Source organism: Acomys russatus, chromosome 14, assembly GCF_903995435.1.
Source record: "Acomys russatus chromosome 14, mAcoRus1.1, whole genome shotgun sequence".
Taxonomy (NCBI): domain Eukaryota; kingdom Metazoa; phylum Chordata; class Mammalia; order Rodentia; family Muridae; genus Acomys; species Acomys russatus.
The window spans coordinates 26,510,122-26,582,210 of NC_067150.1; the positions used below are offsets into that span (position 1 = coordinate 26,510,122).

Genomic DNA, 72,089 nt, shown 5'->3' on the forward strand with positions numbered 1-72,089 from the left:
CCTGCTTTCAAAGAAGGCTGACCTGAGTGGAGAGAGATCCTGTGGGGTTCAGACATAGACCTAGACCTAGAAAACCTTACTCGCTGGACTCTTACCACCGTACCCTGTATCCACTGTATCCCCAGTGCTAACTATATAGTAAGAAGCACATTAGAAGCAGTTCTGTTTGTGCCAATGTCTGACCCACTGTCCTCCAGTCATGTCTCTGCTCTGAGAATTGTCCCGTCACTACTTCTAAGCTCATTAGAGGGGGAGAGGGCGTACAAGGCCACTTTCCAAACTAACAACTCAGTTACTGGTGCAATAAGTCTGATGGGCTTTCCACTTCTTATTTGTCATCTAATGATTCCTTGTGACTCAAAGAAAGAAAAGCAACCCTCAATTGGGGCAAGATTTAGTAATTGACTTGTTGGCAGGGATTAGCTGAGTCTAATCTTTATCATCAGAGCAATACTCAGTAAATTCAACTGACAACCCTGAGTTTAATACTCAGTGCTGGGGGGCGGGGGGACGGGGCTGTGGACTCCGCTTAGAATGCTGTGGTCAGTTGAAGCAAGAAGCTTTTAAACAAAGGATAGAATGGGATTGAGAAGAAGAAAAGTTACCTGGATCAGAGACACTCAGCCAAGTGAGCAATGCAGCCATGAGAAAGAAAGGCGCCAAGACAGGGGGATTATTATTATTTTTTCCAGAACTCTCTAAAAGATCGCTATTCATACCCAGCATCTGTTCATTTTTTTGTTTTGTTTTGTTTACAGAAAGAATCCGAGAAACAGAAATTATCAAGCACAAGCAAAGGAGGGTACGCTGAAATGGTTTCACTGTCTGTTTGTATCATGCCAACCAGGCCCCATCACGGTTGAGGAGTGCCTGCTAACTTTGTTGTTTAGATGGAGAACTGGATGCTTTAGGCTACTTGCTGAGAGTCACTAGGCAGAGGAGGAGGAGTGGAGCTGATGCTGCAGCATGGCCAGGTGTGACTTATTCATCCATGCAGCCTCATTCTGTCTGAAGTGCAAAATGCTAACCAGAAGCTCTTACTTAGCACTTCTAGGCCTCACAGCCCACTTCTAGGCCTTCGCAGCTGTCCATGTTCCCAGACTGTGACCTGAACTCTCTCCTCTAAGAGCCTGCTCAGGCTGAGAGGTCATAGCCGTTGCTTTCTCAGAATGTGCTGAGGTCTCACATCCTTCACCTACTTACCTCTCACCAGCCTTGGCCTTTCTTTCTTAGCCACAGATAGTTGCCTCAATCTGAGCTTTAAAAATTACCTTGGTTCTTAGAATGAGGGAGGTACGGTACACCCAAGAGTGCCCTGTGAGTATCTGTTTAAACAGTCCCTGGCCCTCTTTGACATTCCGGAGAAACTAAAGCATCTTCATGGTTGATGTTTTGTGTCCACAAACCTAGCACTGTCATCGTCTAATTCAAAACAGGGAGCAAGGCAGCAGGAAGGATGACAACATCTGAGTTGGCTTATGGCATTGCCTCCAAGCTTTCTGTTCTCCAGGGCCAGCAATGGAAACTTGGAACTTAAGGAAGCCACTAGCTCTAGGGGTTCATTCCCAAGAGCATCCTGGCAAAGAGGAGTCCCTCATCCTGAGCCGTTCTCACTGCTTTCTTTTCCTATGCATATGTTGCCTGATCTGTGCTCCTTTGGCCATTTCTCTTTTCTGGGTGAGATGCTGAGTTGGTACTGGATTCTGATATCACTGTTGCACGAACAGTTTCCAAACCTTGTTCATTTCTCATCCTTCCAGGTTAGAGCAAGTATGCATGTTTGCCCCCAAACTCAGAGGTCTTCAGTTTTAAAGTAAAGATTGAAACAACTGATTCAATGGCAATGTTCTCTGGTGGAATTTTTGCTCAACTTAGGTATGAGAAATTACTGATCAGGAGAAAAGGGAGAAGAGAGACTGGGGCCACGATCATCCCTTCCACATATTCTCCAATTACCTAATCTTATCATAATGTCCTTTCCCTTAATGTACCATACACAACAGGAGAGAGACCATCTGTACACATAACACAGAACAGTCAAAACGTGGCCCCTTACAGTATCTCAGATACACTGGTGCCTCCCTCCCCCGCGCCACTCAACATCCAGTTTGTCTTGGAGGGATTAGAAGAGCTGATGACTTTTCTTGCTTGCAGAAGCCATGCTCAAGTCAATCCTAAGCCAGATCTTTTAATGAAAAACTTGTGCTAACCAAAGTGTTAGCTACAACCCTAGCAATAGAGATCTCTTTATGGGTGGTTCTACTGTACGCAACTGCAGACAGTCAAAGTGGGGAAGCACTGAGAATGCTACTCTTCCATTTATGCCATTTTGCAAATGGAGAGTCGAAGCATTGGGAAATCAAAGAGCTCTGGCTCTCTATGAGTGATCAGGTTCCCTGGTCTCCAAGGCCCCAGCTGCCATAGCATGACTTGCACTGATGCTGCCCTTCCCTGCTCTTTTTATTGAGTGTAGCATTGGGACAAGAAGGTTTTATAGCCTGATGCTCTTGTAACCCTTTCCTGCTTCTTGTTCTTGTATTCAGTTTCAAATCTGGCTGTGACCCTTGCTGGAGGGGTCACTGGAGGTGACAGGGAAAGAAAGAGAAATAAGCCTGGTCATGACCCAATCAGTGCATGCAATTTCCTAGGGTTAGAGCCTTTTTACCAGGCAGAGAGGCAGAAGGGGGTGAGGATAGAAAAAAGATTCAGGAAAAAAGAAGATGGCTGCCTGCAACACTATTCATTCTGGAGTTAGATATCATGCTAGTGGCCCATGTTGAACTCAGAAGTCTGGGAAGAGCATGGTGATCAGGCAACATCTGCCAAGAAAGTGGCCCCAGGATTCTTACTTAGCTTCTATTCCATCATTGGTCAAAATAGGAAGACAGTGATTATAGAGAAAATAATTATTAGGAATGTTTTAAACCTAGTGCTTCTTACATTTTAGAAGTGTTAAAATGTGGCATCTTGGTTACTTGCACATGCCCCACATTCCAAATGCTTAGTATGAAATCCAGGAATGTGTTTTCCTTGTTCTCTCTATGTGTCTGTCTGTTTCTTTCTCTTTCTCTGGTGATATGGGAGAGGGGTTGGCTATTGGTGCTCTAGGCATAAGGTGATCTCTGTGAACATTTTCATATCGGTGTTTTCACAGGAAAGCTTTGGGCGCAGACGTAAAATGTGTCCAGTGGGTTCCTCCATGATAGAGGATGAAGCATGAGTGGCTGCCTTTCATGGTGAAGGAGGTGAAACCAAAACAAAGACCAAAAGTTCTCCAGACAAGGGTTGTTGCATCAAGAAGGTTAGAGGAGTTCAGAGAGGGGAGGACCTGAGCTCAAATCTGGTTGGGATTCTCTTAATCTCCAGGGACCTTTGCTACAGGAGAGACAGTCATGACCTCAGCCTCAGTAGATCTTTCTATCTCCTCAGAGAGATGTCAATTCCTGGGGACCCCCTTGTGGTGGCCCTGACTCAGAAGGAAACTCAACAGTTACTATAGCACACCATCTCAGACCACTTCCTGAAAGGCTTTGGGTTTTCCCTAGAAGGCTCTGGTTCATGTACAGTTGTGCCAGGAACAACTGGGGACCAATAGTGGGGCAGGCTAACTGAAACAGTGACCTGATTTTTAACAAATATCCACCTAGCACAATACATAACGATAGCCACCCAGGACAAGAAAAGAGCTGCAAAGGAGAACTGTCCTCTCCACTCTCTCATCTCTTTTCCTCACTTCCCCCCACAGACCCATGTGCCTAGTTAGTTATTTTTGTTTTAGTTTGTGCGCACAGGTAGACATGGAAAGAAGAAAACCAAGAATAACCTTGACAAGGAGAAGAAATAAATGCATCATAACTAAGGGGCACCAGCATTTTGACTTTCATGTACTCTGGGATAAAAAGTATCAGGCAGAGACAGGTTCCATGGATCTGTAAGTTTAGGAAAAGTTGAGTAAAATGAATAAAAACATTTCTTGTTTGGTCTCTTGGAATTGTTAATAAGATAGTAGCATTGCAAATCTCTTTCCTAACACCTGCAGATGTTAGGAAAGTTCTGTGAAAAGTCTCTCAGAGTAGAGATCTGTGGAGCACACTTCTGGGTAGACACAGATGCGTAGGCTGATGCAGTTAGTGTGTTTGAACGTTAGTACTGCCTGGGGTACTGAGCAGTCGAGGCAATTACAGAACTATGAGGGATTATAGTTTATCAGATTAAAAACGTTTCTTCATGTCTTTTTTTGTGAGAATCCAATTTATAAATAAAATTTCCAAATTTATTATATAACTGAGGAAGTAATTTTAAGATAAAATGAGTTATCTAATAATGTTTGTAATCATGAAGCAGTATTGAAATATTATGTAAGTTTATTTAAATAACCGACAGTTATATTTTTTAGATACTCTATTGCACATGTGTATGCATGTGTGCGTGCAAGCCCAAGTGCACCTATGGAGGTCAGAGGGCAACTTGTGGAAATTAGCTGTCTTTTCCACCACATGGGTCGTCAGGCTTGAGGACAGGCGTCTTTATCCATTGATCCACGTCTCCAGCCTTCATTTATTGGTTATTACTATATCAAATATTGGGTACAAGCCAAGAATATAAGCTGAAAACTTAGCTGAGTAACTAGGAGACCTGTTGCTTCCAGTTAATCTGCTTGATGAAAACCATCAAGGTTAGTATAGCTATTACTCCTTTGCCCCAAACACTAGTCATCTATCTACCTCTTACGCAGAAGGTTGAATCTTAACTTTTGTTTCTTAATCTGAGCAGGACCTGGAAGCTGCTTCCTGATTTAAGAAAAAAAATCTCTACAGGCTTTCTAAAAGGCCTTCCAAGGGTGAGCCCCAAGAGAATGTGGCAGGGAGCTTGAAGACCATCTCAAGCTGCCATCTTGCTCCTGTAATTCCCAGGAGTGCGTGAGCAAGGTCATTGCCTGGCTGGGACAAGCAGTGGAATCAATCCTGTCATTTTAGTCCATAGAAGAGCTTCAGTTTATGCATTCTAGTAGTTTTACTTTTGGGTGACAGAGAATTTCTTAGAGAGGAAAGAAAGAAATATAGAAAATCTTTATCATGGGTTTTTGTCTCCATGATGTCATTACACCTTATTAGCACAATCAGGCTAGGGACAGTTATAGTGAAAGTCCAGATGTCCAGATAAGGGAGAAGTGATCACTTTCAAACTCGGTGTTTCTGTTGAAGATGGTGATGAGAAATGAAGATCTAACTATTAGGCAATCAATACCATCGTCCTTAGAGATACTACAGCAGTTCTCCCCTGATTAGCTTTCCCATTCACACACACACACACACACACACACACACACACACACACACACACACACACACACACCCCACGGACAGCTAGATCTGCTTCCTTTCCTTGGTTTATCAGTTTAACCCAATGTTTGTCTTCATCAGATAATTAGAATTTACCATATGATGTTGAAACCAACTGCTACATACCTTCTGCTAACTACGAATTACTCAAAGATAGGGTTCAATATACAGTCTTCTTGTGATTACACCAATGGAGTATGTGTGACACTTCTGGGACACATCCATGGATGCTCATTGGGCCATGGATAAATTTGTTCAGATGGAATTCTTTTATTTGAACCACTTTTAAAAATGATTAATCCACCAGAAAATGTTTTTCATGCTCAGCCTGTAATGTAGAAATTACCTCTTTAAAGAAGCCACATGGAAGCCAGGTCTGGTAGCAGCTAATCTGGAGCCTGAGGCAGGAGGATAGCAAGTTCAAGGCCTGCCTAGGCTACAACATGAATTCAAGGCCAGCCTGGGCCACACAAAGAGACCTCATCTCAGAATAAAGTGCTAAGAGATGATTGGGAATGCATCCCAATGGCAAAATGCACATCTAACATTCACAATGCTGAGCTCAATCTATAATATCATGGGGATTGGGGGGGGGGAGAAAGAAAGCAGAAAAAGTTATATGTGCTATTTTGATAGTGACCTTAACCATAACGAATAATGTAAATTTGAAGACAAAGAAGTAGAGTCTAATTTGTGAGTTCAAACTTGAGAAAATCAGAATAACAAAAATATGCTAGTGGATGGATAAGTATGTAGTCTTTTTACTGGTACCTGAGCTTAGGATTCCTTGTGTTTCATTGACATATATTTTATGAGTGAAAAAGAGATTAAAACCTTCTTGCCTAGGAAATTAATTTTCTAAAACATTATCCTTATATGCAAGCAATATCAACTTTTTTCAAAGAGGATTAAACACTAAGACATATTTTGATCTGTAGTCTAATATTTTCTTAAAGAAGAGATTTCAAGCATGAGAAAATTATATTTCAGAACAAACAGTAGAAATACAAGCTACAAATAGAATTTAAATGTAATCCTGGTAATCTCAGAAAGTAGTTTCATTTAGAAGGTAATATTTAATTATGAATTATAATAATGTATTATATTTACTCTAAAATATTTTCATTTCAATATATAACCATTATAAAATTTTCATAAAATATCTCATATTCTTTTTTCATACTAATTCTCTGAAACCCAGAATGTATTTTATATACAGTACATTTTTGTGCTAGCCACATTTTAGTGTTTAACTGCATGTGGCCAGTTGCTGATTTAGAAAACCAACAACATACGGAAAAGCTCTTGATTGTTCATATGGTTTTACTCAAAAGATATTAGCATCCCAGTTGATGGCCCTATTAGGGCTGAGCTTAGCTAGCATATTTGATAACAAATATTCACTGACTTCCTGCTGTTCTCAGAGTTATTACAAATACAGAGAATGTAGTTGTGACCCTTGTGTCTTCCCACATGGGGATAACATGAGACACATAATGTGGACCAGGGTTTCTCAACCTGTGGGTTGCGACTCCTTTGGCAAACTTCTAACTCCAAAAAGTTTTTACATTACAATTCATAACAGTAGCAAAATTAAAGTTATGAAGTAGCAACAAGCGGTGGGGGTCACCACATGGGAAACTGTATTGAAGGATTGCAGCATAGGAAAATTGAGACCCACTGATGGACTTGTAAACAGTGATGAATGCTAAGTAAAAATATTAGGAAATAGAAAGAAACAAAAGATGTTAAGGCAGGAACTCCAGTTTTAGAAATAGATGCCAGTTTGTGTATAACTGAGGTTTGGCTAAGGACTCCTCCTCATATTAATAAAGTTCTACAAAAAATATGGTCTTCGGTAATGTTGATTTTACGTGAAGAAAAGTAATGGATGCATAAAGTTATCCATTCTTTTATGATATAAGGTGAACAAGAAGCTAAGGGTTGTGGGTGCAAAAATTAGTGAGCCCTTTACAGTTTCTTTGCTCGTGGGTCTTGTATCTACAGCGTGGACATTGATTTCATATTTGTAGTATAAATATAAAATATAATGCATAATGTTATTTTGGTCATGATGGACTGCAAATAGTAGGCCCAAGAAAATGGAGTCTCCTGTGACATCATAGCCATCTTGACGTGATCGTATATTTTATAACATTTCCTACTTACACATTTGAGATCTATTCCTATTATTAAATGGCATATGAGTGCAAGTAGAGAAGAAGCAGCATATAAATGCATAGAATTAAAGGCACAGATAATGTGAGCTTGACTGAGTTTTTCCCAGTCAACGTTGAAGAAGACAGTTGAAGAATGTTCCAGAAGGCAGAGAACATTTCCATTTGTGTGAAGGCTCAGTCTGCAGATGGTGCAGGTAGTGAATTTAAGTGTATCTGTCTGGTATGAGTGGTGACATCTCCACTAAACCAAGTTGAGACTTGGGGTGAGAGCTATAGGCACTTGTATGGCCATGCTTGTGGTTTTGGTTTTTATCCTAAGATCAATAGCAATCTATTGACGTTTGTTTGTTCCTTTTAAACCTTAAGGCTGACTCAGCAGAAGGTAGCTCAATAAGATTTTGTTTTGAGCTGTGAACAGAGTAGTCAATATGTCTTCCTTCATGGAGCTGCTATTCTCTTATGGGAGACAGACAATAACCTGGGAAAACACCCTAATTCTGTCTACATTAAACAGTGATAAGTGCGGAATAAAAATATTGAAAGGTAAAGAGGAATAAAGGATGATAAGGCAGAGATGCTGGCTTAGGAATAGTTAATAATCATCTTCCTGCTGAGAAGGCAAAGTTTGGTTGAATTATATAGTCATATTGGTGAAATTGTTTTGGAATTCTCAGTTAAGAGTCAGAGTGTGTATACCACACTCTGTAGTCAGAAATATGGGACCAAGTCAGCTCTGTGACTCTCAAGTAGAACGGCTGCATATTCATCACAATGTCAAGCCCTCAGAAAAGAGGCCCTTGGAAGACATGTACAGCAAAGTGGTGTGCAGATACAAATCCAATGAGAAAGAAGAAGCTTCTGAAAGCATTCCAGAAACCATTGAGAGGAGTGTTAGCTGCCTAGGTTCATGTTGTGCCCAACTACTTAGAATCCATACTTAACCTTGCATTGCTCGCCCTGCTCTGTGAGTTTCCATTCTATTTTGCAGTGTCTTACATTCTGTTTGAAAGTGAATAGAGGGCAGGGGCCAGATATATCAGCCAGTCCTCACTTACAAACGATTCCAATGTGCTCCAGCCTCACAGCTGCTCATCAGCTGCCTAAGGCTCTTAGGAAGTTGCTCAGTCACATGGCCTTTAGTTTGTGTCTGTTCAGGTCACATTTAACCTCTCCTAATCTAAGAAACTTGGTAAGGAACTATCCAGTCCTTCCTCAGAACCTAATAGAATAAAGAAATGGAGTTTAAAAGATTTTCATATTAAGACTTTATTTGAAATATACTCGTTTGATTATAGAGAATTCCTCTTAAATAAGGAATCTTGTTGGTCAGCTTAATGTAACAGTGGTGGCCAAAATTTATTGAATTATAACTATGGTGCAACTCTATTCTAAATATGTCATCACATATAACAGTCACAACAGCCCCATGACACAAGTGCCATTGATATTACTATTTTGTAAAGAAGTCAGCTAAGGAACGAAACTCTCGGGCAACATGCTTCACGACCAGGCACTACGAGCCAGGGCTGTGGCTAGAGCCTTGGCAATGTGACACCACGCCTCACGTGCTGCCCCCTCACTCCTAGATTGCTGCTACTCTCCTGTAAGCTGGTCAACTCATGGTGAGATACTCCCATGGTGCTCATGGTGAGTGTCTTTTTGCTGAGAATATATGATGTGCATCCCTTGTGTAACTACAGAACCGTTGTGGGATTTCCTGGCAGCGTTTTCCCTCCCTGGGTTGCTCCTGGACTGAGGGCCACAAGAATCCTCACAGCACATTGTCTTTTTTTGTTTGTTTGTTTTGTTTTTGGTCATCTTGCTGGCATCTTGTTCCAGAGCCTACTGTGCAAATTGTTCCTACTGAGAGCAGGTGGCTGAGAATGTCTTCTAAGCATTGTCTAGACTTTCTGTAGTGAATAAAAACCTCATTCCCCACCTTGAACTCCTTTTCTGTCATCTTCTTGCTAATTTTTGTAAACTAAATGTATACTGTGTGTGCCTCCAGACCAGGCGTCTTTTATCCATCCACAAAGACAAAAGATGCTTATTTATTTTTATTTTTATTTTTTGGTGAAAACCCGATCTATCTCATGGAGTGTTCATTTCAGGTAACCAAAAAGGAGAATAAATAGAATAAATAGGGAGTCCCTTAGGGATATGTGATGATGGGCAAACATCAAATCTGGCCACGCAGGACAGATTACGTAAAAGGAAGCCAGGGCAGAGAGACACCCCCTGAAAATACAGGAACTCTTTTGGGAGAGGGGTTAACCAAGCCATAGAAAACATGTGTATTTTAGTTAAACCTGCTTAAAACTTGTAGAAAAATTCCTGACATGAGATAAGCCAAGACACAGTCCTATTAACTGCCACTCTCATAGGAGATGCCGCAGACCAATGAGATCTAAGCAAAGGGAGGGCCTTCCGACCTCCCCACATAGCCTGGACTGAAAGCTGAACTTCAGTGTGCCCAAGAGAGTCCCTATAGCTGTACCAAGGCCTCAACAAAGTGCTTGTCCTAAGGCAAAAAGCGAGCAGCTGTTTTCTCCTCCCATCTTCTTTTGTAAACAGTTGTTATTCAGTCTTTCAGTTAACTGTCCATCGGTCACTCTAGAGATGGGGAGATTAAGCAAATATTTCCCAGAACACTCTTCTTTCCTATAGGAGTGTCCATGGATAGGCTCTGTTTTCCCAGCAAGAGCTCTATTTGTTCCACTTTCCATCATTTGAGGAGCCTTTCACAGCTCATTCTCTGCCACTGGCTATAATGGCAAGACCATCTCAATGCTCATCCCTTCTAGGGGAGGGGTCTTGCAGCTTGAGATTACACTCAGTAGTATGTGAGAGTTGTGTCCCATCCCAGCCTCTCCCTCAGAGTCACACCCATTGTCTCTTCCTGGCCAGCAGCAGGTACAAGGGGAGAAGACTGTCCCAGCCCTAGCAAGTGAGAGGCCACATCCACATCCACACCCCTGTGGTTGGATTGCTGAGATTGAAAATCTTCATTTCACCTGTGCTTGCTTCCTTCATGCCTTGGCACACACACACACACACACACACACACACACACACGAGGAGCCCCAGTTGATAGCAATGAGGGCCAAAATATATCCCAACTTCTGAAGGAAGAAGAGCTGAGTACACTTTCCCCAGGGCCTCTGAGCAGTGGAAGCTACTGAAAGGCTGCCTGAGGCAAAGTGAAAGAAATGGAAGCTGCCTTGGAGAGAGACAGGGGATTAACCACTTTGAGACCAAGGGCACTTTACTTTGTAGGCTTTTTGGCCTTCAGTGTTTCAGGGTAGGAGATAGAGAGTGTTTATTCCACAAGAGTAGCCGAGTAAACAGACCACCTGGAAAAGATAGGGAAGGGATGGTGGGAGTATTAGAGCGATCTTAGAAATAGTCCGCACTAGACCCAGTTTTTTCATTCACTCACATTTTCACAGGGTTCAGAGGCAAGCCTGGGAGAGCTGCTTTAGGCCTTGGTGAGAAAAAGCCCCCGCTCCATCCCTGCTCAGGGTTCTAGGCACAAGATGCGTCTCTAATTTACTGTTGTGCCTTTCATTCTTTATCGTTGTTGTTGTTGTTGTTGTTGTTGTTAACTATTTTTAAGTTGTTTATTTACTTTAAATTCATCTTCCCCTCCCTCTTCTCTTCCCAGTCCCCCCCCCCTCCCTCTCACCTGTCCTCTCCCACTCTTCCCCTTCTTCTTAGAAAAGGGGAGGCCTCCCATGGATATCAGCCAGCTTTGTCACACCAAGTTGCAGTAAGACTGGGTGTATCTTCTTCTATTGGGGCTGGACAAGGTAGTCCCGTTAGGGGAAATGGATGCAAAGGCAGGCAACAGAATCAGAGACAGCCTCTGCTCTAGCTTCAGGAGTCCCACATGAAGGCCCAGCCGCACAACTCTTACATATATGCATGGACCTAGGTCTGTCCCACGCATGCTCTCTGGCTGGCAGTTCACTCTCTGTGAGCCCATATGGGCCTACATTAGTTGCCTTGTATTTTTTAGCTGGCAGAGAAGGAAAGGCAAGTGACACTAGCTCACCTTGGGTTACATAGTATCAATGTCAGGTGTCACCCAGGTCATACTATTTCAGGTCTAAAACACCTTTCACAAGCCTCCTTGCCAAGTGCCCCAGTCTCTACTTCCTCACCCGCCCATCTAAAGCACATGCACTTGTTGATGATGACTCTGTGTCAGGAACTAGTTCAGACTCCCCCATTAGACTGCTGAATAAAACATTGTTTCACGAGATTAAAGTTTTGAAACCACACCCTGGCACCTAGATAGAACATTTTATCAAAATTTGTCAACATTTGTGTTGATGTAATTTGCATCGGACGTGGTGGAGCACTCCTTTAATCCCAGCACTCAGGGAGGTAGAGGCAGGTGGATCTCTGTGAGTTCAAGGCCAGCCTGGTCTACAAAGTGAGTCCAGGACAGCCAAGACTGCATAGAGAAACCCTGTTTCAAAAAACCAAAAAACCAAACCAAAGCAACTTGCAAAATGAAAACCATTTTTGACTACTATAAGCAGTCTTTCCTTGGCGATGAGATCTCTTCGTTGAGAGTCCCAAATCGTTCTTTGTTTCTGCCTGTCTCTTCAAGCCTCCGTGTATCACACAGCCCATCCATAGGCCATCTAGCTGCTCCTTCCACCATGTCATGCAATTCTCCTTTCAGTTCCTGCCACGGTGTGTATGTGCTTAGCTGCTTTAGTGTTATTTTCTGTATAATATCCTGTCTGCCCAGTTACATTGGAAGTTGTCTAAATGTGGAGTTCTCTCAATCCCTTACGAATATATTATCGCTTGGTAACTAGCACCGTTGAGCTTTAGTGTGTAGCCGAATTCTGACCTCTCTTCTTTTCCATGATGTCACTCTACATTCTGTTACTCTGCTTACCAGTGTATACCAAATATACGACATGGCTATGATTCCTTTCTTGATATTTGTCTTACTTGATTCTGTCACTTGACCATACTTGAGCATCTGTCTTAGTCACTACTATGTTCTCTGCGCACCACAGAGTACTTGGCAGCATATGTGTTCTTATCGATGAATTGACTGGCCTGTTGGGACACAAGTAACAATCTGTGCAATTTATGGAGTGACCAACATTGTGCCACATACAAGAATTACGAGGTTTCCCTTACCGAATCCTAGAAGTATTTTGAACTGCTATAGGGAAGTTGTTAAAAAAAAAAAAAAAAAACATTGGCAAGCATGATGCTAAATATACAAATGCCAGATACCACCACGCCTTGCACTCCAGTTTGATTATGCTTTGGCAGAAAGGTCCAAGACTGTACATTTTTACTATTTGATTCATATAAATGAAAGTGGGGAGTGAAGGGGAGAGAGAGAGAGAGAGAGAGAGAGAGAGAGAGAGAGAGAGAGAGAGAGAGAGAGATGGAGAGAAGAGAGAAAAAGAAAAGGAGGAGTAGAGGAGGGGAGAAGCAGAGAGGATGGGGGAGAGGAGAGTTGAGGGGAGGGGAGAGAAGTAGAAAGGAAGAGAGGGAAGGGGAGAGGAGACTGGGTGGGAAAACGGGGTTGAGAATTAGTGTGTGCCAAGATACTCTGCAATGCCCTGATAGCGCAGCCTTCAATTTCTATATCTGGAACTCTCTATCTGGAAACTAGCCTGAAAGTGTCAGCACAAAAACTTTGCATTCATTCTATGGGTGAGCCACCCTCTGAGGAAGTTGCAAAATTGTAAAGGCTGTTATTTTCTCACTGTACTGCACCCACACATAGGAACCGGGGGCAGCTTCGCACACATGCGACTTCACCAGAGTTTAACCAGCAGCTAATACTCTTGCCAGTATGCCACAGTGTGAGAACTCTGCAATGAAAACACTGCTTTTCACAGAGGGTGGATCTCTAGCAATTCTCTTCCTGCACACAAAGCTGATACTTGAACTGAACTCTGGGCTTAATAATAGTGGACCCAGGTGGCCTGAAATCTCTCTAAAGACTTGGGCCTGGGACAATGGGCCACAGGAAGTTTCCTGATGAAAATTTGCTGTCTAGAAGCTTGGAGCCGGAAGTACCAAGAGCAGATGATGGTGGGAGGACCCCTCGTGGAACTCCATGTTGCGTTAAGTAGCACAGTCCTGTGTACCTCACCATGGCTTTTAAAGGTCGGGAGACATTTTTTCTTGGTATGTTTAAGATATCACCATCTATCTTGGTTTCTGTTTTCTTGTGACGACTCAAAGCTCTCTTTCTTCAGGGTGTGTCTTGTTGACACACAGACTAGAAGTGTAACATTTTCACAGCACCTTTGAAAATAGAACACAGCTCTGTGGCTGCTTCTACCTCCTTGGATTCTGCATAAGAAAAATAGAGCACAGGCTCAACGCTGTGCACAACAAGCTCAAGCTGAATTGCGGGGCATCAAGTGCACTGTGGTCACACATTTTGTTTTTTTTTACAAATGTGTCAGAAGCATCACTGTACCTTGTTCTGTAAAGTTTTTTTTGTGTGTGTCTTGTTCTGGGCAGTCATTTTTTGTTGCCTGGTGTTGGAGAGACTCTATGAACATATTCCCTTTAGAGAAAAATCAACAAATGTCAAGCCATTAGAATTAATCAGCATAAATAATCAAAATGCAGCACTTGATAGAATGACCCTTCCCATGAGAATGTCCTTATTCATGCCTTAGCTGTTAGCTTTGCTGCTTGTGTACTTGGGTATCTTATGCCAATTTAGAGTCGAGAGTTCTCCCTTTGCTCTCCCCCATGCTTTGTTCGCACTTACAAGCATAAACTCTAACAGTGGTCTCCTCCATCACTGGTCTTTCTACAGCACTGCTAGGCAAGCAAGGAATTGTGGTGCTGAGCCAAACGAAGTGTAATGTGGTAAACAAAGAATGAACTTTTTCTCACTTACAATAACGACAATAGAGAGCTGAGAAGAGTTGAATATGGAGGGGGGCTTGAAAGCACATGGGATACTTTCATATATCTGTTTCCCACTGGATCTTGCTGAGCCTGACTAACAGTACTCATCCCATGTGAGAAGTGAGAAACGGGGCTAGGAACATGAAGCCATGCTTGTAGCAATGCAGTGTAGAGGGGACAACTTAAGTTGCTACTCCTTGAGTATTGCATACATATCATTTTGTTGTTTGTTTAATTATTAAGAGGGGTTTCCCAATATGTGTTCACTAGACTGGTTGTCCAGTGAATTCAGCATCTGTCTGGCTACGCCTCCCCAACGCTGGTATCATAAGCATTCAACACCACACTTACACACACACACACACACACACACACACACACACACACACACACACACATTGGTTCTAGAGATTGAACTCTGGCTTAGTACTTGCAAGACAAATACTTTACAGATCTCCGTGTGTGTGTGTGTGTGTGTGTGTGTGTGTGTGGTTTTGACGGAAATCAAACCCCAGGGCTTTCTCTTGCTAGGCAAGCACCTACCATTGAGTTCTCTAAGCAAAATGGCAGACTTTAACTCTTACCAACAATATAGACCCAAGTAAGCTGACCATCCAAAGGACTGAAGAGATGTCTCTGTGGCTGGGTGCACTTACCTTTTTCACAGAAAATCTGGGTTCTGTTCTCAGAGCCCATGTGGTGGCTCACAACCATCTATGTCTTCAGTTCCAGGGATGTGGCTCCCTCTTCATCTTCTGTGGGCACTAAACATACAAGTGATGTACATACCTATACGTGCATGTACGCACTCCCACACATGCATATAATAAAAGTAAATTGCAAAAAAAGAGTTGGCACCCAAGAGTTTTCCAGGACCTATTTGGAAACAAGCACAAATGGTATTAATTAACAATTAGAAAAGGCTTCTTGTCTCCTCAACCAAGGCTCTAGGGTAGTAATGCATCAGATTGGAGGTAGAGGGAGTTATACGTCCTCCATCAGGATTCTTGCTGATAGCTGATCTCAAGATGGAAAGTTGCTCTACAATCTAACAGTTAGGGAGAAAGGAATCCAAGTTCCACTGATACCTAGATGAGAGCCCGAGACAACACCTGAGTGTGACTGGCAATTAATTAGACAGATAGCATCTTATATTTGAGAAGGACCTCAGAGGTCTCAGCCTGTCTTCCTCCTGGTACTGAAACCCTTCCACAACAGGCTTGACAAACAGTGCTCTGGTCTGGGCTCCTGGGCTGGGTAAAGCAGTTACAGCTGCCTGCTAAATGACTTGCCTCTAAGGTACCAAATTCTTTGCCCGGAAGGAAGCTACCAATCCATCCGACCAGGATCTGCACGCTAGAACTTTGAAGATTGTAGTTACTTGTTCATTCATTTGCTATGTTCTCAGTATTTGCAGTCAGGTCTCAGACTTCCTTAAAATAGCTCATCTTTACCAAAATAACCAGTTTCTTTATCTCTCTCATATTTACTGATTTTCAGGATTTTCTCCAGCTGGCACTTGTTTTTCTTGAATTTTGGGGAGATATTTGGAGTGTAATAGGGTGTGTTTTATTTGTGCTGCTTATTCTACCCCGGTGTTAGGGGACTTGTGATGTTTTCATAGGCCATGAGCTTTCTGCCAGTAAAACTTTGTCTGTGAGTCTCCTGATGCTATCAGCACACTCTGATCTGTTACCTACTGGAGTTTACCCAATGAGAACTGGCTTTCTTCACACAGTTTACCTCAGAAGCCACACCACCAGTCAGGGGACCAGAACTCATTGCCAATATACAGCACAACTCACTGTCTGTTGCCCTGTAGTTTGAGGCTTAGAAAGCTTTATTTTCTATCTAGTAGTGCATCTCTTAAAACAGAGCAAAACAAACAAGTAAGTCATTTACCGACCTCCTTGACAAATAGCCCCTGAAGGAGATTGAGTGACATTTGGAAAGTTGGTAAAAGCCACCAGTGTCAAAGCAACTTAAAAAAAAAAAAAAGAAAGAAAGAAAGAAAGAAAGAGAGAAAAAAGAAAAAAAAAGTTGTGGCTGTGCTCTGTTCAACCAGGCCACACCTGTTTTTAGAAACCACTGAGAATGTTCTGTAGATAAACAGAGATGCCAGGTCTGACAGTCTCTAGGGCAACAAGATACTGATCATCATCACACATGTATGAGACAGAGACGCTGGTGACAAACACTAACCTGGTTTGGTTTTGTAGTCTTCTCAAGAATTGTCCCAGCAGGTGGTGGCAGTCCTGTCTGCAACCCTAAATGTGGCTATCTGAGAGAGAGAGAGAGACAGAGAGAGAGAGAGAGAGAGAGAGAGAGAGAGAGAGAGAGAGAGAGAGAGAGAGAGAGAGAGAGAGACAGAGAGACAGAGAGACAGAGAGAGATCTCCTGTGTGTTTTAACAGTCACCAGAGTGTCTGGAACTCACTCCTTCCTAATGCAGTAAATTTGAGGCTCAATGAAGTCTTCAACGGGCTTCTGTGGGTTGAATTCTAGTCATGCATTCACCATTATGGACAAACACAGCCACACTGCTGTTTCCTAAGCATTTCTATCCACATGTCTTGTATTGATGGGGGTTATAGTTTTATCTATATCCAATGACACATTTGTTTGCTTTTATTCCTCTCTCTCTTCTAGTTTGAGGCACTTGGCAAGAGTAAAGCAGACAGGCATTTTGTGAGAAGTGGGCAAGGGTGGGGGACAGAAGCAGGACCAGCATTTAGATCTCGGTAGACCTAACAGCACACTCACTCTGCAGTACTCACAGTCGAGGCTTGGTTGCTGGAGTGAGTCACCTTGGAAAGGTGCCCTTAAAAGTCTGCATCACAGGGAGTCTGCAGAGCTCAGGAAGGCTAATCCATGACACCACCGAGGTCCTTAAAAGTACAAAAATAAAAGGCTAAGTGGTAATAATAGGATTGGTTTATAAGATTAAAGTATGCACAATAACTGAAAACTAAAGGGCCGTGCTGGCCAGTAAGTAGCCATCTTCTTAAAAGTCCAGAACAGAATAAGCAGTGATACAGAGTGTCTGGCAAGAATTACAGTGGGCAGAATCAGCTGTAACAGTAAGAAAGGTCCAGCTTCCTTTTAACAATGTGGAGACACACCAATGCCAATCTCTAAGATAGCAGTCTACAGGGTTTCATATTTTATTGCCAAACGTATACGTAGTACATGCAACTGAAGGCACAATAAGAGCCTTAGTCATCCAGCCAAGTAGTGTTTCAGGGTCTCATGTTCCATACATGTCCCGACAGTCTGTGTTTCTCTTCATGAGTCTCTGAACACACTACTCATGCACATATGCACCCAGCTTTTAAAAGAATGAGACTACCTTGTATTATGCTGTTTTTTTAAAAATTGGTGTTTCACTGGGCGTATAGCAGGATCCATGTGCATGGTACTTAAACACCTAAATATTCTATGTTACTCATGGTAATATTATATATGCATGTATCATACATTGACTCTGAGTTTCATGCATGTGTGTGTCTGATTTTTTCTTTTCCTTCATTTCTTTTAAAAATCATCTTTGTGTGTGTGTGTGTGTGTGTGTGTGTGTGTGTGTGTGTGTGTGTGTGTATGTGTGTGTGTGCGCACGCGCGCGTGCGTATGCTTGTGTGCTGTTCACCAGGTATGTGCAGGGGCTGGCAGAGACCAGAAGAGTCTATAGAATTCCTTTAAACTGGAGTTATAGACTGTTGTGAGGTGCTGGATGTGGGTGCTGAGAACCCAACCCAGCTGCTCTGCAAAAGCCTTCAGTATTCTTAACTACTGAGCCATCTCTTCAGTCTGTTTCTCTTGTCTATCTTCCTCTTCCTCCTCCTCCCACCTTTCTTCCCCCTCTTTTTTCTTCTTTCTTATGCTTGGACTTTTGTTGAGTATCCTTGTTAGGGCTTCTCTTAATATTGTCCTTAGAAAAGTTCAGGACATTATCAGCAGTCACCTTTTCTTATTTTATTTTATTTTAGGATGAAATGTGGCTGAAGCTAAAACATGATGTGCTGTGTATCTGCTTAGCTACTTAAGATATCACTATTGAAAGACAAGAAATAATTAGGGGAAGTAATCAATTAGACGTTCTAAGCTGTTTAACACTACAGAAGTTATTTTTTTGCGTAATATTTAGAATTAGGTGGGAGCAGTAGCACCCCAAGGCATAATCACAGCCTAAAGAACTAAGTAAACATTATAGGTCATAAAGAAAAAAATGAGAGCCCCCAAAGAATGTATTATTTTAAGAAAAAGAGACAGAAATATCTTGGTAAAAATATAAAAATGCAAAACTTTTTCCGAACAGCGGCTTCTGGCTGTCGGCTGGCCGGCTGGCTGGAGCTTCCCCCTGCCGTTATGTGTGTCCACATACCCTTGTAATGCTTCCCATAAGCTCCTTGCTTGTGTTCCATCCCCAGAGACCGTCAAACACCCACAATGGGTCCCGTTTCCATTCCTGGCTTCCTAAAGAGGCAACACTTAGCTCAGTGAGGCTCTAGCTGTCTACGTCTTGGTCGCAGCTCCCCTGTGGATTAACTGTGTGATCTTGGCAAGCTCCTGAGTCACCTGTGTTCCGGCTTCCTTCTTGGACAAAAGTGGCTCCAGGCAGAGTGGTAAGCTTGAAGTCGCTGAATCCTGGCAGCTGATGGGAACCCTTCTGCTCCTTGTTCAGCACGCACATCTGCTCTCGTAGCTAATTCCTCATTCTGATCCTTGCTTGGCTATTTGGCTTGGTAGAGAACTAGAGGCTGTTTTACTTTGAGTATAACTTTAAGCGTATTTCCCAAAGGCTGTAATTCTAAGCCCTGCAGGCCCCTGGGCATTAGCAACGACTGTGGGAAATTGGTAGGGGACGCCAGAGACCCATTGCTTTCACTTACATGATTATTGCCTCACCATCCTTTTCCCACCCACCAGTGCAAAACAAATCCACAGAATAATAAGAAACATGCATGGCAGTCGGGGGCAAAAAAAAAAAAAAAAAAAAAAAAAAAAAAGAGCTGAGCTGAAATCAGCAGCAGAGTTCTCACTATTCAGCCCGTACTAGGAGTACCCTGGCTCGCCTCACCCCTTCTCGTTGGTTAAAACATAGGCCACAAGCATAGGAACACATGTGCACACACCACTCCTAGAGCTCCCACTTCGTACCCCCCACCTCCTGATCCTGGGCAGTGAAAGATGGTTCCCTGCATCAGTCACAGTGATTTCCTGGTCCCAAGCTCTGGATGAGGAGAGAGGCCACCAGAGCCGGGACTGGCCTGTGACAATGCCTGGAACATTCAAACCTGTCTATTTAAGCCACACTGTGAGATACAACAATGGACCAACTTAGTCATCTACCACCTCCGTGCACACAATTTCCTTCTCAGCTCACATTAACCAAAGGTTGCCTAGTGGCCGTCCCAAATATCCTCAACAACATACTGTTGTAACATTGACCGAGACCTTAGTGAGCCCTATGGAAAGAGCCCTGTTGTGTTGGCTAACAGTTGGGAATTCAAATCTCCTTTGTAAGCATTTGTCAGTCACTGTGTTTTCTCACCTCTGCCTAAGCTTCCTCACTGATAACAACCGAGAAAAGTCAAGGCTCTGTTTTCATGCCACTAAATGCCAGATTGGTGAAAGAAATGAAGAGGAGGGGTGGTTCTGAGCAGGCCAGCATTTCTAGAAGGAAAAGAAACAACAGATAGAAACTCTGACTTAATCCAGAGTTCCTTAGAGCAAGCCAGGAAAGTTCCTTAATCCGGGCTGTGCCTCTGTTTTTCTTCAACAAAGACAGTATCCATCAGCACTGGGCTCCAGGGCACAGGATTGGGGTCTAGCTCTGCAATGTCTCATGGGCAAGAGCATCTTCAAGACTGTCTGCTCATCCTTAACTTGGAGGTGCTGATAGCCCTTCCTACCATGTTTGTGAGGCCAAGGGCATCATGAGTGTGGAAGTGTTTTCTGTGCACAAAGTGTGAAGCCATTTGCAATAGCTTTGTTGCTCACATATTTTCATTACAACATGTGACTTCAAAAGACTAAGGTCTAGAATGGGACATTTAAAAAAAAATCTGAACATGATGCCAGACAATAGATAAACTGATTCTGGGCAGCCTATCACACTGAGAACTGCAGTATTATTAGGTTAAAACATAAAGGCAAAGTGGAGGGGTAGAGTGGTTTTGAGAAGGTAAACTGTCTCTGTCTGGAACATGGGCAGCTCTGCCAACCTCACTTACCCTGTGACAGAGAAGGCTGATCCCAGCTTTCTGCCCTGTATAGTCCCAGCTGTCCCTCCTGAGTGGAAAGACACTAGCTGCGTTTGCAACCTACTGCATTCCTAAAAGGCTTTCTTCGCTTACAAGTTTGTTTTCCCTAATCTCAGGAAACCTCCAATTTTCTCAAATTTCCAGTTATAAGCATGGAGGGTGTGGGGGAGATGGGGGGGGCGGGGACGGGGGGGGGGGGCGGCATAATGTACTAGATTCTCTCCTTTTTATACGCTGGAGTTCTTAAACTCAGGAGGCATTCTTTTCAGCACCACCCTTCCTTGTTGCTTTGTTCTAAATACAGCACTTGGAGCTGCTGCCAGGTGTTGATTGGTCCTCCTTAGGCCCCCGCCCCCAAGCATGCAAAGGCCCATGGATTGGGAAAGGCAGGCATAGATGTGTAAGCAATCAGTCTAGCGACTTATGCAAGGTCACCAAGTGAATAAATGGAACGCACAGCCACATCCATAAGATCCAGTCACAAAGTTCCCCCAGGAGACTCATCCCGGCATCAGTCCCTGCGTGGCCAACCTTTGCAAGAGCAGATGTCTTATCAAGTTAACTGCACAACAAGGCCCACCCTTGCCTATCAAGTGCTATCTTTTATTGTGCTTTGGGGCTCTAGCAAGATAAGACCTCCCATATGGTACTTGTATTAACATCAAATAATGGCCATTGTATTGTGTACACTATCACCATAGAAATATTTACTTAGCTGAACACAGACACCGGTCAAGCATGGTGATTGAAAACAAGCTAATCATAAAAACCATTCATGCTCACATCTATTTATAAAATCTGTTTCACTTGTGGCAGTTAAGTATAGGCTTTGCTCTAAACAAACACACGCAAGCCTTCTGCACACCCAGGGACATGAAAGGCGCCACTCTTCCCTCCTCCACAGAAAGGCAGGCCACAGGGAGAGGCTGTGCTGGAGACTCAGCTTAGCCACTCCTGACTCTGACCTCTTAGTGTCCGGGGACCTTTGTTTTCTCCCTGCTCACCCTCCCTGAGTGAGGTGCCCAGGCCTCTCTTGCAACATGCATATACTGAGAAGCCTGTGGCCAATTGTACTAACTGCACCTTTGTAGCTTCAGATTGCTGTGAAGCAGGGCCTGGGAAAGCTATAATATGTGAGAGGCACAAACAAGGCTGCCTTTCCATTATAGTTCACTGGTTACCAGGGATTTTTCAGAAACATGGATTCTGTTGAACACAGTGAAGTGGCTGAGAACCTGGGCTTTTGAGCTATGGGATTTGAGTCCTTTCCTACAATTTATTAACCTTTTTTTTTTTTTTTTTTTTTTTTTTTTTTTTTTTTTTTGCCTTATGCTGTAACTTGTCTAGGCTCCAAGATCTACCCTGGAGAATTGACCTAATGATAGCATTCGCTCACTGACTGGATGTAAAGAGAACGGCTATAGTATCCATAAAGGGAGCAAGCCTAGGACATGGTTTATGATGTCAGCATTACTGCTGTACATGACTTAAGCTAATTGTCCCTACCCAAGCCAAGTGGTGGGAAACGCTACTTGAGAGTGCCATGTAGAAAAGGACAGAAGTGACTGGAATTTGATATCAGCTCTACTACCAAAGAACTGAGCCACTTTGGGCAAAGGTCTCTTCTTTCAAAGAAGTCTATAAAATGTAATTCCAAACATTATGAGCAGGAAGATCTATGACTGGGGCTGGAGGCCTTTTAAAAATGTACCTTCTTATCTCTACCCCCCACTTCGCCCAGTTCTGATCCTAGGCCTTGGCAAGACCAGCAAAGCCTCTGTGCTTATTCATTCCACAAACAGATATTGAGCCATTACTCTAGGCAGGTGGTGCTCCGAATTGTAGGGAACTGCAGCTGTACTGGTATTGACCATTACTTGTTTTTCTGTGCAGTTGAAACATTACTTGTTGTTCTGTGCAGTTGAAACATTACTTGTTTTTTTCTCTGCATTTGAAACATTTTGCTCCACTGGTTGCCTTCATTTTCCTTGTTTTGAGTCCACAGTGCTGTTCCATTGCTGGTTCCTCCCCTATATAAGCAGTTCTGTTACTCCCAATAAAAGGCATTCTCTTAGCATGAATGACCTGCTGTCTTGAGTGTTCTTAAATCCGCAGTCCCTTGCTCGATAATTCGGGGGTACTTGCAACACGGGTGATATACAGAATGATGGGAAAATGTCCAGCAACAAGCTAGCATACCTCAGACCTTCCTTCTGGTGACCACTGGGCTAAGGCCACTGGTGTGACTAACTCAAAGGTGATCCTTGTGCTCTGAGCCTAAGAGCTTTGGGCAAACTCAGAATAGAAAAGAAGCTCACCTTTGGGCATTCTGTCTCCTGTCAAATTTTATTTTAGATTTATGTATTTAAGCTTATGTGTGTTGAAGGTTTTGCCTGCCTGCATGTGCATGCATCGTGTGCTTGCCTGGCACCTGCAGAGGTCAGAAGAGAGTGTGGGATCCCGCAGAGCTGGAGTCATGGATGGTCGTGAGCCACGGGTATGGATGGCTGCTATGGATCAAAGCTGGCTCCTCTGCAGGAGCAAAAAGTGCTCTTAAGGTCTGAGACAACTCTCCAGCTTCCTCTGTCCTCGTATAGCTCCGTTGTCTTTTCTGCTGGCGGCTTCATTTTCAATCCTACGTCACATTTTTTTTTTTACAGCACCAGGGCCTGAGTTTGTGACTGTAGATGAATGCTTTTCTCATCCATGCTTGTTTCCTCATTTATTTGTTTATTTATTACTAAATATACATTTCTCCCCCTCCGACTCTCTCTGTTCACGTGTGTGCATATACATGAATGTGTATATGAAAGGCAAAAAGCAACATCCTGTGTTAGTTCTTAGGTACCACTCACCTTGTTTTTTTGACAGGTTCTCACTGCTTGGAGCTTTCCAAAGAGGCTAACCTGGCTGGTCAGTAAGTTCCAAGGATCAGCCTGTTTCAGGATCCCAGCGCTAGGACTGCAAGCAAAACCCATCATCCCTAGCTTTCTTCTTTTCTTTCTTTCTTTCTTTTCTTTTCTTTTCTTTTCTTTTTTTTTTTTTTCTGTGGGTTCTGGGGAGCAACCTCTGGACTTTGTGCTTGCAAGACGAGAACTTTACCAATGGGACAACATATTCACCTTTCAGATGAGGCTTGCTATTTCAGAAGCAAACCATAACTGCAGTACCATCTCCCATAGCGCTAATGGAGTCCAGGCTTCCAGAAGGAAGTTGGTGTTGTGGGAACTCCCAGTGGAAAACGTATAGGGCAGATGGCTCCCGGGAGTAGGTCTCCTGATGGTCTGCAGAAGGACTGATGTGGCTGGAACAGGGGTGGAGAGCAAGCCTGGTATCACCAACTGCTCTGCTGCCAGAGACTAGCAGATGCCCACGCCAGGAGAGGGGCCACCACAGGGGTAAGTCACAGGGATCTTGGTGCAACCTGCAATTTGATGTGTCTCTTGCTCATTCACACGATCGTGTGTGGAAAGACTCCTAGAAGCTAGAGTTACAGGCAGCTGTGAGTTACCTGATTTGGATGCTGGGAGCTGCACCTGGGTCTTCCGGAAGAACAACAAGCATGCTTAGCCAATGGCCATCTCCTCACTCCCTAATTTCCTCACTTAAAGTAGAGAGTTTGACCTCTCCATCAGTTGCTTCATATGCCCTGTCTCCCCCATGTACCCAAGACTTAAAGACAGGCTGAACCATGGCGTTAACTCTGAAGCTGTCTAGCAGAACTTGTGCTGTGCCTCCCCCAGGCCCACTCCATCTGTCTCTGTCAGTTCTGTGGTCCCAATGGTATGTGCTTGAGGGTGTTTTGGTCTTTAGGTCTAGCCAACAGAACTATGCAAAGTGACAGCTCTAGAGGTCCAGGGATTGGCATCAGGGCTTCTGAGATGCGCAAGGCAGAGAAGAAGAAGAAGAAGAAGAAGAAGAAGAAGAAGAAGAAGAAGAAGAAGAAGAAGAAGAAGAAGAAGAAGAAGAAGAAGAAGAAGAGAAGAAGAAGAAGAAGAAGAAGAAGAAGAAGAAGACTGCCCTGTGTTCTTTCTCTTGTCTGGCACCCGAGTGCCAGTGAGTGGATCTGCTTTCCTGGCATAACATAGATCAGCCTGCCCTTTTTGCTTTTTACCACCTGGTTCTACACATCTTCTATCACCTGCCTCTTTGGCAAGAAAAACCGTAGAAAATGATGATGAGTGGGCTACAATGGGCCACATCTCCCAGGGCAGTGGTTTAGGCCAGGGTATACCACACTCCACTTCCTTTTTGCTCCACATGTATGCACTCACCCTCATACACCCTGTCTGACACACCAGCTCAGGCTTAGTAGAGGGCAGTCTTCCAAGGAAACTAGAACTTTGACCAGGAGGCACATGAAGAAGCCTGACTGGGCTCAACACTCTAAGAAACCCTGTGGATAACTTTGGTGGATAACTTTGATGATCAACATCCAAACTGCTTCCTCGTGTCTCTATGAGCCCTGTCTGAAATGACTGTGCCTCCAGAGCAATCTGACCTACAAAGCCGTGGAATAGATCCAGTGAAAGCAAGCTGGTTACACTGAGGATTGGGGTTCTGTTTATTGACAGGGTCATGGCCTCTTCTGGTTATGACCCCCGAGGGACCCTGGCATGGAAACAGGATTTGTAACGTAACACTAACAATAACACACTAGAGACAGCCGTGACAGAGCCTGGCTCTCCTATACACCGCAGCTGGCTCCTGAGGACGAGGACAGCCAGGGCCAGGCAGGGTGGGCATGGCGTAGGAGACAAAGAAGCTAGAAAAGGTTGACGTTACTAGTATCCAGGGGTAGGTATGCAACAGTGGCTTCTGTAGTCCCTTTAGTTGGAGAAATCAATTTTGGACTTTGCAAGCTGCTGTAGTTCCCAGGTCACTCCACCCCTCTGAATGGAGTTGTGGGCTCTGTCATGCCCCTACTCTATCACCATCGTGGTGCATTCTCCATCTAGAGAGCAAATCTGTTCTCCATTTGCCACATTGTACTTTGCTTGGGAAATATCTGTCATCTATGTATCTATGTATCTATCTATCATCTATCTATCTATCTATCTATCTATCTATCTATCTATCTATCAATTTCCTATCTGGAGTTGGGGAGGCTATAAGATGGGACCGAGAAACGGAGAGAAATTGAAGACCCAAATTTCTCTCATTGTTTGTCAGCCCACTAGAAGCCTTTCTAGACCAGAGGCTGGATTTTTCTGTAGTTTCTACCCTTGGCTGTTCAGAAAGAATCTTAGGGACTATGAAATATACCAGCAGGGCATGCCACACTGGAAAACCCCACATCCAGCGTTCGCCAGTGGTTTCTGTTTCTTTCTACAGGAAGGAGATAACTTTGGGAATGTACAGGATGGGACACTGCAGTGTTTTCCAGTTGGCTGGTTAGAGTATGCTGTAGAAGAATAGTGGCAGAGGCTCTCCTCTGGTTCTTCCATCAGGCCCATGCCTCACCTCTTACCTATGCGATATGCAGGAGTGGAAGTGCAGATGCTAGAAGGACCTGGCACTCATTCAGAGGTGATTTCCAAGGGAAATGCTTAGGAACCTTCTTTTTTCCCTCTTAGAGTCTGGGAGAGCCAGTTCCCTTGAGTCTGGGGGAGTCAGTTCCTTTGAATGGTGCTGTCACAGACCAAAACACTTAACAGCCCTGCGTTGATCTTAACTGCAGCTCTCATTTCCAGAATTCCTTCCATCCCTCAATTTCCAGCAAGTTTTCTCCTGTTGTGCAATGTGCATCCTTGCCTTGGTGACACCCCAGTGGTCCATTGTGAGTGTCACCTCTTCTTTTCCTATGTAGTCACATCCTATGAGGTTTCACACTTCATAAAGAAATTCCCAATAATTCCAGGCTTTGACTAAATGATGGAAAACTCTCTGGATGTGGTGCTCTTGACCCTCCTTAATGACATTGGATGCTAGGTTTTATAGAGAGGCTATCACATTTGCTTGACTGTTTATAGTAGTATTCTACATACTCACACTTACCAAAACAAGGAGCCTCCATTTATAATTGATTTGCTATCTCACTGATTGATAGTATCCAGTGAGCAGAGTTTATATGGGTAAGAACTTGTAGGTCCCTCTACTGGCTTGTACTGTGATTATGTGGAATAGATAGTAGGCTTTATGCACTTGAAATGTGGAAGAAGCTAGGTAAGAAGCAAATGTGATTTTTTTCATATTTTCTTCTTCAAAAAAGTACATAGGTGTGTGTGTGTGTGTGTGTATGTGTGTGTGTGTGTGTGTGTATGTGTGTGTGCATGCATGCACACCCTTATTTCCACTGTGATGATGATCCTTCCTAAAGCATAGCTTACAGACTTGTTTGTGCTTTCTATTTTCTTTGTGATTGACTTTCATAAAATTTTTGCCTCTCCTTCCATTAACCATTAACCTACATCATTTTTTGAATGATTAAACTGTATTGTTGCTCCTTCTCTCCTTCACATGTCTTCCTTCGAACAGGTATATGGTCCCTGAAGATAGGAGCTTCTAGAACGTTCTCATCCTGTGCTGGCGGAATTCCCAGGACATGTGGCATCCCTAAGAAGCACATGGAAGAATGTTATGGTCTGGGCTTCAGCTGAAGTTCAGAGTTATTACCAGGGATTTTCTTAAAGACAGCGAAAGGGAGAGCCCCAGATTACTCGCAAATAAGTCAGGTATCATGGGCCTGATCTTCGCCTCAGACCTACATGCCGATGGTCTCATCATAGGAACATTTTCAACTTTCTCCTTCTTACTCCTCCTCTACTCTCTTTTCACAGAAGTAGAGACAAATGTTACCGGAAGCCTCAATTGTCAGAGTTCAAAGCCCTTGCTAAACATTTGACATTTGGAAACGTGTCTCCCTCCCCTCCATCTGCACCCTCATCTTGCTTGCATGGGCACAAGCCACAGAGATAACCATAGCAGGCAGAATAAATGAAACTTGTTTCCTTTTAAATTTTCTTCCTCCTACACAATACAGCTAGGCGCCCTGGAGTTGCATGCATTTTACCCTAGACTTTTCTCTTTTGATTTTTAGGTCAGCAGACAGAAAAAATTCACATTTTCTAGAGAGGGACAGAAATCATGGAACTATTAAACCAGAAAGGATCTAATAGACTATTTCCTCTGATAATCTTGTATACTACTACTACTACTAGCAACAACAACAACAATGATAATAATAAAAACCTTGAGGCTTGGAGAAGTTTAATGCACTGTTTGCAGTCAGTTTCATATGAACTGAGCTGGCACCAAACCTCAGAAGCTGTGTAGTGGTCAGATTGATATTCACAACATAAAGGCTTGGACATGATACATCCATTTTACCAGTAATCCCAAAAGGTCAGACAGTGGGCTTTCCCAGATTCTACACAGACCAAAGTTTCTCATGACTCCATCAGGGAAACAGGCCAGCCTTGTCCTCCAACATCTTTCTTGGGCAGATGGCTGGAGGATGGAGTGTCTCTGGTCCTGACCTGGGCTCTGTGTGCCAGGTCACACAGCCGGCCTCCTTTAGCTTTGTGTAGCTGCTGTGTACTGAAGACTCCAACACGGAGGCCTGCCCCGTCACCTAGAGGCCCCAGTGTGTTGAAGGACACCAAATATCAGGCAATCTGGTGACGGAAGAACTCTGGAGACAGGCTGCATCCCTGCTTCGTACGGCTTGGGGATATCCAAAAAAGAATGCTCCACATACCCCATCCTCGCCCCAAAGAGGCAGAAATTCCACTAGAGAAGTTCTTTACTTTAAGTCTTTGGGTTTTTTTTTTTTTTTTTTTTTTACAGAAAATCCAAACAAAAATGAATATGACTCCAGAAGAAGAAGAAGAAGAAGAAGAAGAAGAAGAAGAAGAAGACGAAGAAGAAGAAGAAGAAGGAGAAGAAGGAGAAGAAGAAGAAGGAGAGTTCTTTTAGGAATTGAAAATGTGACTAGATACAAAAGCAGGAGAAAGAAAATGGGTAGATTCTCCCATCTTTGCTTTGTCTATTTCCTCCCGTCTTGTATCACGTACCCCAGAACTCTCCAGCTCCCATGCCACTTTTGCAACACTGAATGGTAAATGAGTAAAACCTCGTTCATCTCCCACTATCTCATTTAAAGCTAACACCAGGTCCTTTGCAGCATGATGGTGCTGTGTGCAGTGTGTGTGTGTGTGTGTGTGTGTGTGTGTGTGTGTGTGTGTGTGATGGGAAAGTGGGGACTAGGAGCAGCCTTGGTATAATAGCCACCTGCCACATGGCATCTACTTCTGGGGCTCCTAGCTCACAGCCAAACTTCTGCTTCCTCGAGGACCAGTGAAAATGGCCCATTAGCATTTATAGACATACTCTCAGTCTAGGGCAAGAACCCTTTTGGTGCTCTTAGCTAGCATTCTTGTCCCATCCTCAGCGTGCAACGTCCTACCAAGGCAGAACAGTGTGCTCCCAGGCCCCACACCTCACACGCATGCTTCCCAGCCCACTAGAGAGATTTTTCGGGAAATTACTTTTACAAATGGTAACCTCAAGGTAAGCATGGCACACCAGATATGAATGTTTTACTGGGGCAGCTAAGCTAAGGAGTATTTACTTAAAGAGGAAGGTGAAACTTACTGTTCAGCCCTGGGATCATTTGCAGATTCCTAGGCTTGAGTCCCTCTAGTGTCATGATTAGGAAGACAAACCTAAATCCAGGCTTTGGAGACTGCTGGGGACCAGGGGACAAAGTAATTTTCTTTTCTTTTCTTTTTTCTTGCTATTTCCTCCTCCACTCTGCACTCTCGCTTTTGTGAAAGAACTCAGCTTTATTCCTCAGCATGGAAAGAAAATGAAGATTCAATACTAAATTAAGACTAGAAGAGAAATTTATTAGCACCTCCTTTTTCTTATTCCTGGAAGGATGAGTGGTTAAACAGAAGTCTATCTCAAGAATGGGTCATGGATGTAACTTCTGGATAGCTTTGTTTACATGAACTCCATTCCCTGATGAGAATCTGCTTGTACACTGTTAGGGAACACTGCGTACTGTGCATTGCTTTCCAGAATCCGGGTCAGCAGATCTGCTCGTTCTGCAGAGGACAAATTAAGAGGAGGGACTTGTGCAGTGCAGGGGTGAGGGCATGTGGCTTTTCTCAATGTAAGACACACAGGCACATATTGCTAGAAGCAAAAAGCAGCCCGTCTGCCTTTGAACACTGAAATCATTGTTTGTTTGTTTGTTTGTTTGTTTGTTTTATCATTTTCCTCTACGAATTTGGCAAGCCTGCTTCAAAAACTGAAAAGAAGAAAAATAATGAATTTTTCGAGACCTCCGAATATAGTGACCTAAAGCCCAGTGCTGTAAGATTTCCCCGATGGAAAAGAAGCTCTAAGTGGCCTGGAGAGCCCAGTCCTCCAGTGGGAAAGTTTATCAGTATGGAAAAGAGGTGTTGGACAATTATCTGGTTAGATTAGAAATGACTGGATTTCTCCTATAGCCTGGCTATGGCTTACTAACATCTGGGCAACACAGTAAGACCAAAACAACTGTGGGTGACAAGAGAGAAAATGTGTAGTGTGCACACTTTAGACATGCCCGTATCTCCAGGCCCATTTTGAGTCAGACTTTGTGAATTATGGAACAGCAGTCACTCATTCAACAGAAAGCATTCCATTCACAAACACTGCAGCTAAGCTCACAATGGTTCATTATGAGTTCTTGTGCTGAAGAGCTGGTTGCCTTTCCAGAGTAACAGTCTTTGCCTGCCCTTCTCTCTAGGCTCATTTACCACATTTACATGTGTCTCTTCAGAGCTTATCTGATGTCTAGCACCCCCTGGTGGGGAGATTGGAATGCTCACCCTACACACAGCCTGTAAACATCAAATGGCTAAGCCTGTAAAGGGCCTGTGTTGCAAGACAAAGGATCAAAGTTCAATTCCCAGAACCCATGTAAAAACAAAACAAATAAACAAACAAAAAACCAGGTGCACGTTACAGTCAAGTGAAGACCCCTAATGTGGTTCTGGTGATGGATTTAAATGTGAAAAAACTCTGAGTGAAAGCCCCTGAGATTTTTAAGTATTGGGGTGTCAGGTTGCTGTACAGGTGGTGAATGTCTCCCTTGTTGAATGTATCAGAGGCTCTCACAGGTGAGGGTAGTCATTAGTTGAGGAGAAAATAAAACTATTGAACTGAAGTTGCAAGGAACTGAATTGGTTTTCTTTTTCTTTTTCTTTTTTCTTTTCTTTTTTTTTTAATCTTTTTATTGATTCTTTATGAGTTTCACATCATGCACCCTGGTCCCACTCATCTCTCTATCCCCTTATATCTGCTCCTTGCCTTTGCAACCTCCCTCCAAAATGAAAAATATACATGCAAACAAACAACAAGCAAACACAGGAAACAAAACATAGACAATATCTCATCGTGGAAGCTACAGTGTGTCACAGTGTGTCCCACAGCACACCCCTCTGTCCATACATCTTTGCTTGAAAATGTTCATTGCAATGAGTCATTGGTCTGGTTTGAGACTGTTGGCTTCTACGACACTATCAATATTGGATCTTCATCAGGACTCCTCCTGGTTATCCTGTTGCTGCTCTGTATCATGGAGATCCTGAGGCTTTGGATCAGCAGGACTGGCCAACTTTGAGGCATGGATCTGGGCCTGGGTGGTAGCTAAGGTGGGTCGACCTGCAGGCTTTTTCCGTATCTGTATCGCCAGGATGAGCTCCCCAGCACTGCTTTGAGTAGGCCACACAATGCTGCCACCGGCAGAAGGCAGGGTCTTCTGCTCTCCTGCCCTTTAGGCCAGCTCTCCCAATTGCCTCTGTTAGCAACAGATGAGAGGGCAGATGGCATTGCCCTCCAGGCCACCTCAAGGCAGATGAGTGGTAAGGCCAGCTCTCCCATGCTCTTGCCCTTGGGGGCCAACTCACCAGTGCGCACATCACCAGGTTCTGCTGTGATGCCCAAGTGAAGTGCAGGGCCTGCTCTCCAAAGTGCTGCATCTGGTGAGGGGGCAGGATTAGCTCTCCCACATTCGTGACCCTGTGGACAGCTTTCCGGACTGCTGGCAGTGATGAGGAGCAAGGGGTGGGTCACTTTGACACCTGTGCCACTCTATGGTGGGGTCAGCTTCTCACCCACGCCCACACCCTGGGGTCTGCTCACCCACAACCCTGCCACCAGGGCCAGCTCCACTGTACTGTCCAGGTAAGGTGCTGGGCCCACTTTCCCAAGTGCTGCCATTGATGAGAGGTGGGGCCAGCTCTCCAGAGTGCTGAAACTAATGAGAGGTGGGGCCAGTTCTGCACAACCCCTGGACATCCACATGGTCCCCAGCAACTTCATTGACTAGGAATGTTCCCATGTTATCTAGTGGTAATATGTACCACAAACATCAGCATTGACCCCTGCTGCTGCATGTTACGGACCCAGACATGGCAGCAGCAGCTGGGGCTGGGACCTTGCCATGGTCCCAGGTGGTGTGGCTGGCCACTCTCGCTCCATAATGCTCAAGCTGCTCCACTTCTCCTTCTCTCCCGTCTGACCACCACATGCTCATACACTGTGGTGGCCCCCACTGCAGACTGGCTATACAACTGGTTGGGCCCCTGAGTGACCTCCTCTGTCAAGTGGTGGGTGTCTTATGGCCCACCTGTGCTTTGCACAGGAGGCCAGGTCAGTACATGGCATGGAGGTCCGAAGGCCTCTGTCTGTCTTCCTCCTCCTGCGGTGTGCTGCCTGGATTTAATTTGAATGTGTCCTAGGCAGAGTACAGCTTTGACCACCAAGCCAGGCATCAAACTAGGATGAACAGAGACCTGCCATCAGCTCTGTCCCTGACTGATAAAAGAACATCACCACAAACAAGGTGTCTCTCTGCCCATTGCCAGGGGCTGAATTGGCAAATGACATTGTAATGAGTAGGAAAAGGACAGGCTTCTATTCTTCTTGCAAAGAGATGATACATAGTGTCAAGAAGGCAGCTACAGGGAATTAAATACGCTTACTTTACAGTAGGCACAATGACATTCTAACAATCAAGTACATGTGCTCATTACATGGAGTGTGTAAAAATTAAAAACAAATGTAGGTAGTGATAGCCCTGCAATAGATGAAAGTGTCATGACTCTACTAATACAACACCATACCCAGGCACAGTCTAATGAGGGATCAGTAAAGCGCTACGGCCAGGTGGGTAGCAGAGAAGGACCACTTAAGGCCCGGCCTTGCATTTTTAGTTCTCACATGCTCAACTCAAGATTTCATCTTTTCTACATTTGTACTTGTGTGTGTGTGTGTGTGTGTGTGTGTGTGTGTGTGTGTGTATTTGTGTGTATTCATGGCAGAGTGTTTTTTTTTAATAATATTTTTTTCCTAAGCAAACATGTGATTCTAACAGAATGTGCTGAATTTCAAACAGCCACACGTGTATGAAAGCTGTCCAAGTCGGTTATTTGTAGAATGCTGATTTTTTCCATACATATCAACATTTGGTAATTATCATCAGAAGTATTCATGAAAGCTTAAAAGTGGAAATAAAATTAAGAGAGATTCAACAAGAGCCTCAGATGACCTTCTGGGTAACCCTTTGAGGCAACCAGTCCTTTCAGGAAGTGTGTAACCATCACATCCTAGGAGGCTAAATGTTCTTAACCTTGCTTTCTCTCAGCTATGTGATTAACAGGTGTGGTGGTGGCAGCTCACTAACTGACGAACTACAAGGAAATCACAGTAAGTATATTTCTAATTTGACATATATTTGAACTTAAAGATCTCTCAAGGCCTACCTTTTTGTTAGGTTTTATTATTACTGTCCCATGACAGAGTTTTCCTGGAATGACATAACGCATGCAACTGGAATGACATAACGCATGCAACTGCTCACCTCAAAAAGGAAGTCCATAGCAGAACAAAGCTGCTTTTGCACCGGAACTGAATGTTGGTGAACCAATGGGATTTTTGTTTTTTGGGGTTACTGACATGAGTATGAATGAGGGGCTATTTACAAGGAGCTGAGGTAACTGAAAAGCAGCTGCATCACCAGAAAGCCAACCCCAGTGTGGGGTGATGACTCCCAAAACTGCATCTCTACAGCTTTCAAGGCAGCTTGATGGTGGCTCTGCAGTGTGCCGTGTTTCTTTTGCAGTCTGTCTGGCCAGTCTCCACAGCTCCTTCCTCTATACTGCTGGTAAGGACCCAAAGAATCTCCCAATCTTCTATTCTTCCTGGATATGTAACATTTGTTTACCCTCTGGTTACCACCAGAGACCCACAGGCCCCTTCCTCTTCTTTGGGCAAATGTTTCAACTTAGAGGGAATATTGCAATTTGAAGGAACATATTCGATAACAAGTACTTACCATAGTCTAGCACATGAGTTTTCAATAAAAACATCACTGGCATGACATATTACTTATAGCCAACTGTGTAACAAACTATCCCCAACTTTACCGAGGAAAATGACACATCTTTTCTGTGGGTTTCAGTAGGTCAGGAATACAGAGGTGATTGAACCACATGGTTATGACACAGGGACTAGAAAAGGCTCTAAACAAAGAATGAGCTGTGATTGACATCCTCTAAGTCTCACCTTAGGGACGATTCAATTCCAAGATTATACAGTGGCTGCAGGAAGTCTCTGTTTCACACAGTCCACAAGGCAGCCTCAGTACATGGAGGATGGCTTCTCGCAAATGGACGAGATCCAGGAAAAATTAGAGAAAAAAAATCTATGGTAGAACTGTGGTCTTAAAACCAACTAGTAGAAGTGACAACTTGTTGCTCCTGTGGTGTTCTGTCTACTAGAACCAATTAAAAAACAAACAAATAACAACCAAGTGAAGAAGAGTATACAGGGTTATGATGTTGTCTATTGGGGAATACCAGACACTACATACCACAAATCACATGTCCTCATATCATAAGGATGGGAACCTGATAGGATTTCAATTTGGCCCAATTTATACCTCTCAGAATATAGCAAAAGTGAACATAAATGCAGACCACCCTGACTCCAAAAAAACACCGTGTTTTCTCTGATATATTAATCTATAAAATGATATGATACATTTATATCCATTTATAAAATTGTTTTAAAGCAGCTAAAAATAAGCAAATTGGTTATGAAAATTGACACAGCAAAATAACTATATGCATGCTTATACAATAAAGATGTACCAAATATCCGACGCCATGGACTGCAGAGACCACTGTCACTCAAAGGTGATAAACAAGATGTCTTTATCAGAAGAATTAATAATTTGAAGATGAAAACAAACTTAGAAATACATACAGAAAAACAAAATGGTTAGTAGGCATTAGAACTATGGAAACTGGAGAGCAGAGAAGCCCTAGCTTTAACTGTTAACTTGATGCAGCCTAGAGTTACCTGGGAAGAAATTCAAAATGGAGGGATTTTGAAGATCAGTTTGACGACTTTTGGACATGTCTATTGGGGATTGTCTTGATTGCTAACTGACGTAGGAGTGCCCAGACCACTGTGCATGGTCTTGAGCCAGTGGTCCCAAACTGTATTTTAAAAAAATCCTAGGTGAGTTAAAAGCTGCCTTGTGAGCCAGCTGTCAAGGAGCATATTTTGTGATTTTGTGTGGAACTTTTTTTTTGCCGTGAAGTAAGTTCTTGGTACAGAAGTAAAGTTACATGGCGTTGCAAGCCAGTCTGCCTTGAGTTCCTCTTTGGCTTCCTTCAGTGATAAGCTGTGTCATTGGGTTGTAACGAAAATAAATCTGTTCCTAAGTTGCTTTTGGTCAGAGCACTTTATCACAGTGACAAAAATTAAGCTATTATATGAGAGAATTGATAATACAAGTGGCATCTGAGATTAGCAGAGGAATGATAGATGAATCATTAGACAAGGTGGAAAGTTGAGAGTAAATAATATTCTGTGTGTAGAGAAGAGCATTTTTGAAACATTTTTTTCAGGATAGTCTAATTTTAAAATGTGAGTTTTGTTTTTGTTTTTTTTGTTTTTACAAGCACCTACTATTAGTTATCTAAACTTGGGGAAGTTTTCAACAGTCTTGAATATGACTTCATGTATAAAAGGAGTGTAATAACAAAGTCTAACTCACAGTGTTATTATAAAGATAAATGAGAACATGGTTGAGTGCACAGGAATAGAAAGCACTCAGCACAGCATATGTCACATTATTGTCTTCAGAGGTTTAGCCATGATGACCTGAAAGGGCATGATTTTGGCAAGGTATTTTGGGAGACATATTAACATAGAAAAGTTACCTTTAAGTAACTTAGGAGTTTTTTCAAAAATAGATTTTAGACTGACCAAATATTAGTATCCTTCTGACTCTGGTCCAAGGATATAGAATTGCCTGAGACAACTACAAATTTTTAAGTATAGGACAAGAGATTAACAGTGGGAAGAGCCTGTGCCATATTAAATGATTATAAGGAAGAAAGCTGGAGGAACGAATCTAAGGTGACACAACAAGGATGACAGCAAGCTAACGGAGGCTGCCGGAGTCTAAACAGCTATGGGACAGGCCACAGTCTCAGATGTGCATCAAGACTCCCGAACCTAGTCCTCTTAGCAAAACCAGTATAAGATACTTCATTCTTTATAAAGTAAAGTGGAAAACATTTAAGACTGGACTGAAAGCATAGAGGAAAGATATCTTTACTAAGCTGTGGATGAAAAACAAATCATGTATGAGAAAAAGCTGAGTCTGTTTCAGGAGAGCGTTATGTTAGTACAACGGCCTCTCCAGCCATAGGTAGTTGGCTAGGTTATAAGCATGATTTTCTCCCACCAAGCAGGCTATAAGTCCTATTAGGCAACTGTTGGTTACCAGTGTAATCAAAGAGCCACTATTATACCACGTTTAGAGAATGAGTGAGGAACTGCCATCAACATTGATTCTTGGAATATAATCGAATTACACAAAGTTGTCAGATTTACAAATATGACTTTATAAACAGTGAGGCTTGGGTATACTTTAAAAATTGCCTTCAATTCAGTAAACAGAGTAATTCACATTCAATGGCACAAGATAGAAGGCCATATAATAGTTCAAAATGTAAGATGTGAAACATTACAAAAAGTTAATAAGCAAAATCATCAGAAAGGTTATCAAGGTTGGAAACTGCTATCATCGAAGAGAAAAACTCAGTGGACAAGTTAGAAAGCAGAAACTTTTGACTTACTAAAAATAAATACATTGGAAAAATTTCAAAACAATTAGTGCTGAAGGTAGACTTTAAGACATTGTTCAAAATACACACTATTTTAAAAAAGAGTGTCAGAAAAAAAAATCACAAGGTACATAAAATTACTTCTCAGACTTTCCAGAAAGAATACAGGAAACACAGAACAGGCAATATTTGCAAAAGTAATTAACTACAATTTTTCATGTTGGATGAAACTCATGAATATTCATGTACAAAATGTAGGGATAGGGATGAGAGAAACAGAATACGCATTAGTGAGCTTGTCATTATTATAATGAAATACTCAAGGTAGATTACCTTTGTTTTTGAAAAAGATTTTTATCCAGCCCATAGTTTTGGAGTCTTAAAGGTCCAAACGGCATCTTGCACGCTGTGATGAGGACTTGCTTTGGGTCTGTCATATCACGGCAGAGGTCAGCGTTGGGAATTCAAGTGAGAGGGGACACGTGCTGCTAAGACAAGAAGCCCGAGCACAAACAGGGTCCTAAGATCCCTCCTGAGGACAAGTCTTCATCTGACCTCATGGCCTCCCAGCAAACCATTTATCTTGAAGGTTTTAGATCTTACACTTGAACAAACAAGAATCAAGACTCCAACAGGTGAACCCTTGGGACAAAGTACATTGAAGTCCCAGCAGCATACACTGCAATAAATGTGAGGACAAGGAAATGATAAAAGAGTATCCGTGAGGAAAGGAAATACACCTTTTGAAAGAAAACGTTCACAAAGAAGTTTGGCTACTAGAAAGAAATGAATTGTGTGTATATGCTTATAAGTATGTCAAGTGAATTGAGCTATGATCTGTGTATGTGTGGAAATACGTAGTTTTATTTTTCTCTCTGAGTTTGAGTGACCTTATTTAATATGACACATTCTGAGACCATCCGTTTCCTTGGAAAGTTTGTGATTTCATTTTTCTTTATAGCTGAATAGTATTCCATTTGCCGTATATATCCATTTTCACTGCCCATTCGCCTGTTGATGGGCATCTAGGTTGGTTCCGATTCCTTGGTGCAGTGACTGAAAAACAATACATAAGGAGGAGTAGATATCTCTATGTCATTGCATGCAATTCTCTGGGTACATACCCAGGAGTAAAATAGATGGGCCATAGAGTAGTTGTATTTGTAAATGTTTGTGAAATGCAATAGCTAGCTAATTTGGCTTTTAAGACAACATCTAACGACTCTTTCGGCAAAGGGGAAAAATAAAGAATAAGATTGAGCAAAAATAAAGATAAAAATAATCAGGGAAAAAAGGTCAATGAATCCACAGTATCACACACTGTAATGTATGAGCAAGAAGAAAACATTAACAGGTGCAGCTTGGGAGATGCAAGAGAGGGCTAAGGAATAATCGCAATGAGATCTAATGTCATTATCTTCTTTGTAGGGAAGATAGAAATTAAGTATTGTTGCGAAAGTTTTGATCTGATCAGTACATTTAAAACATAGACCCTCCGAATAGGAATGGAAAACGTGCACTTCAAGTGCATGAAAAAATAAAGTGAAAATAAGGAAGACTTCACTGGACAAGCATTGGCTGCAGGTATTGTGTATGTGTTGATATCGCTTAGATATATTTAGAACATGGAAGAGGGAAATCAAAACAAACCTACTTAAATAAGTCTGCTATGGTTTAAATATGAAATTTCCCCAATGGGCTCATATTTTGAATGTCCCTTTCCTGGACACCAGTGCTATTTGGATAGGGTGCAGAAACTTTGGGAGGTGGGTGGCCAGCTGGGGGAAATAGGTCATTGTGGGTATGCCTTTGAAGGCTGTGGGGAGAACTTTCTCTGTTTCCCATCTGAGCTGAAGTGAAGGATTTTCTCTACCACACACCCTTCGGCCAGTGTGAAGATCTGCTCAACGGCTTAGGGCCAAGAGATCATAAATCTTATCTCCTGTAACTGCCAACAAAATAAATAATTCTTCTAAGTGGTGCTCAGATATTTAGTGACAGAGGCCAAAAAGTAGTGAAAAAATGAATCAGTGAGCAGAGACTGAGTTGAGGTCCTGCCACAGGGACCTGAGATCCTGGAGTGGGTGGGGAATATTTTTCCATCATTTTTAGAAGTTCACTTAGAGTGTCAGATATAGTAATTGTTTCATGCATTGGGAGTGCTAGAGACTTGCTTATGGCATAAAAACAGGGTCTGGGACAAAAATCATGAAAGAATAATTAAAAGTAGCTTCATTTACTGTTTAAGATCTCCACATAGGGGTGGGCCAAGTAATTACTTTCTTTGGGCAAAGAATAGAGTAGCTGACACATTGATTAAGCCAGAAAGTTCACACACAGAGACACTCCCTGACACACACACACACACACACACACACACACACACACACAGTTAAGGTGCACTTGTATACATCATATATATGGCCACATGTATACACATGTGAATAAATACATATAACTTCATCTCACATAGTCTTAGAATTTTAATGCATGTTGAGATGCTATAGAGCTAGACCATCAGCATCTAAAGCAGTGGTTCTCAACCTTCCGAATGCTGTGTGACCTTCAGTGCAGTACCTCACGTCGTGGTGACCCTCAGCCATAATAGTCTTTTGTTGCTACACCATAAATGTAATTTTGCCTCTGTTATGAACTGTATTGTGAATATTTGATGTACAAGATACCTAGTATGTGACCCCCTCAAAGGGGGGTCTAAAGGAAGAGTCTAAAAATGCTCTAAAGGAAGAGTGTTTTTTTTTATACGTGTTAGTATGGAGGTGGCCATCTGTCAGAGAAGACCTTGGGAAAACGCAGACTCTGGCTGGAAGCCTAGCAGTCTCTGGGCTATGAAGGATGTGAGGCATAGGTAGACTGAGTCAGTGAGATTGAAGTGAGGTCCTCAGCCGAGCTTAGCTGCCCACCCCCTGCTTTCTCTGCCCAGTATCATGACGATGTTAAGATGAGCTGTTTGTTCTCTACTTTCTTACCCAAAGCACACAACAACAATTTTTTTTTATCAACAACAACAACAAAAAAAAAAAAAAAAAAATTGGAAAAAAATCAAAGCCATCAAGAACGGCTGAAGCTGACCCTAAAAGATAACTTGGGTGTCCAAATTATCAGACAAGGACAGTAGTGTAACTGTGGTCATTATGCTGAAGAGAAATAGAGTGTGGTGTGGAGAACTTCAACAGAGAGCTGGGAATCTCTGAACTAAGACCTAAGGCAAATTCTAGAATGAAAGACACAATGACTACAATTCAGAATTCAATAGATGGGTCTGATAGGAAACTAGACGTTGGGGGAAAAGGTTTATGTACTGGAAGACAGAAAAGATCAAATGATTCAGTTGGAATGCCTGAAATAAATAGGATGGATAACTAAAGAAAAAAAAAAGCACGAGAGATGCTTGGGTGGTGATTTACAATGCTGGCATACCTGTGTAAAGAGTACAGAAACAGAGGGGTGGTGGAAGATTTGAAGAACCGTTAGCTAAGAATTTCCTAAAACTTACTAATGGCACCTAGCCACTGCTCCCAGAAGCCCAAGACTGTAAATCACTGTATTTGTACACACAGTTAGCACTTTTATAAAGCAAAGACCAAGGGAAAATTTTACAGTTAATCCTAATAAATATGGGCATCATATCCAGTGAAACAGAAGTAAGACTAGCTAACATGGCAAAGAAACAGGAAAATGCAGAAGTCGATAAAGTGTCATTCTAAAGTGCCAAAAGGGCATACAAATGACACAGAAAACCTGCTCTTCTAGAATTTTGTATGTAGTAAAGTCAATGTTAAAAATGAAGGTGAAGGGTTGGTAAAATGGCTTTGTGGGTAATGGGGATTGGTGCTAAGGCTGATGACCTAAGTTTGATCACTGGAACCCATTTCGTGGATGTAAAGAGCCTGCTCTCACAAGTCATCCTCCGTTTTTCCATGTGCACGTCCCTGTGTATGTGCACACACCTGTGCATATGTCCACACACATCATAAAAATAAAGGCGATGAAGACACTGTTGAACATAAAGGCTGAATAAATGATTTTCTGCCCAGGTAAAAATGATAATGCTTCTGGAGAGTCTGTTCAGTAAGTACTCTGTTCAATGTTAAGAATTAAAAGTCCCCGGGCTTGGTGGCTCATGCCTTTAATCCCAGCACTTGGGAGGCAGAGACAGGCAGATTGCTGTGAGTTCGAGGCTGGCCTGGTCTACAAAGCGAGTCCAGGACAGCCAAGGCTAACACAGAGAGACTCAGTCTCAAAAAATAAGAAACAAACAAACAAACAAAATTAAAAGTAGATGTTTCTTTAAAGAATGTTTTATGGGCTTGGAGACTTGTGTCACAACAGTTAAAAGCACTGGCTGCTCTTGCTTAGGACTCAGGTTTTGCTCCCAGGTCCTCTGTGGTGAGTCACAATAGTTGATAACTCTACTTCCTGGGATCTGAAGTCCTCTTCTGGCCTCTTCAAGCACCAGGCATGCATGATGAACATACATGCAAGCAGACACTTATACACATACAAAAGGTGATTCATTCATTTATAAAAGCATGATTCATCTCTAAAAGCCCAGTAATTTCCAGACTAGCTGTAGTATTTTCAATTATATACAATTGTTATTTGACATATTATTATTAGTTATTTCTCAGCATACTATATAATTTTTAATAAACTGGCAAAAATTTTACTTACTTATTTATAGTTATTTCTATTGAAAATAGTTTTTTTTTTCATACACTATATTCTGACTACAGTTTCCCCTCCTCTTCTCCCATCTGGTTCCACCCTCTTTCTGTTTTTCATTAGAAAACAAATAGGCTGACTGCCCAACTCTGCCAAGGCAGGGTAAGCAAGACCTTCACAGTTCTTGTTTCACAAGTTTGTATGTCAGATATACTGGGCCAGAAGGCTGAAGGTGACGCTCCAGCATTGTATATGTATCGGGGACTGACCAGGGAGTTAGCTGTCTCTATTATTTTTATGGTTTTGGAAGCTGCATCCTCTGCATTTCCTGCAAACTCAGGTAATATTTATTCCTTCTCAAGTCTCTGATGAGGATGAAGACTAAATACTCATAGACTTACAATAAAGCTTAAGTTCTTTAGGATTTAAAAAGATGTTATAGGGTCTAAGAAGTTTTTTTTTTTTTTTTGGATTGTGATGCAAGTTAGGATAGAAATTGAGTTAGACACAAAATTCTGAAATCACTAAGGTAAGATAGATTATTTCTCAAAAACTTGCCAAATACAAATGGACTGGACTGGACATTGTGATTGTAATTCTTACCTGATAGTTCTTGTACTTGTTCCTATTGTATATAGTTTTTATTATAAGAGAAAGAGCCTTTATTGACCTAAAAGGGGGCGGTGTTGGGTTTCACAATGTGAAGTTGCCTCTCTGTTCTTTTTTACCTATCTAAGGCATTTTCTGATTGGCTTTAATAAAAGGCCATCTCTAATGGCTAATGATCTAGGCAGGAAGTTAAAGGTGGGACTTCCTGGGAGAGATAAAGGAACTCTGAGAAGAAGAAAGAGGAAGAGCCTTTCATCAGGAGACATAAGAGGAGACATACATGACTACATGCCAGGAAGGAAAAGCTGGCCACATGGCTGGATGGGGCTTGGTGATTAGGTTAACTTAGTTGAGCTGGCTGAGAGTCAGCTAAGCCCAAAGCTTTGAAATATTAAAAAACAAAATGAAACAAAAAAGAAACAAATGAAACAGAACAAAAAAGAAAGAATCAAACATAACAAAACAGAAAAGAAAGAAAGAAAAAAAAAAAGCATCTAAGGGATAGTAATAAAATAAAACGTAATAATATAAGACAAAACTAAACACATTGGAGTAGAACAAAACTAAATAACACACACACACACACACACACACACACACACACACACACACATATAAATATAATGACACCCTCACTCGTGCACTCAGTAATCTCATAAAAACAGAAACCCAGAAGCCATGATTTATATGCAAAGAACTTGTAGGGTAAAAGAAAAAAAGCTGAAAATAAAAAAGATAAAATTTTAAAAAAGAAAAGAAACAAGAAAAAGCCTGAAACAAGGACCCTCCAAAGATGCCTTGGAGAAAACTAAATTATCATCTGCAAGTGGTTATCAAATGGACATAGCTTCTGGGTTAGAGATGGGGATATGTGCCCACTTCTTTCAGGCTAATATCCCATCTGGTGCAGGCCTGTGTAGGCCTTATTTATGTTGTCTCAGTCTCTGTGAACTCATATGTGTGACCATTCTGTTGTACTGAGAAGGCTTTCTTTCCTTGGTGCCTCTATCCTCTCTGGCTCTTAGATTTTTTTTTTTTTTTTTGTTTGTTTGTTTTTTTTCTTTTCTTCCTTGGGATTCCCCAGGCTCTGAGGGGTGGGAATTTGATAGGCGCATCTCATATGGGGCTGAGTATTACAAGGTCCCTCATTCTCTGCATACTGTTTGCCTGTAGGTCTCTGTATTTTTTTCCATCTGCTCCAGGAGGAAGCTTCTCTGATGATGGCTGAGCAGGGTACTGATCTATAATTATAGCAGAATGTCATTAGACGTTATTTTATTGATATATTTCTTTAGAAGAACAGTCATGTTTGGTTTGGGTCCCAGGTTCTTGATCACTCAAGCAGCATTGGGTATGAGTTCCATCTTATGTAGGGGGCCTTAAATCAAATATGATATTCATTGACTACTCCCATAAGCTTAGTGCCTCCATTGCACTAGCCTGTGATATAGGAAGGCCAAAATTCTTGCGGATAAGACAATTATGGGAAGACCTTCTTGGCATCTTTTGACATCTATATGCATGTGCCGTGAAATCTGGTGGTTTTTTTTTTTTTTTGATAAAGGGAATTGGTATCTGAATTCACACAAGTATTCTGTCAACTAGTATAGATCACCTTTGAATCAACAAAGAAGTATGCCATGTTTCTAGAAATTATGATTTAATATTTCAAATATACAAAATCTATACACACCCATTTACAAATGTAGCACTGTTTTAAATACATTCAACTAAATGCTTTCAATGTAAAAAAAATAATTTATTTTAAATTATTTGATGAGAGCTTCTTCAAAAAGAAATCATGGAAATTTACTAACTCTATAACCTTTCCCTAGGTCATGCTCTTAATTGCATTATAGCAGAAATGCCCAAGGATGCTTGCAGCTCCTTTAGTGTATTCAGGCTGAATAGTTTCAGAGAAAACAATAAAATAAGACTCTAAGAAACATTTAGAAATACTGGCTGGAGAAATGGCTCAACAGTTAAGAACACTTGCTATTCTTATAGAAGGACTGGGTTTGGTTTCCAGCTCCTATCCCAGGTGACTCACAACAGTCTGTTACTGTAGTTCCAGGGACTCTGACTCCCTCTCCTAGCTGGGCACCAGGGACACATGTGATGCTCATATGTACAAACAAGCAAAACACTCATACACGTAACATAAACACAAGTGTAGAAAAATTCTTGAAAAGCTTTTTAGATTTTTATGGCTTAAGCTATGATCTTTGCTCACTGAAAGAACAATGAGTGAAGTAAGTTACTTACTTATCTTTATTTTGTTCTGTTCTCAACATCTTGGTCTTGGGCTTCATAAATTCTCAGTTTAAAACAAATAATTTGTCAGGGTACCACAAATTTAAGTCCAATTTGGGGGCTTAAGTTCACCTTGAAGGAATATTTTCCAACAACTCCTAACCTAATATCTACTTCCTGTACTTACCACTTGTAGAATAATGTACATTTCGGACTATGAAACATTTCTTATTGGAGGGATTTCATGGTGAGTTTAATCACTCCAAGGGCCATTCAGCGTATCATAACATTCAAAACTCATGTAATATGAGTTGACCATAAAAACTTAAATAGAACTTAGTGGTTTAGTGCTGCGCCTTATGATGAAAATGCAGTCAGTCATGCATGAGACAATTCCTGTCCCTTTGCCAAGGCGCTCAGCCTGAATTCAGTTTCCCTCGTGATCAGACAAATACCACCTTCCCTTCTTTCTTTTCCTCTGAAGCCTGAAGTCACAGGAACATCTTCGTCATGCTGTACTACAGATAGACGGGTCATGGCAATGCTCTGCATGAAAACTACATTCAGCAGAACCCTTGGACAAAGATGCGATGGATGATAGCATCCTGGGTGTGAACACACACACACACACACACACACACACACACACACACACTTGTGAATAGTTATATAGCAAAATCTACGAACATACTTAGATCCTAGTGCTCACACAATTCCACTCATGCCTACCAGTGCAAGTGAGGGAATGAAAGGTAGAAGGAAAAAGCTGAGCTTATGTTGGCTTGGATGCCGTCTGAGGCACTACTTCAGACAAGGTATGCAGGAAAGAGAAAATGCAAACCAGCAGAGGAGAGAGACCTCATCACTCATCTGGCTCTGTACACACCAGTTTCTTCATTGCCTGCCGAAGGGCTTATTTATAGCCACAGTGGAAGCAAACAGGCCCCTGAATTAATCACCATGATGACTCACTCACCTGGTGATTTCCATTGTTGATTTAAGGTGGGGTGTGTTTTCTTTCATACTATTTCTTAATTCTTAATAGTAGTCTAAACCTCCAAAGTTGGGCAAACATTAGTTAAATGATGCAGAATTGTCCATGTCTGAAGCACCTGTCCCACCCTAAGTCCACAGTAATATTTGTGTTCATTGTTTTAACTTGAGAGACATTAAGATCACTAATATAGTCAGAAACTGAACTTTAGAGAGAAATCGCTCTGCTCCAAGCTAGGAAGCACCTTATCATGATGTGGGTTAGTAGAATTGGCTTGGGAGAAAATTGACTGAGTGTATTTGAAGAAGAGAGCTTAGAGGCAAGGAGGGTGGGGTGGGGTGGGTGTGGACCCAGGGGCGTGTGGGCGTGGCTGTGGGAGATGTGATTTTAGAAGTTGTAGCTGTTGAGCAGTATCATCCTCGTTGTTAAGTTCATGACGTAGGTCCCTATTACAGGACAGATAAACAATAGGAAAAAGACACAAAACCATTTTTATACACGTTTTTCTGAAGGCTTCAGGGATAAAGAGATGAAGCAATAGGCAATCCTATGCATTTTGTGTTGTTTGATGAGGGATGCAGGGGCCTGAACTTTCACTGCAGTGAAGCACAAGTGGGCAGTGTCTATTGGTAACGAACTGGGCCACTTGCAAGGCCTGTTTGTTCCGATTCTTCTCTGCGCCCTTCTGTCTTCAGAGATAAGGGTGTTCATTTCCTCTTGATATGGGGAGGGAACCAATGAATGAGGGTATCACAATCTGTTTCAGTTGGAAGGGAAAGGGGGAAGGTGAGAGGAATCTTCTGTTGTTTTCACAGCTTTGCCTTTCGTGGGGGTATCGTGTGCTGAACCCCATCAGCACCCTAGCTAAGGAGTTTATCCTGTGTATAGATTGCTTTCATGGGATATGTGATAGTCAATGAAAAGCAAGTGAAATCTGCAAGAACTAAACTCCGCTATAATAGTGGGGAATGCCCAGCAGCACCTGCTAGCTCAAGATCACTTAGGTTGGTGAGTGGGCAAAGATGTATTCTTCCTCTTTAGTCTCAGGCCAGAGGGTTTGTTTTTAAATCCAAGGTTACCAGAGGTTCTTTCTTTTTGGCCAATGCTCAGTGATGCAAACCTCATTCTGTAGAGCTCAAAACAACTGTTAATTGTGAACAATGACTATTGTTTTCACTTCCTTATTTTGCCAAAACAGAGACAAGCAGAGAGTTTTCTGGTAGTCTAGAAGTGGCCTGTTCTTAGAACTCGAAAGAAGCTCATGTAGGGTACAGGGCCTTGGAAGACAGCTGGCAAAGCTGCCTTGGTACATGCAGATATAGGCTGAGTAAATTCTGAGCCGTTCACTAGAAAGTGTTTGCTTAAACTTACGTCTATTTAGTCTGCTGTAATAGTTTATTTTTGATGAACAGTGGAAGTCTGTTGCCCATAGTTTCAGGAGGTTAGGAAGCTTAAAAATCAAAATGCTAGAGGATCCGAGGTCTGGTGAGAACTGGTTCTCAAAGGTGGTACTGTCTACATCGTAAGATGGAGGATGAGCACACTTCCTTAGGCCTGTGTCCTCAGGCTAATAATCCCAGTGCTGAGAGTGGAGCCTTCCAGAATTAATCTCTCCCAAAGCCCCACTTCCTAATATTAGTACCTTGACGTGTAGGCTTCCAATGTGTATGTGGGGATGACGTGACATTTAGGTTTTAGCCAACAAGTTGTTTTGATTCTTTTTCTTTCCGTGAGGGTGAAACTTCTTTGATTTGTTGAAGAGTTAATTTTCACATATCATCTAAGATGTCTAGTATGGTTAGCTGACTTTTGGGTATATGCCCCATAAAGGAAAAGGTTACAATTTTAGCCATAGGTTTTCATTTCTGAAAGAACTTTCAGATTAAAAAAAAAAATACTGTGTCTGTGAGACTTGCTGAGGGACATGGAACTTTCTGGAGAACCTTACTTTGTAGGGTGTCAAGAACATCCTGATGTTCCAATTTGATGTTCTCATTGATGTCATTCAGCTAGGTCAGAAAGGAAAGCGAAGCCTGGGTTTGATTGCACTGGGAGTCTGCGTTTTTCTTATAAAAGTTCTATGAGCTCACTGTAGGAAGGAAACACAACCACAGGGTAAAAAAAATGGCAAGTCAAGCCTATGGCCCTCCCCACAGATCTTCTTATCATTCACTTTACACACACACACACACACACACACACACACACACACACACACACACACAAGTCAAGCCTATGGCCCTCCCCACAGATCTTCTTATCATTCACTTTACACACACATACAGACACACACACACACACACACACACACACACACACCCCACAGGAGGTTGCACCATATGCCTGCATATATAACTATATTTCTTGGGTTTCCATTTTGATGGCACTGTGAACATCTTTTTCCATTTCAGTACCCAGGTAGACCCATGTCACTGAAGCAGCTCTACTGTAATGCTATTGTGCACCCATCTCACAGAACCAGTGACACATGGAGCCAGCCCTGTTGATGTAATCGATATCATTTTATTTTTCTCAAGTGTTATTATTTTTCTCAATTATTAAAAAACACTGAGAGGCAAAATGGCTGAGCAGGTAAGGTGTTTGCTGCTTTCGCAGAGTGACTGGAGTTTGATCCCCACAACCTATGTAAAAGAAAAAGGAGAGAATCAACTCCACAAAATTGTCCTCTGACCTCCACATTTTGCATGGCATGTGTGCCCCCACATTAATCACACTAAATAAAAATCTAAAAAAGATACTTCAGTAAATATGTTTTTGGGGACCTTAACCAACTGAAGTAGGTTTAGAATAATCATGAAGCAACAATCAATCCAAACCAGTGCTTTTAACCCTTCCCCTGTGAGAAATGGGTTATAAATGAGCTCAGTAGAAAAGTTGAATCATTTGTTCCCAAAACAAACTGCATGTTCAGAGTTTAAATGAGATCAACTTGTAGATGGGAGAGAAATCAGATGGCTTTCTTCTTGTTAAGTCATTAAGTCTCTTTCCGCAAAAAAAAAAAAGCAGAAGTAACGAATCTCTAAGCAACTAAGATCCTGTTTACATGCAAATATCAGTAGTGACAACAACAACAAAAAAAGACAGGTTACGAGAATGACACAGGAAACATGATGTGAACAAAGTTTTGTATAATCAAATATCTGGGGTTGTTTTGGAGTGGTTTGGCCTTGCACAACAAGTCAACAGTTATTTATGTTGACACCATCTGAATGACTCTGCCCCAGAGTTCACCTAGCCTTCAGTAAACTGCCATCTGTCCAGGAAGGAAGGTCTTCTCACAAAACAAAGGCCAAACTCGTGTCTGTGTATATACACTTATCTCTTCAGAGACTTTAATATAAAGGTCAAATCTGTTAGATTTCAGGCTTTTCTCATTAACTCTTAAAAAGCCAAGACATATTGGAATGTAAATATTTCTATTAGTCGGCAATCCCTTTAAAATATATTGCTTTGTTGTTTTTTTAGGTGAACAGACTTAACCTTTCTTTGGAATGTACAGAGGTCATTCTCACTTACCTTAAGTGCTATGGTTTGAATGACATATGTGGCCTTCAGTTGTCGATGCTGTTCATGGAGGTTGTAGAGCTTTTAAGGGGAGAAGCTTTGTTGGAAGAAGAAAGACACTAGGAGCGGGGGCAGTGGGAGAGCATGTTGGCTTAAGTCATTCTACTTCCTGCGCTCTCTTTCTTTGTGAATCTGGAACAAGTATGGTCAGCCAGCTTCCTGTTCCTACTAGCATGTCGTATCTTCCCCTTCTGGAACTGTGAACCAACACAAACGCTTCTTTAAATTGATGTGGGTCATGATATTTTATCACAGCAACAGAAAAGTAACTAATATATTCAGTATTTGTTTTAATAACAATTTTATAACACACTTGAAAGTTTGGAGGTTAACAATGTACTGTGCTACCTCACCCACAAGACTGAGCACCTACTATGTACTATGTATAAGCAGTGTGTAGAGAGATGCCCATGAGTTATGAACTCACTGGAGAAGACAGAGAATCATGAATATAATAGTTACATGTGGCATGATATTCACAATGTACGATATAATAAAAGTGAAAGCACCAAACAGCCTAGTTATACAGAATAGCTAGCTGTGGGCATGTTTTAACAGCAAGGTGCTACAGAAGACCATAAAAGGCATCTCAGAAAAAAGGAACAAGCTAGGCCAAGAGATCATGCATGAGCCGGAGGCTCTAAATAAAAAGTCTAGATGCTTCTGGAGGATTGGAGAAAACTCTACAAACAAAAGGCATGTTTGAGAAACTTAAATGCTGTTCACAGTTCATGAAGCTGGGTATAATGACTCACCAGCAGCATCCTGAGATACACAGTGAAACTACACACACACACACACACACACAGGCTCACACACATACACACAGAGAAAGAGAGAGAGAGAGGGAGAGAGGGAGGGAGAGAGAGAGAGAGAGAGAGAGAGAGAGAGAGAGAGAGAGAGAGAGAGAGAGAGAGAGAGGAGCGCTTTGTGTTAGTCTATACCTCACACCCTTGCACATTTTTTGAATAGGATTTCTTTCATGCTGATAATTCATTTTATTATGCATGTATGCAGGGTGAAAATACTTACCCTAATTTTTGTTGTATTTGCAACAACTTTTGCCAAAAAAAAAAAAAAAATTAGAACTAGAAGTTAGGATTTTAATTTAAAAGCTATGTATATTTTTATAATCTTATATGTATGAATATATACTCATAAGTTTAGATATACCTAACTGATAACATAAACATTGTATTTTCTGCTTTCAAATATGCCGTATCAGTAGTTTCATAACTTAGGAATAAAGTTCAGTTCCCTCAGAATTTGAAAGCCTCCTCTCATGTTCCTCAGTAGTCTTCTCTTACTGAGCAGTCTCACAACATTGTTTGTTTCTGGCTTTCATTGGGGTTTCCTGTTTTTGTAAGATTTTAGAACTTCTTATTATATTGGCATAGTGAAATACTATAATATGGTATGTTGAAAGGTTTCAAATGATGTGTATTTAAAATGTGCTGTCTGATAGTTCTTGTTTTATAACAATCTGTTCCTATTTCATAGATGCAATTATTCTTCCAAGTCTCTGGGTAAAATTTTTTGAGATTCTTTTAATTTGAAGTTTATACTGTCTTTATTTGTAAGCATCAACTAAGTCATTCAATAGTGATAGATATAAAACCAAGGAGTCATTTTACAATGACAAAATGGGAGAAAGATTTCCATCATGGTGACATGAATAGGTCCAATGACACATGTTGCAAAGAAAAGTGTGAGGATTTTAAATGACAAGCATTGAAAACCTCTGTTACTGGAATTATGGGCAAAATGAATAAATCAACAGAAAAGAAAAAAAAGCACAAAAAAAAGTGTGAAAACACTGCAAGAAAGGCCAAGGCCCACCATATTTGAATGTGGATTTCTCACCCTCTTTTCCTTTCTGATTCTTCCTTTCCAGCAAAGACTCCACTTTAGTTGCTTTGGTTACAAGTACATTTCTTCTTGTTAGGGATAATATGAACACCACCACCAGGATAGCACCAGACCTTTTCTTGAAGGGACTGATGGATTGCAATTGTGTGGATTTCTCAGCTTTCCTAATGAGAAAGTAATGTCTATTTTTAAGCCTTCTACCTCATAGGATATTCTGACATAATTGCCTTAATTAACAATTAATAACCAAAACTTATAAGGCACTAAAACTATATATACAGGAAAAGTTATGTCTATAAATGCTTATATTACATGAAAAGAAAGCTCTCAAATTAATTGTCTAACTTTACATCTTAATAGACTGAACAAAAGAGTAATCCAATCAGAAAGCAACAAAGAAGGAAGGACAATAAGAAAGCATACTCCAATCAGCAGACTGGGGCTTAGCAAAGTCATTAAGATATTGTCCAAGACACTCAACACCACTTATACCACAATCCAGGGCAGATTCTTCATAGAGATTGGCAAGCTGAATCTGAAATCCACATAGGATTTCAGGAAAGCAAAAACAGTTGTGAAAAGGAATGAATTAAGAAGACTCCTTTTCTGATTCACAAACACCATGTGACAGAAAGGCAATCAAGGCTGCATGGTATGCCACCAGAACAGGCATGTGCTGTAGCTGAATAGTACTGGACACAAAGAAATTCATGGACTTAGGCTATCTGATTGCCAAGAGACCTAAAGCTAAAAGAAGATCTGTTTTAATTTTATGAATGATTCTATGACAATGGGATATCTAGAAAGAGACACAGTGCTCAGATTAATTTAAAGATTAATTAGAAATGGATCTAAGACCTAAATTCTGCAAGAAAAATATAGAGACAAGTCTTCATAATCTCAGCACTCTTCCATATAAAACTCAAAGCATGAGACTGAAAGAAGAATTGGATAAAGTTGACTTTATTAGAACCAAAAAAAAAAAAAAAAAAAAAAAATTGAGCTTCACAGGAGACCAACAAGAATGTGAAAAAGACAACCTATGAATGGGAGAGTGTAACCATTTACTTGGTACAAGTTTTATATCTGTCTGTCTGTCTGTCTATCATCTATCTATCTGTCTGTCTATCTATCATCTACTTATCTATCTATCATGTATCATCTACCTACATACCTACCTATTATCTATCATCCATCTATTTACCATCTATCATTTATTAGCCATATATTCATCTATCCATTTATCTACCATCCATGTACCTACCTATTATGTATCATCTATCTGTCTATCTATCATCTATCTAATCTATATGTCACTTATCTATCAACTATCTCTCTATCTATCTATCATCTATTTGCCTATCTTACAACTCAATAATAAAACACAAATAATCTATTATATATCTTATATCATCAATCATATAGCTACTATGATTTACAACTTAATAGTAAAAGATAGATTATGTCACATAGCACCTCTTATAACTCAATAACAACAATAATAGTGATAAATGAAAAAGAACTCAATGAAAATGAGTAAATGATCTAAATATACATTCTTCTAAGAGAACTACAGAAATAGATGATAAATAAAAATTTAGTGGTCAGGGAAATTCTGATTAAGATGGTGGAGCACACCTGCAATTCCAGCACTCTAGGAGGCAAAGGCAGGCAGATCTTTGAGTTTGATGCCAGCGTGGTCTACAAAGTGAGTCCAGAACAGCCAAGACTACACAGAGAAATGCTGTCTCAAAAAAATCAAAAACAAAAAAACCCAAACATGATGAACCAAAGCAACCACTTTATAAGCAGGTTTATATCCTATATGGCTACCTGAAATAAAAATGACAGGTAAAAATAGGTATTAGGGAGTGTTTCTTGGTAATATATGACAACACATCTAGATTCAGGAATATACAAGATAATTTAGAAAAAAACAGATAGTAAAACCCATTACTTGAGCACTGTAACTAGTATTTGACTCAAGCTATTATTTTTTATTTTTTAAACACATTTTTATTGAAAAATAAAATAATTCATATTACATCTCATTTTCTATCCCATCCCATATATCCTCCCATTCCTCCCTCCCTCCCCCTTTCACCCTAATCCCCTTCCCTATGACTGTCACCAAGGGGGACCTCCTCCCCCTGAATATGGTGCTAGGGTATCAAGTCTCTTCTTGGTAGTCTGCTATCCTTCCTCCGAGTGCCATTGGGCCTCCCCCACAAAGGGACATGGCCAAATATGGGGCACCAGAGATCCTGTGAAAGTCAGTCCCCAGTCTCCACTTAACTGTGGAGAATGTTCTGTCCCTTGGTTAGATCCGGGTAGGGGTTTGATGATGACTGCACATTTTGTCCTTGGTTGGTGCCTTTGATCAAGCAGAACCCCTGGGCTCAGATCCACCCATCATAATGTTCCTCTTGTAGTTTTCTAGGACCCTCTGGATCCACCTACTTCTCTATCCCCTATATTTTTCTCACCTAGAGTCTCAATAGGATGTTCTCACCTCTATCCCACTTTCCTGGTAGGTGCAGGCTTTCATGGGACCTGCCCCTTGGGCTAGTGTCCAGTTATAAGTGAATATGTACATTTGAGTCTCTCTGCTTCTGGGTTAGCTCACTCATTATGATCATTTCTAGTTCAATCCATTTTTCCACAAATTTCAGGAATTCCTTGTTTTTTTATAGCTGAGTGGTATTCCATAGTGTAAATGTACCACAGTTTCTTTATCCATTCTTCTACTGAGGGACACTTAGGCTGTTTCCATGTTCTGGCAATTATGAATAAGGCTGCTATGAACATGGTTGAGCAAATTTTCTTGTTGTGTGCTGGAGCATCTTCTGGGTATATTCCAAGGAGTGGAATAGCTGGGTCTTGAGGAAGCCCTATTCCCATTTTTCTGAGATAGCACCAGATAGCTTTCCAAAGTGGCTGTACTAGTTTGCATTCCCACCAGCAATGAAGGAGTGTTCCTATCTCTCCACATCCTCGCCAGCATGTGTTGTCACGTGAATGTTTGATTTTAGCCATTCTGATGGGTGTAAGATGGAATCTCAGAGTCATTTTGATTTGCATTTCTCTGATGACTAGAGATGTTGAGAATTTCTTTAAGTGTGTCTCAGCCATTTGATACTCCTCTGTTGAGAATTCTCTGTTTAATTCTGAGCCCCATTTCTCAATTGGGTTATTTGGTTTGATGGCGTTTAATTTCTTGAGTTCTTTATAAAGTTTGGATATTAGACCTTTGTCAGATGCAGGGTTGGTGAAGATTATTTCCCAGTCTGTAGGCTGTTGCGTTGTTCTTTTGACAGTGTCTCCTGCCTTACAGAAGCTTCTCAGCCTCATGAGGTCCCATCTATTAATTATTAACCTTAAGGCCTGGGCTGTTGGTGTTCTGTTCAGGAAGTTGTCTCCTGTGCCTATGTGTTCCAGGCTCTTCTCCACTTTTTCTTCTAACTGATTTAGTGTCTCTGGTTTTATATTGCGGTCTTTAATCCATTTGGACTTGAGCTTGACTCAAGCTATTTAAAAGAAAAAGAATTCTCAAGACATTTGCTACTCAAGATTATGCAAATATTCCCTTCATGCAAAGATGAACAAAAAAGGTGTAACATTGGGACCTTATGATATAAGTTACCTTAAAACCCTCAAGAAGGGCTGGAGACATTTCTCAAATGATTTGAAGCACTGGCTGCTCTGTCCGAGGACACAGGTCCAGTTCACAACCATCTGTAACTCCAGTTCCAGGGAATATGATACCATCTTCTGGCCTCCACTGTCACCAGGCACATAGGTTATGCCCATACACACATGCAGGCAAACGCTCAAATACCTTAAAAAAGCGAACAAGCAACAATAACAACAACAGCAGTGTTAAGATACAGCTGATCATGCAGAAGGAAGAAGAGAAAACCTGGCTGGTGGGTTTGCATTACACATTAAAGAATATCAGAGCAGCTAAGCAAACTCAGTAAGTAAATTGAGTGAACCACTTTTTCTTAATTCTGTTCTTAAACGTTTTCCAACTCGATGGCACTGGGGGATTTAGCATAAAAGAAATACTACACTGCAGGCATCTGGCTTATTTTTGGAGACTCACAGAGATCCAGAAATATCAGAAAGCATAGAATATAGACAATATGACTTTCTGAAGCAGTCAGTATCTTTCTGTCCCTGGCATGCAATATAAGCTCCTTAAGAACATAGCCATCTGGAAGTCTTCCAGCTAGACCAACATAAACTGTATGCCTCAGGCTATGCAGGAAGTCAAGTTAAAGCTGAGATAATGTTGAGTAGTTTGCGAATTTACAGCCTTGCACTGCCTCCAGGTTGTGTCATTCCAGTCATTCTGAGGACTTATCAAAGATGCAACCTGGTGGGACAGAGCAAACATTGTTAGTGACATCCTGTGATAGTACAGAAGAGCGTAGAGGAAATAAAGAAGGTCCTTGGTGCCAAACAGACATAGTTTTCATTGTTCTGAAACTCAAAATTATAGACTTACATGCAACTTTGGATTCTGGTTTGCAAATCCCATCAGAAAACATGTGCAGTAGTTTGCTATGGAACCACATGCTAACAAGGCCAAAACAACTTTATTTTCATTATCCCTAGAAGTTAGTCAAGTGCTTATATTTTAAGTACAAGAAACTACAAATCTGTTCACATATTTTCTCTTGATTGAGACTCATATTAAGGCCAATTTAAGGAGCGTTATTTTTGGGGACTGAAAAGGAAGCTCGGTTGATAAAGTGCCTGTTGTACAAGTAAGAGGATGTGAGTTCAGATCCCTAGCACGCATTTACAAAGCTGAGCTTTGAGTGCCCTTGTAGCCCCAGTACTTGTGGAGAGGAGCCAAGTGGCGACACTGGAGCTTGCTGATGAGTCAGCCTGGCTCCATTGATGAGCTTCAGAGTCAGTCATCACAGAGAGAGAGAGGGGGGGGAGGGAGGGGGAGGGAGGGAGAGAGAGAGAGAGAGGGAGAGAGAGAGGGAGAGAGAGAGAGAGGGAGGGAGAGAGAGAGAGAGGAGAGAGAGAGGGAGAGAGGAGAGGGAGAGAGAGAGAGAGAGAGAGAGAGAGAGAGAGAGAGAGAGAGAGAGAGAGAGACTCAAAAGACAAGATGGAGAGGGACTGAGAAAAAGAATCAACTCTGACTCTGTACTCACTAACTCACTAAACACATCTACACAGGCATCCACATGTACATAATAAACATGTACATATACCATATACGAACGTGTGCATATCTTTATACACACAGTCCTTTTCTGGTACATCTTTCAAAGAAGAAAAGGTTTTATTAATTCATAATTCTCTCTTCTTTGTGTTGTAAAGGGTCTACCACATAGCCTAGGCTGGCCCTGACCTCACTGTGGAGATCAAGTCCTGATCTAGTGATCCTCCTGCCTCAGCCTCCAAAGTTCTGGGATAACAGGTCTAGAACACCACACCTAGTCTTTCCTTCTCAGTTCTAAAAACAACGTCAACAAAACCACAGAAGTTTTTGTTGATTATTTTAAGTAATCATTGGAAGTGTTTATTCATTGACCAACTGTTAATTCCTTGAAATGAGGGTTGGAGCTTGCTGATGACCCATTATACCAATCCCAGCACTAGAAATCTATCATAATATGTCTATAAAACTGTTAAATGATACAATTGAATAAAGGAAGTTGGGGAAATGACTTAGAATTGACTATCAGAAGGAGGACATGACGGCTGCAGAGCACACACTCTGCTAGACACTTAATATGCTTTGGCTACTAACAAACCCATAGGGCAGTCTCCTCCATATTGTAGGGATGGAGGTACCAAGCCTCAGGAAAGTCAAGTCACTTGCCAATATTTGCATGTCTAATGACGCGGTTGGGTTGTCCTACAGTTTTAAATGCATTGGTGTTCTGGTGACCTTTCATGCGCACGCCCGAGACTCAACACCTATGTACGCATTGATCCTTCTATAGCTCTTTGTCTGTCTGCCCTTCCACGCATATGTGGAAATATGACACAATTCCAACAGGAAGGCAATTATTTTTTCCTCGGGGGAGTGGATATTGAAGCTAATCATACAAATGAATTCCAAAGGCCAATTGGGAGAGTAAATGTGGGCGAGCTGCCAAGAGCACTTTAAAAAAATCTAGTGAGAAAGGTCTCTCTTATTTTATAGTTAGTAAGAGATCAAGCCAGTGTAATGTCTAAAACAAACATTTTGGCATTAGAAAAGGCAAATAAATTAATGTAATAGAATAGAGCCTAAAAATAGATCTACAACTATATAGAATAGTCATGTGATAAATTATGCCTCTTAAAATTACTGGCAAAATATATTTATATTAGATATTTATTTAGATCACAAATCTAAAATATGTGATAAAATTCTTTATATGAAGATACTACATGTAAAATATTTTAGAATGCTTAATGTTTAAGTGGGAAAAAGTCACACATATAAAGAAAAATATGATACTATTTTATTATCTTATCAAAAAATTTTCTTATATAACTCTGTTCATCTACCTAGGTATGAACTTGTATATTGTCAATTTTACACAGGCATTTATGATTAAATTGGTGGTAGATTGGTATTTATGTGTGTTAGCAGCACTGATTAAATATAAACAAAATTGGCAGTGTTTGCCCTGTGAGCAAATAGTATACCTTTATGTACACAGTAAACATGAGCCCCCTTTTGTATTGAAGTGATCCTTCCAGTCAACTGAAGAAGAAGAGATGGGCACAACCTCTCCACACTGTTCTGTTTCTTAGAGGCACCTGCTCTGCATATCCTGCCTTCAATACTTCTACTGCTAGTCCACCTGGGTGGTTTCCAAGGACACTGGGGTTGGCCAGGGCAGAAGTTAGAAATATGTTTTCCAGGTAAAGCCTGGGGCCTCTTCTTTACCATGTAGCTTTATGCATTCACAGGACTTTTCCTATTCTCTCTCCGTCTCTGCTCCCTAGCTACCCTCTAAGATGGGCCTTCAAGACACAGCCGTCATCATTTTAAGCTCAGAATGAAAGCTCAATTGACAAAACGTGTTGAAGTAAGGAGGTCTGGTTTACATAAAAGCTTCTCTGGAATGCAAGGCTGAAATGTAAAGCATACTACCTCTGAAAGATTCATTTACTCATCCTTTCTCCCCCCTTCATCGTTAGCCTTCCTTCGGCTATCTTGGCTCTCCTCCCCATCTCCTACTCCTCCTGTGCGGTTGTCCCAGCCCACCAGGCAGAGATGTAATGAGATGAAGGCCACTGTGAAGGGCAGCCAGGAATTTGTGGTCAGAGTGCATGGATCTAACCATCCACAAAGGTTAACAGTGTGAGGTGAAAGGTGATCAGGCGCAGACACAAAGACTAATTTCTGAGTTATGGGAGTGAGATACAGGGAATGTCTTTCAGGGTTGATTTAGACATCTCCAAGAAATAAAAAAAGTGATACTTCTCAAATACAATGCTTCCTTTACTTGGGGACTTGATCTTTTGGAGAGAGAGTTAATGAAGCCAAGCTGTAGCAGTTGCCTGAGAGGAACTTCGAGCACCTTCCTGACTCCCTTGTTGGGGTTTGGAGGCACTGTTCTTTACCAGAAGCCTTTGTTTCTTGTCAAATGTTCTGTCTTTACAATGCCTATTGACTCCTAGGAGTCGGAATTCATAAGCCAATTAGAAACCAAAGGAGGCAGATAAAGGAAAAGCCAGAATTGTCTTAAGGCAGAGGCACTGTCAATCACAAGGAGTCTTCCTTTCCAAAGAGGCAAACTGAGGCAAGCAGGAAGGTTGCACTTTACCAAGCTGGGTGAATTCTTGTCAGTTGCCAGCATCCCCATGAGCTCCTTTGGCTAGTGGGTGTGTTCTTTTTCACACTAACCCTAACCCTGAGGTGAGCTCATCGCCTCTGTGTGTCTGTATGTCAGGGCCTGCATGGCTGGCAATAAATACATTTCCTGTCAACCAGCATCCAGAACATTTCCCACTATTGATTTTGGTGGAGGCCTTATGTCCTCATAGATGCCACGTATTTTTTTTTTTTTTTTTTTTTTTTACCATCTTTTGGGGAAGACAATTTTACACCCTAACAGTGAATTTTACTAAGATTCTTCCATCTGCACCCTAAATTAAATATGTTTGAGATAAGCTCAGGTCATCTCAGTTTCAACTTTATTTTGTAATAACCTTATTTCCCCATTTATTGAAGAAACATATTGGAGAATAGCCATGTTAAACCTAAACCATCCTTCTTCTGCCTGCCACACTGGCTCATTTCCAAAAAGCCATATGAGTCATGGTGCCTGGCCATTACGCTTTCTTATAAAATCTAAGCACGGCCAGGTCCTGTTTTAATGGGAACACAGCAGCTCATGTGAATATCATTAGAAAAACAATAAACCCTCCTTACATCCCTTTCACTCTCATACTATTAAACCAGACCAGGCCTTGATTATGAAGCATGAGTAGCTCTGTCCAAGAGCAAAGCAAGTAAGCGCCTCTTTGAAATGAAATGGAGTATCCAGCTCCCAATGACCTTATGGTACCCACTGGCTGCAGTGGCCAAAGGCAGAGGAGGACTGAGAGGGTGAGGGAGCAAAGACGCACACAGATAGCAAGAGTGTGGAGTTTCTTTGACCTTAGTAATTAAAACATATTTTTTTTTTTGTTTTTCGAGACAGGGTTTGTCTGTGTAGCTTGGCTGTGCTGGACTAGCTTTGTAGACCAGGCTGGCCTCGAACTCACAGAGATCTGCCTGCCTCTGCCTCCTGAGTGCTGGGATTAAAGGCATGCGCCGCCACTGCCCTGCTCATTGCTCCCAAATCCCCCTGCTGTCTTCCCCTCCACAACTAGAAGTTTATATTTCAGGAGGCTTTATTTGTTCTTGCGTGCAGATGCAACGTCAGCTGCTTAGAGGGGAGGCCAGTGGACTAATCCCCCCAGGCACAGCTTGGAGATGCTTTAGGCTTCCCCTATAGATCTTGAACTGATGATCTTCTGGGACACCTGAGATGTCATAATGTGAGAGAGGAGCTACTTAGATCTTGCAACTATATGTGATGTTTGACTGAGACATGACATCCAGAGAAACACACGCACATGAACGGGTATTTGATACTTTGTGGCTGGGAGTACGGGAGGGAGTAAAAGGGGGTTCAGTCAGGGTATGCCGTGAGCTTATTTCATACAAAGGAGGCTGGAGATATCAGAGATAGCTCCTGAGTACATTTGACATTGTAACAGACAAGAGACACAGGGTGAAGGTGGCTCCACCCACTCGCTGCCACAGGGTGAGCATGAAGATCTGAGGCTTTGCAGCCAAAGAAATGAGACCCTGTGTGACACTCCAGAAGTTATGAATGGCCTGGAGCCGTGGCTAACATGGCAGAGAGTAGAGTCTGAAAATAGGTAGCAGTTTGGAGTGTCCAAAGCAGCTGTCCGAGTCTCTTGGGGGGGAAGATAGAACATTTAATCTGCGCTCTGTGCGCTGAGTGAGTTTTGTGTTCCACTTCTGGAAGTTGTATTAGGATTCAAAGTCCAGTTGGGTCTTTTGCTTTATTAGCTGTCTTTGTAACTCTCCATCCAAGCGGTTCCCACAGATTTGAGAGCAGCATGCTTTGGCCCACTGTAACTTTTCCCATGCTTCGGGGAGCCCAAGAGACATTAAACCTGCACTTGATGGAGCTGCTTATCCTGCGTTTTCCCTGGACACATACCGAATAAAGAAATTCTAAGGCGAGTGTTCATGGTCTATTTGTCTCTTTTCTCTCACCACACCCACCACCGTATTTTATTCAAATTATGTCTGAAGAAGTCAGCTCCAAAACATGATTTTGCTTTTCATATGCTGTTTCTATTGACTTTAAAATCAATCTGATCATTCAAAAAAAAAGCTGCCAAGCCCAGCCCAGAGGACTAAAGAAACAAAGGCCAGTTTTTCAGTAGGGGCGGGTGGCTATCCATGCTGCTGCCTGGGAGAGCATTTCTCCAGGTGTGACTCTATTAAAGCCATATTTCACTGGAACAGACAAGTGCTGGAAGACAGCTGGGGCAAGGCAGCCCCTCCTGGCTATGGGACTGCATTTGGGCTAATAAAAGACCACTTAGCTATGAAGGCTCATTACAATTAAATTGTCTCCGAACAGTTGCTTGTTCACTAAACTTCAAGAGGGTAAGAGGGTAACAGATGGAGCACACGTAGGTGGGGAACCTGGGGTCTCTCCTGCTCCTGGAGCCAGCCGCGGGGTGTAAATCTTTTTTTTTTTTTTTAAGCAGTTTTATTTTATTTTTCATTAATTAATGTATTCACTTACTTTTACATCCCAATCTGAATGTCCTGTCCCTCTTCCTCGTCTCAGTTCCTCCCTCTCTCTTCTCCTCCCTCCATGACCCTTCCCTTTCTCCTTAGAGAAGGGGAGACTTCTCATGGGTGTCAACTCACCTTGGCATATTGTAATAGGAGCAGGTGTCACTTTTATCGTTCAGGCTAGACAAGGCCATTCAGGTAGGTGAAAGGGATTTCAAGGCAGGCAACAGAGTCAGAGACAGCCCCTGCTTCTGCTGTTAGAGGGCCCACGTGAGGACCATCTGTTACATACGTTACATATGTGTAGGTGGCCTAAGTCCAGCCCATGCATGCTCTCTGGTTGGCGACTCAGAGTCTGTGAACCCCTATGGCCCAGGTTGGTTGATTCTGTACTCTTTCTTGTGGTGTCCTTAAACTCTCTGGCTCTTTCCATCTTTCCTCCCCATCTTCCATAAGGTACCCTAGCTCTGCTTAATGTCTTGCTGTGGGTCTCTGCATGTGTTTTCATGAGCTGCTGGGTGAAGCCACTCAGATGACAGTTAAGTTAGCCTCTGGTCTGCAAGTATAGCAGAATATTATTGATAGTGTCAGGGCTGGACTCTCTCTCTCTCTCATGGCATGGGATTCAAGTTGGGCCAGTCATTGTTTGGCTGTTCCCTTACTTTCTGATTCTCTTATAGACAGCAAAATTTGTGAGTCTCAGGTTTTGCAGCTGTGTTAGTATCTCTACCTCTCCATTGGAAGTCTTGCCTGATTACAGGAAGTGAACATTTCAGGCTCCGTATCCCCTGTTGCTAGGAGCCTTAGTTAGGGTCACTCTCATAGATTCCTGGGAGCTTCCATTGTCCTAGATTTCTAGCTTGTTCCAGAGATTAAGCCCCTCATTCCAGTTTTCTCTCCCACTCATCCTTCCGTCACTTGATCCTCCTGTTCCCATCCCCACCCCTCTTCTACCCAGTGCCCTCCCTCCATCCACCCCAGATGTCTGTTTTATTTCTCCTTCTCAGTGAGATTCAAGCATCCTTCTTTGGGCTCTAATTGTTACTTAGCTTCTGTGGGTCTGTGGATTACAAAATGGTTATCCTGTACTTTATAGCTAATATACACTTATAAGTGAATACACACCATGTTTGTTTTTCTGGGTCTAGGTTAGTTTATTGAGGATTATCTTCTTTAGTTCCATCCATTTTGCTTGCAAGTTTCATGATGTCATTGTATTTTAATAGATTACTAATATCCCATTGTGTAAATATATCACATTCTCTCTATCCATTCTTCAGTTGAGGGGCATCTAGGTTGTTTCCATCTTCTGGCTATTATGAATAAGGCTGCTAATGGAAATAGTCATGCAAATGTCCTTGTTGTGTGGTGGAGCATCTTTCAGGTATATGCTCAGGAGTGGTATAGCTGGGACTTGTGGTAGCGCTATTCCCAATTTTCCAAAGTGGCTGTACAAGTTTGCACTTTCACCAGCAACGGGGGAGTGTTTGCTCTCTCCATATCCTCACCAGCAGGAGCTGTTGCTTGAGATTTTGCTCTTAGTCATTCTGAAAGGTTTTCAGTTTTTTTTTCCATGCTGTTGATTGTCCTCTGAGTTTTTCCCCAGCTAAGGACACCAGCCACGACCCTGGACAGCCCCATGGCATTCTAATGTACTTAGGTTTTAAGGTAAAATGAACCTTGTCAAGTGGTTTTGGGGTTGTTTATTATCTTATAAAATGAAGAAGACCTGTTGGGTTTTATTTTTAAGTGTGACATTTAATAATTTTTGAGTATGTATGAAACAATGAACATGAACACAATAATGGCAGAATACATAGTGTCAAATTTTTTCTTTTCATACTCACCCGCACTGCATTCCAGAGAACCAGTGACATTGTCTCCCTTCCATACCTTGAGTTTTAGTTTTATTGACACTAGTTTTATTTAGTTTATCTATTATAAAGTTCACATTATGTTATTATTCTTCAGCAGGTAATTAACATCTTTACCTAAGCAGTTCAAGTGAACAATGTTCATTGCTTTGGGTATATCTATAATTCCATATAGCCTTGCTTTTCAGTGGCTTTAAAGATTTCTCTTATGAACATTGATACAAAAATACTCAATAAAATACTTGCAAACAGAATCCAAGAACACATCAAAATATCATTTACCATGACCAGGTAGGCTTCATTCCATGCATGCAGGGATGGTTCAAAATTGGAAATCCATCAACCTAATCCATAATATAAACATCATATAAGCAAACTGAAAGAAAAAAAAAACCACATGATCATCTCTTTAGATGCTGAAAAAAACATTTGACACAATCCAACACCCATTCATATTTAAAGTTTGGAGAGATAAAGGCAATATACAACAAGCCAATAGCCAACATCAAGTTAAATGGAGAGTAATTCCACTAGAATCAGGGACTAGAGAAAGCTGCCCACTCTCTCCATAACTCTTCAATATAGTTCTTGATGTTCTAGCTAGAGAAATAAGACAACTGAAGAAGATCAAGGGTATCCACATTGGAAAGGAGGAAGTCAAATTATCCCTAGTCTTATGTGATATGATGGTGTACATAAGTGACCCCCAAAATTCCACCAGAGAATTCCTACAGCTACAAATACTTTCAGCAAAGTAGCTGGATACAAAATCAACTCAAAAAAGTCAGTAGCCCTCTTGTATACAAATGACAAATGTTCTGAGAAAGAAAGTAGGGAAACTACACCCTTCACAATAGCCACAAATAATATAAAGTATCTTGCTGTAACTATAACCAAGCAAGTGAAAGACTTGTATGAAAAAAAAAAAACTTCAAGTCTCTGAAGAGGGAAATTGAAGAAGATATCAGAATATGTAAAGACCTCTATTGTTCATGGATCAGTAGAATAAACATAGTAAAAATGACCATCTTACCCAAAGCAATTTACAGATCCAATGCAATCCCTATGACAATATCTACACAGTTTTCTAAAGATCTTGAAAGATCAATTCTCAACTTCATATGGAAAACCAAACCAAACCAAACCAAACCAAAAAAAAAAAAAAAACAGAATAGCTAAGACAATCTTGTAAAATAAAAGATCCCCCAGAGGAATCTCCATCCCTGACCTCAAGCTGTACTATAGAGCAACAGTAATTAAAACAGCATGGTATTGGCATAGAAATAGGCTGATTGGTCAATGGAATTGAATCAAAGACCCAGAAATAAATCTACACACCTATGGACACTTGATTTTTTTTTTATCAAAGAAGCCAAATTCATACAATGGAAAAAAGAAAGCATCTTCAACAAATGGTGCTGGTCTAACTGGATGTCTACATGTAGAACAATGCAAGTAGATCCATATTTATCACCTTGTACAAAATTCAAGTCCAAATGGATTAAAGACCTCAACATAAAACCAGATACACTAAATCTGTTAGAAGAAAAAGTGGGGAAGAACTTTGAACTCATTGGTTCAGGAGACAACTTCCTGAACAGAACATCAGCAGCCCAGGCTCTAAGGTCAACAATTAATAAATGGGACCTCATGAAACTGAAAAGCTTCCATAAGGCAAAGGACACTGTCAATGGAACAAAATGACAGCCTAAAGACTGGGAAAAGATCTTCACCAATCTTACATCTAACCATGGGCTGATATCCAAAATATATAAAGAACTCAAGAAATTAAACACCACCAAACCAAACAACCCAATTAAGAAATGGAGTTCAGCTCTGATGCCTCATTTTTTTACCAAGTCCCCTTGATGGGAAGGCCTGGTAGCACTCAGAGGAAGGATAGCAGGTTACCAAGAAGAGACTTGATACCGTATGAACATATACAGGGGGAGGAGGTCCCTCTCAGTCACAGACATAGGGGAGGGGAGTGGCAGGAAAGCAGGAGGGAGGGAGGAATGGGAGGATACAAGGGATGGACTAACAATTGAGATGTACTATGAATAAATTAATAAAATATTAAAAAAAGAAATGGGGTTCGGAGCTAAGCAGAGAATTCTCAACAGAGGAATATCGAATGGCTGAGAAACACTTAAAGAAATGCTCAACATCCTTAGTCATCAGAGAAATGCAAGCCAAAATCACTCAGAAATTCCATCTTACACCTCTCCGAATGGCTAAGATAAAAAACTCAAGTGACATTACATGCTGGTGAGGATGTAGAGAAAGGGAAACACTCCTCCATTGCTCGTGGGAGTGAAAACTTGCACAACCACTTTGGAAATTATTCTGGCACTTTCTCAGAAAATTGGGAATAGTGCTACCTCAAGACCCAGCTATTCCTCTCCTTGGCATATACCTGAAAGATGCTCCACCACACAACAAGGACATTTTCTCAACTATGTTCATAGCAGCTTTATTTGTAATAGCCAGAATCTGGAAACAATCTAGATGTCCTTCAATTGAAGAATGGATGAAGAAAACTGTGGTACAAATGTACCACTATGGAATACTACTAAGCTATAAAAAAAAAAGAAATCTTGAAATTTGTAGGCAAATGGATGGTACACGAAATGACCATCCTCAGTGTGATAATCCACTTATAAGTGGATATTAGCCCCACATGGACTTCCTCTGAGAATCTTTACTCAGCGGGTGATGAGGACAGATGCTGGGACTTATTATTGGACTCCAGGTGAGAGTGGTATGGAAGAATGGAGAGATAGAAGAACTCAGAGTGTCCTGGAACTCTACAAGAAGACCATTAAGGCTGTCAGTTCTGGACCCAGGGGGGCCTGCACAAACTGCTGTACCAACCAAGGACAATGCATGCAGCAAACCTAGACCCCCCTATTCAGATATAGCCAATGAACAGCTCATTCTCCACAATTGTGTAGAGAGTGGGGACTGCCTCTGACATGAACTCCAGTGCCCCCTATTTGACCACTTCCTCTTGGTAGGGAGGCCTGGTGACACTCAGAGGAAGAGGAAGCAGGCTATCAGGGTGAGTCCTTATAGATTGTGATCATATGGTAGGGGAGGAGGTCCTCTTCTGTCAAAGGTCTAGGGGAGGAGAATAGGGCAAAAGAGGGAGGGAGGGAGAGGGAAATGGAAAGATACAAGTGAATGGATAACAATCAAGATGTAATCTGATTCAATTATTTTTTTTTAAAAGAAAAGTTAAAAAAAAAAAAAAGACTTCCTTACTGTGTCTTGTAAGTATGGTCTCCTGGTTAAAACATTATTTCAATATCAGTGGGTCATTGTTAAAATATATTTTTACTGGGGTAAGAGGATGAAACTGAAAATATAGGGTAGTAAAGATGCTTAGATTTCCTGGGGGTTGATGGAAGAGCAAGGGAGAGAAGAGAGATGGAGATGGGAAGAGAGAGTAGTTTGAGTATCAACCTAGACTTTCCAAAATGTTGGGCAAAATATATAACACACACACACACACACACATATATATATACACAAAATATACAATACATATATTTAAATATGTTTCTATTGTCTTATTACCACCATTGTTTCTTATTAGAACTCAAACAGTGATTTGAATTGTTTTTCTCTTTGTATGTAAGGTATCACTTTTCTTTGGCTAATTTCAAAATATTTTCATTGTCTTTGGACTATAACTTACTGTGTCTGATGTGTTGAATTGTGAGCATGTTCATAACATGTGAACATCTTAGGGGTAACTGGATTTCTTAATTCTTCAAATTTCTGAATTCCTTCTTCGCTATGAATTTCATAACCACTAGTTCCTGATGTGTTTTGTGTATGTATCATCATCTTCTTCCATACTTTCAGATTTCACTTATTTACATTATGAATATTTAATGCTGTATCTCAGCTTCTAAGCTTTCTCTCCATTCCTTTTTCTTCCTGTTCTTCAGGCTATCCTCTCCATTACTTGCTTCATACCATCCATTACTTTTTGAAACATTTTGGATGGTGTACTTCTTAATTCTAAAGGAACTCTGAATGTTGTATTGTCAAATTGCTGGATTATGAGACCTTTCCTTGAAGATTTTTAAAAAAGTTTTACCTAACAAGTCATGAATTCAGCAGACTGGACTCTTCAATGTGTGTCTGGGGAGGAGCGGAACTGTCTGTCCATCAAGTATTTTTATGGGAAACTCCATTTCTACTGCCTTCTCAGGCATGCACATGGGGCTAGCCAGGGTCATGGAAGACATATTGCCTAGGATTTGGGGTTATTTTCAGCTGAGCCTTTCTTGCTTGCAGTACCCTCTGCTTTTCTATAACTTGCCCTTTCTTGGTTGGTCACATACACAGCAGAGGTTTCTTGGTACAGATGACAAAGCTTCCTGACATGGAGTGTGGACTGTAACTATCCTCAAACTTAAGCAGGGAGAATGGAGAACCAGTCACTCAAAAGGTTGAATCTGCACCTCCTTTCAGTTTCCGTCTTTTGATGCTCTCCCCACGCCATCCCCACTCTGTTTTGTTCCAGCTTACCATCTGCAAGATGATTGTTCTGCTTGGAATTACACACAGCAAGTCTTTTAACTCATTATTATAATTTTGATTTTTTTCTGAATATTACAGAATAATTAAGTTATTGATTTGTGTAATTTTCACTCATGAAAGTTATGTTTAGATTTGTCACAGAACGTGGCATTCTTCTTATCCTTTCACTTTTATTGTTTCTTTTTTAAAACCTCTACAATTTTCAGGGTAACAATCTATTTTTCCTCCTCCTTCTGTCTCCTTCTTTTTTTCCTTCCTCTTCCTATCCCTCCTCTCTCTTTTCCTGTTTCCTTTTGGCTGGGGTCAGGGTCTCACTATGTCACTGAGGCTGATGTTGGACTTATGACCACGTCCCTCCTTCCCTCTGCTGGTCTGCAGAAACTTGGCAACACACTCTACTTATATTTCTTAAGTTACTATGCTTAAATTTTTGTCATGCACATTACATTGAAAGACCTCAAGTTCATTATTAACTATACCTCCCTTGTAAGCAAGGCAAGGATTCTAGAACTGATAGGACGATGTTCTCTTGTTTATTTAAAAAAGATAGCTTAATGTCGTTTACATTTTTAACTGTCTTATTTTTGAACAATTTTATTCTTGATTTACACACACACACACACACACACACACTTTCAGCAAAGTTCTTTTTTTAGTGCATGTTCATATTCTTCTCACAGTTGAATGATGCTATCTCTGTTGGTTAGTTTATGTCAACTTAACTCACCTGAGAAATGGGAAGCTAAATTTAAAAATTGCCTCTATAAGATTGGCCAGTCGGCCAGTGGGAAAGTCTATGGGGGTATTTTCTTGACTAATGATTGATGTGATAGGATCCACCCACTGTGAGTGATACCATTCCTGGGCAGGTGGGCCTGCCTGAATTGTATTAATTAAAAAAAAAAAAAAAAAAAAAAAAAAAAAAAGGCAAGTTGAGTGCGCTATGAATAACAAGTCAGTAAATAGCATTTCTCCCAGGTCTCTGTCTTAGTTCCTGCCTCCAAATTCCTGCCCTGACTTCCCTCCATGATGGGTTGTAAGCTATATGCTGTTATAATCCCTTTCGTCATAGGCTGCTTTGATCATGGTGTTTATAACAGCAATAGAGAGCAAAGTAGGCCAGCTCCCCTGCATGTTCAATTACTGGCAAGTTTTGGCCTTACATGTGCGTTGGGAGAATATCCTGGCCTTTTTTCTTAAGATATTTCCACCTTTTAAAAAACTTCCCTTGTGTATTTAATTTACTTTTACACACCTTTGGGTACATTAATTTTTACTCTGGATCAGGATTCAGGCTTTTGAGATTTCTAGACCCTGCTACTCAGACATGCTGTTTGTAAACATTTCCCTAACAGTGTGTTTGTGACTGTTTCCTCTCCCTTTTCATATTTCCTTCCTGACTTTCCACAGGACAACCTAGTGCCTCCCATCTCCACTTTCCTATTTCTTACCTTGTTCCTAAGCATCCTCCTTTTTTTTTTTTTTTTTTTAGCTCTTTTGTCTTGTACTAGATTTATTAATATTTACCATCTATCTTTTTAGCTCTATCTCCCTTGGGCTAATTGGCTTTTGCCGACAAAATATTCTTTTGGTTTCTGGAATTTCTACTTGGCTCTCTATCATCATCCTGCAAGCATTCTTTTTAAAAATAATTTCTTGATGTTCTATGGTACCTCTCAGACTTCATTTAATTTACTTCATGCTGAGCCTCCTAACTACCTTTCACATTAGTAAGATTTTCCTAACTTAAAACACAAACGGATTTTGGTGGCTAGAGTTCCTTTTCTGAGGCATTGTGCCTCTGGCTGGAATGTATGAATATGGTGGAGGCTCATTTATTCAGAATCAGCATCACGGTTCCAGAGTGGGCTTTGGAGAGTTTCTTAGAGCTGTGATCCACTCTCGAATAAGAGACTCTCCAGTTATTTTTTCAAATTATGTCTCTCTCCATTCTTCTCTTGTGTACAGGGGTTAACAGGACAGATGTTGTTTGATGACAGCAGAGCGACTGGGCCCTCCGGAAGTTGCATTAGGATGTGCTACCATGAAGTTGGTCTCACAGCACCTGCTGTCTTCCTCCTGCCCAGCTTCTCACTCACACACAGTAGGGGTGTGTGCTGGCTGGTTTTGTGGGTCAACTTGACACAAACTAGAGTCATCAGAGATGAAGGAGCCTCAGGTGAATAAATGCCTCTATCAGATCCAGCTCTAAGGCATTTTCTCAATTAGTGATCAATATGGGAAGTCCCAGCCTATGGTGGATGGTGTCATCCCTGGGCTGACGGTCCTGGGTTCTGTAAGAAAGAAGGCTGAGCAAGCCATGTTTAGCAAGCCAGTAGTGAGTGGCATCTCTCCATGGCCTCTGCATCAGCTCCTGCCCCCAGGTGCCTGCCCTGTTTTGGTTTCTGTCCTGACTTCCTTCAGCGATCAACATGATATGGAATTATAAGCCAAATAAATCCTTTCCTCTCACTTTGCATTTTGGTTATGGGGTTTCATTGCGGCAATAGAAACCCTGATTAAGACAGAGTGGTTCACAGATTACTGTGGAAGTCTCATGTACTTGGAAAAATACCAAACTTGATTAGTACTTGACTGAAGGCAGTCAAAGAGGAAGGATTGAGCTTACAGAGAATGGAATAAAGGAATAGTCATGTTCTGGCATTTCCGCCAGGGCCAAACCTCTCTCTCTCTCTCTCTCTCTCTCTCTCTCTCACACACACACACACCACACACACACACACACACACACACACACGAGAGAGAGAGCGATAGGAGAAGAGAGAGAGAGCGAGGAGAGAGAGAGAGAGAGAGAGAGAGAGAGAGAGAGAGAGAGAGAGAGCAGCATCAGCAAGAAATCCCAAAGGAGATGCCCTCAGCCCATGTCTGACTTTCTAGAAATCTGTCTCAAGTCAGTGTTCACTTTAATCAGAAGATGTTACTGTTTTGAACACCCTTCTTTCCACTTGCAGTTCCCATCTACTCACCCACTGAGAATGGAGTGTGATCATTTGTGCTGTAATCTACATGAACCAGAACAGAACTCTCCAGGCTGCTTGGAGACATTCTTATCTTGGAGTCAAAAGAATGATGCTGTTCTTAAGTTTAAAAATACAAAATACTATGTCCTCCAAGAAACTTTGTCATATTTTTAGACCATAAACACCAGAAACAATTTCCCACAATCTGAAGTCTTTCTGTAGCTGTAAATGTGTTCCTTCTATTGAAAGTACAAGTGATTCTTATAAAACATCTCATGGTATAAATATTTTCTTTTGCGTATTTTCTGAGAATCATTTCAGTCTGTGTGTACACCAATCTGAATGATTTGGGGAGAGAAGGGAACAGATGTTATAAAGCACTCTTGGGAGAGGTAAGAGAATTTATGCCACAATAGACTGAGTCCCAAAACCGTGTTAGCCAGAATTCTTCTTCTTTTAAAAGAAATACATCAGATGCTAAACTCGTAAAGAAAGTGAAATGGGTATGCAGGAAAAGGCACTTGTTGCCAAGCCAGACAGCCTGGCTTAGACCCCTGGAGCCCACATGGTGGAAAGAGGCGATCAACTCCCAAGAGTTGTTCCTTGACCTCCATATGTGCAAGTGTGTGCATACACATGCATGTGCACACACAGGGGACACAACTTATTTAAAAAAGAAAAATGGCTCTTTCCTTAAAATTTTGTTAGTTTTGGTGCAAGATTGGTTCATGTTCCTTGTTGTTCCCCTTATCCCATTGACTGTTCTGTGTCCATAACTCCAAAAACCTTTCACTTTATGGCTAAGGAATAAAGAGAGAAGTAGGGACAATGGCCAACTTCCCACTAATCCCATTAGAATGTTATGTCTCCAGCCACAGCCCTCCCACTAGATCCCAACGTTAAACCATCCACTAAGTATTGTCAAGGGCCAGGGACCAAGCTTCTAGAACATGGTCCTTTAGGGAGACATTGCATATGCAAAGCAAAGAAAGAATTTCATTTTTTTTTTTAAGATTTATTTATTATTATGTATACAGTGCTCTGCCTACAGGTACACCTGCAGGCCAGAAGAGGGCACCAGATCACATTATAGATGGTTGTGAGCCACCATGTGGTTGCTGGGAATTGAACTCAGGACCGTTGGAAGAACAGTCAGTGCTCTTAACCTCTGAGCCATCTCTCCAGCCCCCAATTTCATTTTCTTAAGGTCCTGAAATGAGGTGAGGATGAGCGATGTAGCTGGAAGAGACTTTCACCTACGGGGTCACAAAGATTATTTGTGTTGCACACGCTATTATGTGAATCTGTATGGGCAGAATGAAGGTGCCATGCCTTGAGAAGGGTGGCTAAGAAACACTTCTGAGTGCAAATGATAATGTGGCTTGGACTCTGGTTATTCCAGATGTAGGAGGTAACACACTAGATAATAAAATAAAGTATATAATATGCTTTGATGAAGAAAGAGATGTGTTGATATTTCATCATACATGATCCTGAAACAGTGAAACAAAATATGAATATCTTTATGAATTTGAGGGAACAACTCCTTAACAGG

The 72,089-nt window shown here is 41.5% G+C and overlaps 1 non-coding gene across 1 annotated transcript; it reads right to left on the reverse strand.

Moving 5' to 3' along the window:
- Positions 1 to 32,421: 32,421 nt before the first annotated feature.
- LOC127198802 (small nucleolar RNA SNORA48) lies at positions 32,422 to 32,565 on the reverse strand. The gene has a single exon (XR_007831850.1). It is a non-coding gene; the product is annotated as a small nucleolar RNA SNORA48 (small nucleolar RNA).
- Between the last annotated feature and the right edge of the window lie 39,524 nt (positions 32,566 to 72,089).